Source organism: Brachyhypopomus gauderio, chromosome 20 (genome assembly GCF_052324685.1).
Source record: "Brachyhypopomus gauderio isolate BG-103 chromosome 20, BGAUD_0.2, whole genome shotgun sequence".
NCBI classification, from domain to species: Eukaryota; Metazoa; Chordata; class Actinopteri; order Gymnotiformes; family Hypopomidae; genus Brachyhypopomus; species Brachyhypopomus gauderio.
The window spans coordinates 4,197,707-4,269,795 of NC_135230.1; the positions used below are offsets into that span (position 1 = coordinate 4,197,707).

Sequence of the window (72,089 nt, forward strand, 5' to 3'; positions counted from 1 at the left end):
GACTCACATGACTGTTTGCAGTCCATCCCTGATTCCTCAAGCACGGTTACCATGTCTATGTAGATGGTTCCTGCTCTACTCTTGCTCTTTGCCAAACTCAGTTTAGGTAGCAGACTCACTTCCATTTCGTTCTGCACAGGCTGCTGAATTGGTTTTGCTCTTACTCGTGCCTCTTTAAAACTCAAGTTGTGACTGTTTACACAGATTCACTCTACGCCTTTGGTGTCGCTCCTGATTTTGGAGCCATTTGGCACGCTAGGGGCTTTAAAACATCAGATTGAAAACCTATTTTTCATGCAAAACTTGTGTCATCTCTTATAGAGGCTGCTTCCCTTCTCTCATGACATGATCATCAAGGTTAAGGGGTATGACTCTTCCTCAACTGACATGGCCAGAGGAAATGCACTTGCTGATGTAGCAAAGTGGGCTGCTCTTTCAGGAACGCCCTCATCCTCCGTCTCGGACTTCTTTTTCCTTATTCTCACACACTCTTCTTCCAAATGATGTTGATTTGTTGTTTCTTCAGTTTCAGGCCACACCTGATGATTACACATACTGGGAATCTGAATCATGCACTCCAGATGACTCCAGTCTCATCCACTCCCTGGATGGTAAAATAGCACTTCCCAAGTTGGTCAGCGAATACACCTCTCTCCTCATAGAAAAGCTGACTAGCATTCATGGTGACATGTCTTGTTCTTTACGTCTGCCTGCAGATAAGCCGTCTCACCCATTTATTCCAGGAGAAGTACTGGTGGTGAAATCTCTTAACCCACGGAAGCTGTAATCACTCTAACCAGAACCATTTGTTTGATACTAGTACTACCACAATATTTCTACATCCATATCAAGATTTTGTAAATATTACTCGTCATTCAAGCGGATCCTCTAGGGACACAAACTTTGTTTTAGCTAATGGTACTGCTGGCATCGTAGCTTTTAGCACACCACTGGGCACCGAGTATGCTGTCTACCTCTGCAAATTATCCTGTGGGTGGGGCGATGTGATGTCTGTATCCCCCCCTAGTCTACCCACACAGACATATTTAGTAGCCCATGGAGGACCCAGGTAAACAGCTGCTAGAGCCAGCCAGACCACAGGTAAATTATATGGTCCCACCAATGTCATAATCAACCCAGTAATCCCCAAGGATACAGGAATGTGTTATTGTGTTATAGAGCTGCCAGGTACTGACCGATACTCCCAAGCATTGGCTATATAATATACCCTGATCATTACGTTACAACCCACCCCCCCGGGTAGGTGTAACATACTGATCAGGCATACACGGATCTGGAGAATAGCCGCTTTTATTGAAACCACGATCACAGAGCAATCACACAGGTGAGTTACTCCGTTCAGGGTGTGTTGTGCAGGAGTATTGTAATCGTAGTCAGGACAGTCCAGGGTCACGCCGGTGAGACAGAAGCCAGGAGGTACAGAGGGACTAGGCGGGGGACGAGGTCTAGGAGGAGAGCAGAGGTCGGTACACAAGAAGGCAGTAACACGGAAAGAACACTTGGTACGTGGCATGGCAACAATACTTCACAACCCGGAAGAGAGAGGAGGAAGCTTAAATAGTTGCGAAGGGGAGGGGCAATGAGCAGCAGGTGAACCGCATCTGCATGGTGACCATGTGCTGTTCCTGACAGCGGGTTAGAAATCCCATTCCAACTGGCTAAGGTTTGTAAATGTTCCACCCCTGGACTCCCAGTAGGAAACTCACACTGTGACATTGTTATCATCACGAACTTCACCTCAGATAAATGCTACTCTTAGAGCATTACTTTTGATTGTCACCACCAACTTTTTGATTGACACCACTCCAAGCTTATTGTGGACCTGTTGTCGCCATTCGTACCACTCCCTCCCTAAGTATCGGCATGACTGCTGTTATCCTGATACAGTCACACCATCTGTCACCATCTTACACCCTCAGTACCTCCCCTCTGGGATTTCACCATCTGGTTGTTCCAGACGATTCTTTGAATATCAAATGCCCATTTACTACCAGGGATACCATCTCTGGAATCCATGGTCCAGCCCAAGAGCTACCTTTGGTTGGCCTCTTCTCCTTGGTGGGGGTTCAGCTGCTATGCTGCAAAAGCTCAAGGGTTTGGCATGGCAGGTATTGTTTTTGGCTAATGAAACTGAGCTTGCTATTTAAGCTGTTGATATGGAGTTGTCTACGCTGTGGACCGCTGTCATTCAGCACAGAATAGTACTAGACAATTACTGGCCAAAGAAGGTGGTGTCTGTCGTGTCCTTGGCACATCTTGCTGCTCTTTCATCCCTGATGCTCATGACAATCTAACTGATGTGCTTGCACACGTGTGGTGGAAAATCGAACATTTTCCTTGATGCTATGCTTTCTTTAGAATTTCAACCACACATGAAAAGCACTGTGTACACTCCAGAGCTATCATGTCAGTGTGTGATTCTCTCTATAATTTCCTGGGATCCTGAGCATTGGCTAACCACTATCTTTCTACTGGTGATTATTATAATTGTTGTTGCATTTATCCTTGCACCATGTTTTCTGCCTCTCTTCAGAGCACTGATAAAACTATTCCTGTCCTCCATTATCAACCCATCCTGTGTGGCCTTGCAGCAACTTTCTCCTGAGGACAGCAATGATGATGTGTAAGAGAATTTGTGATTTATTGTCTGTGACCCTCAGTCAGAACACTCTGACATTCAGTTCACTCCCTTATCTATGTGTCTGCTCCTCAGTTAGAACTTATCCCTCTCTCTCTCTCTCTCTCTACCTCTCTCTCTCTGTACTTTTCCACTACACCTAGATACAGTCTACTGTGCCTCCTCTCCTCTGATAAGGAGAACACCAATCATACATGTTTTATTATTTTTACCCAATTGTGTTAAGACACGTCTTCTTAATAATAATACTACATGTATTATCATTAATCTTTGGAACTCTTTCCTGACACCCATGTGTTGGGAATCTGTTCTCCTGGTACCAGCTACGAAACACTGACCACTGTACAAATTTATACTCCTGATTATGAACCCTAATGGGTTCGATCTATGTCTGAAAGATGACTCCAAAAGAAATAACCTTAACATGTTGTATTTTAGATAAACTTTGTCGGTCTTTCTTTCTTTCTTTTTGTCCTCCCAGTTTGCAGAGAGTAGGGATGACACAGAAGCTGCTCTCCACATCGTGGGGACCTCTGTGGACTCCTTTGCTAGGTTAGTGATTACTGTTTTTATATTTTTGTGTTATCAAAATGATAAAAGGGTGCACTGTAAATGGAATTTGTGATTTACTCTCTGTGACCCTCAGTCAGAACACTCTGACTTCAGTACACTCCCTTATCTATGTGTCTGCTCCTGTAAATAAATATGAAAGAGGGATTTGCAACAATCAAAACCAATGCCAAACAATGTTAATGGAGGAATTCATACAAACTTAAATAATTAAATTTATTTATTGCAAAGATAATGAAAAGACAAACATGAGTCGGGTCACTTTTGACCCAGGTTCTGCATCAAAGGGACAATGAAGGGTTAATAATTCAGAAGAGAATCTACGGATGCTTAAAAATGGACAGTATTAGATACATACTAAAAACCTACACTAAAATTATTACACTAAAATCACTACACTAAAAGTATTACATTAAAATCATGACAAGGATGAATTTCAGGTGATTGCCCTTATTTATTCAGCGGCACAGGTGGCATGGCACTGTCCAAAATCAACAAACACTGAATTCCCAAATGTAATATGGGTGAAGTTCCAATGCAGTGGAATTTCAGATGAGTGTAGATGCCGTTTTATGACAAGAAAATAATGGAAATTAATATTTATTTCAAAATGTAAGTGTTGAAATAACAAAAAGTTAATCCAGTTACAAAAATCCAGGTACAACAAAAAGCAAAGCTAGTAGCTTAAATAGTGTATTTAGTGTTAAATTAACTGGTTGTATATATGAGGGTTTAGTCACAACCCACTATGAAGGTATTTTAATTCAAATCATGAATATATATAGTTTCCTTTTTTTTCCAGCGTTTAAGTGATTTTATACACAAAAAACAAAACATGATAGAAGTACATGATGTTATTTGTTGATTCACAGATTTGTCACAGTACAGCCCTGGGCCCCTCCCTTCTGGAAAGTGTATGTGTAGTCAGCGCCTGTTCATGTCCTTATATGTATTTTCTGTGGGTGTGGTACACACATGTGTGTGTATGTGTTCACGCCTCTCATTATCTTAATGTGTCACACTTAAAAAGGGGCAGTGCCAGCGTGCACCCCCCCCCCCCCCCCCCCCCCCGTGTAAAACAGAAAAGTGCCATGGAAAGCGTCGTGATATACGAGTTAGAGGTGTGCCAAAAAATCAATTCATATATCAAAAATCGATTCTCATTTACTACGATTCAGAATCGATTTTAAATGTCCCAAAATCAATTTTAAGTCGTGGTGAAGTCTCGCGTTATGTAATTACAAAATTACACGAGACTTTACGCAGCAGATTCTGGGACACACTCATGCGCGGAAAAGGTTCAAAACAGACGGAGGAAAGAGATATTCAACCTGCCCCGTCTTCATTTAAGGCAAAAATACGGGTTCATTTTGGTTTTTATCGAATGCTGGGGAAGACCGAACTGGACACAATGTAGCTCGTGTGCAAGGCTTGTGTAATGCGGTGAGCACGGGAGCGTTAATATAGAGAAGGGTGAGAAATAATATAGAGAATGGTGGACCCAAGTGCCGGTTCGCAAGATCAAGACATTTGACACTTGTCACATGTATTAGCGAGAGGGAAATGCGCACAGCGACCCAGAACGAACAAACAAAACAGCGCGGAAGACTCGACGCGCAAAAGAATGGAAACTAAAACCGTGAGGGCACGGAGTAAATAGAAAACAAAAAAACAACGCGGAAAATACAACGCGTGAAAAATAACACTCAACCGTAGTGAGACGGTAGGAAGAAACAAAATAACAACAGTAACTAAAAAACAGCGCGGATAAATGCAACGTGAAAATGAAACCAAGGATGCCAGCAGAAGTAACTGGCAAACAACGCCGCAGCAAAATAAAACCCTTCCCAAAAATAAAGGCAAAACGGATAGGAAGAAATACAGTATCGGGAAAACTTGAGATGAGTCAGGAAGCGAGGCAGGAGATAAGCAATCACAGAGAAAGCAGGGACCTGGCTGTGTACGGTTACGCAGGTTTAATCTGGGACTGACTCTGGTCATTTTACCAAAGCACTTTATTTTTGTTAATTAAATGTGAAAGACACTTAATTTTCTGTATTTGTCATTCTGTCTTGCTAAGCAGACTGTAGTAGATCATGCAGATTTTATAGACTGAAGCAGACATTTTTATAAATCAAATTGTTTTTTGAATTGAAAATCATTTTGAATCGAAAATCGATTTTAAAATTGAATCGTGGCCCCCAAAATTGGAATCGAATCGAATCGTGAGATAGTAAACGATTCCCACCCCTAATATGAGTACCTATTAAGACACGCTCTTGAGGCTGAGGAGGAGTGGCTAGCTTTTTAGGGGCCTGGCAGACTGAGCATTGGGCGATCGTGCCAGCCAGCGAGGGACTCCTCCCCCATGCCCGGCGAGACTCTCACGGGCATGAAGGAACCGGTGGTGCTCTACAATGGAATTATAGGGCAAGCTCTGTCGGAGTATGAGGATGAGAACACGGAGGAATAGGATGGTCCACCCCCTCCATGTACTCTGGACTATCTGGGCAAAGGACACAGTCCACCCCCCATTGTTCTTATGAGCGAGACCCAGTATTTTGCTTCTTGTGCTTTTCTTGTGCTCTTGCGTCACAAGATTTAGATTAAATAATTAAAAATGGATAAAATGCATTTTCTAGTATAGCAGTCATGTTAAAACAGATGTATTATCTACAAAGAAATGACAACAGTTAGCCTAATAAGCTTGACATGACTTAACCAAAAGGGACTGGTTTAATAATTTACATATGCAAGTAACTTAAAGCCAGACTTAAGTAACACCAATGATGGATCTGTAGACTCCTGCTTTGCCCATGATCAAGCTGCACCATCACTTTTCTAGCTCAAATATTATGTGTTAATATTTGTGTGTGTAGGAAAATTGCTCTGCATCCCAGGTGACTGCTATACCATTGCTAAGTCCCGGGTTGTTGCTAAGTAGTTGCTAACTGTCAGCATCCCTGTTCTGACTAGCAGAGGGCCACCTTTCCAGAATAATAGAATATCTCCATGGTTACTGTCTCACCTGTTTTCAATTTCCGATTCCGTAATCTGTTCTGGCCCCATCCCAATGCGGCGCGGCGATGAACAATACAGCAGGCTCACGTCGTTAAACCGCTGGATGTCCAAGTGGTACTCTGAAAATCAAGTGGGCTTTATTAATGAAATACAGGGTAGCCAATTGGACATCTGAACTTTTGACACCCTACGCATGCGCGTTAAACTGCACTAACTTGTTAGCTAGCCTCCAATTTATTTAAACTAAAGACAACAAAGTGTATAAAAATGTGTGCCATAGCTGGTCTGAATAAGAAGCCTAAAACCTACCACTTCATACAGAATGGGAGGAGGATTTGTTTAACTATGTCATATTCACTACATTTCACTATGTCATAAGTGCGTTTGCCTCATCTGTCAGTGTGCTGTTGCTATTCCAAAGGGAAACGTGTAGCGGTATTTTCGGACTGTTCAAGCATCAATTCGAGTGTCACTTCATTGTTAAACACAAGACGTCCTTCTAAGACGGAGATGATAAAAGAGGCATTTGTTGAAGCCGCTGATTCCTTGTTCCGAGACTTTAAAAACAAATCTGAAATATTATCTTCAATCAAAACTCTCCAGGTATCAAGGAATACAGTCACAAGGCGCTCTGAAGCCATGGCCGAGGATTTGATACAGCAACTTTGGAAGGATATTGCGGACTGTGAGTGTTTCTCGCTACAATTAGCGATACTTTAAAATACTTTATAAATATAAATAAATAAATAGCTTATTTATCCTAAAATGAAAAGGAAAAGGAAAGAAAGAGTACACAATATTAAATGGTAATAATAATAATAACTTAAATAATGATAACATAGAAGAAATACATTGGTTTAGCATTTTTATTGTAGGTAGATCATTTTGACTTGGTCATCTTATAAGTAGCTTGCAAGCTGAAAAGGTGTGGGCACCCCTGATCTAAACTATAAAAAGTATTGCCCTGCTGTAAGTGATGATGGCTGATTAGGGTGATGGGTTTAAAAGCTCACCTCAATTTTTTTATGGTGCCCCATAGTGTTTTGACTAGACTCCACATTGTCATGAGTAATGCTGGTTGTATTTTGACCTTTGGCCTTATGAATTAGACATTTGTGACTCTTAAAGGTACTTATGAGATAGAACTGATACGGTCATTTGTTTCCCTATCTTGGACTTTGTAGTTAATCACGCTTACATGGAGTGTGATGAGAAGTACTACTTATAGGCTTTAACTAAATCTGATTATTTGTGTAGATTTTATATAGTTGTATATAACTGGTTTGTTTCTCCTGTTTATGTTTGTAGGGAGATAAGAGGATTTTGTATTTTGTTTTAAGTTTCTTTCATAAGAAGCCTTAGTTTAAGAGGGCGGTATGTTAGTGATTTTCTTTGTTGTGTTGGCTTAAACACACCCTGAAGTGGTGACTCCAAATTTAAAATCATCAGTTAAATATTATAGATATCTGTATATATATCCAAATATTTGTAACACAAATAAATGAATGGTCATGGGCAAGAACATCAATTTCAGTGTCTCCCTCTATAATTTTTTATGTTGCGTCATTGGCCAACGAGCCATTTTAGCTCCCTGATCAGCTCCCGGTTCAACACCAACTGCTGTCATGAGCCACCCATTTAAAAATCAAAACATATCTGACACAATTATGGATGTGAAGTAGCCAGAGATTATGTGGAATTCTCTATTAGGCTGAATTTCAACATGTGGATTGCACATCTGCGTTGTCAAAATGGACATAATGTTTATGTGTGTGTAGGAAAATTCCTCTGCATCCCAGATGATTTCTATACCATTGCTAAGTCCCAGGTAGTTAGTTGCTAGGTTGTTGTTAACCATCAGCAAACCCCTTCTGGCCACCAGAGGGCCACCTCTTCAGAATACAATTGTATTTTCCTACGTTCAGTAAGCCTTACAAAGTCATTTGTGCTTGTCTTGCCCCTCATGTTTATGATATCTGCTCGTGTGTTTTGGTCTCTGACCTCTGCTCATTTTTGATCTGTCCCATGACTGGTTTTGTTTTAGATCCTGTGCCTTGCCCTCCGATATATCTGCAAATGGATCCTTCTTCCATCTCAACCTTTGTCACATTAACGGATTTATGATACCTCGGGTAGTTGCTAGGGTCATGCTATATGGTATACATAGTATTCTATATGGTTGCTATGGAATTCCAATTTTATTATTATTACTGCATTATTGCAACATAAAACATTAAACAGAGTTATGCAAATTTAAACTTTATTTTGCTTCTTCATATATACTGTTTTTTTTAACTTTTATAGACACCGTAATAGACTGCAAAATATTAATCTTATTCTCTAAGAGTCTAAGACTCTGACATAGTGGCAGCGTTTCTTTTAAATGCTGCAGTCTAAAATGCTGTCATCTGTGCCAATGAGCCACAGGTGTCCGAGATCGTAGGAAAGGTGTTTGAATTTTTGTGAATGTGGGATGTGTTGCCATCCAGTGCCAGTTGGTTTGCATGGAGAGGTGCCCTCTCTGGAAGATAAGAATTAAATAGTCCATTATGTAACTTAATCAAAGGTAGAATACTCTTAGATCTACTTATATCATCTGTGACTGTCTTTTCCAATGTGGAGTTTTCCTGCAATGTATATAATAAGGCAAAAAAAATCTAAGTACCTGTAATAGATATCTCCAAGGGAATTGACCCCATACACCTTTCCATCAGTAGAAACTTCAATCATGGAAAGAGCTCCGGGTACTGACTCCCAATTCATAGATCCAGCACAAGCTGTAGCATTTACTCCCTGACAGAAATCAGAGTCAGACTGACAATTTAGAAAATTCTAACTTTGGGAATAAATATTATTAGAATGAGAATATAGTGTAATAATTCTTTAACACTATGCCAACATAAATCAGTAAAAGGTGACAATGGCGTGTCAAGAAACCAAAACATTAACTACATTGTGCCCAGCAAACGCAAAGACAGTCTGAAAGAATTGCAGCACCAGAGTTCAATATGATAATGAGTGTATGATATCCTTCAGTAATCACAACATTGTTCCAAATCCACCTTCATAATGTAAATGAGTTGACTCCTCCCCCTTACCTTCATAATGTAAATGAGTTGACTCCTCCCCCTTACCGTCATAATTTAAATGAGTTGACTCCTCCCCCTTACCTTCATAATGAAGATGTTGTCTTGGTTGTTGACCCCCCAGCAGCTGTAGGGTCCACAGCTGTAGTATTTTAGCTTTCCTGGGATGTGAACCCAGTGGGCATCAGCACCTGTCTTGTAGCTCATGGTTTCATCCCCGTTAAGGCAGAAAATGTCATCATACATGTTGACACCAACTGTGAATAATGATCCCCCTGCATCTGTCTGTTTCAGCAGACCTTGAAGTTAGAAAAAACATATTGTACAATGCAGTTTTACAGGAATTCAAATACAAAAAACAATCACAATGTAATAATTTAGACCCTAGTCCTTCATGTTACTGTAACATATTTCTTCATGAAGGCGGATACATGCGCAATAGACAGCAGGTTCTATTAGACCCAACACAGGGTTCATATCCTCTGTTTCTTCAACCAGGCCAACACGGATGGCAGCAGGAGAGTGAGGCACAACGAGGAGCTAAAGCAACCCAACAATGAGCACAAGAGTAACATAAAAACACACAGGCTGACAAATTAAAGAAACACTATTAAACACACAGGGCAGAGACTCTGCGACCCACAAGACGAGACTAAATAGATTCAAACTCAAAAGAAGACTTAAACCATATACATGTATAAAGTATGACAGAACTCAGGGCACAAAACAATTAACCACAAAGAAAACACTACAAAGTATTTAACAAGATGTACGGAAAGCATAACTGCAAACCAACACCAGGTAAGGAGATAATCAAACATAAATACACACAGTAAAACAAATCATCAGGGTAACCTGAAGATACATGAAACATATTAACATGCTATAACCAAACACCAGGAAAACTTAACTGAGATAAGGCAGCAAACAGTAGGGTGATTAGACAATAATTAGCGTTAGCAAGGACAGACTCGCAACCACAATAACCTGCAAGGAAATCCTGGAACACACAGGGAATAAATACCAAACCAATCAATAACAGAACTAGAAACTGCTGAAACACATAGGGAGGTGGAGTTATATACACGGGGACGTGATCAACAGAACAAGACTCATGGAAAGCAAAAACAAAAACAAGACTGAAAGACAGGAGGGGCTAAATGAGATGTAGGCAAAACCTGACAGAGGGGCAGAGACAGACGTGACAGTTATATGTTAAATTCTTGTCCAGTATGTATGGACCTGCCTACCTGGAACAGTTACCCAGTCCCCTCTCACAAGTTTGAAGATGTAATTATCTGAGTTGACTCCCCAGACTCCAGCAGGACCCACACTGACATGCTTCAGGGATCCTGGTAAATTTGTCCACCCGGTTCTATACAGAGTGAAGATCGCACCAGCTGAGTTCACTCCAAACACCTGACCGTTCCCAGCATCAATCTGCTTCAGTCTGCCTTCTACCACTTTACAGTCAAGAGCTGTAAATCAATACACACCATGAGATGAGAACGGAAAGAAGTGATAAGTATTGGTCTTATTTAAATAAGTGTACACACTCACCATGACTGGTAATCCAGAGGCTCAGGAGCACAATGAGGATGGCTGTTCCCTTCATGGTCTTCAGTGTTCTTCCCCTAGTGAAGTTCTGCTACAGGGAGATGGTGTTTATTTATAGTCTATAGGGACGTGGTGGGGGGAGGATCTGTCTCCTCCTCTTAATGTAGTAGAGTGAGTATACAGTTAGTAGGCTTGTTTACGAGACACTGTTAATAATCATTGCATGAGCACTGGAACTCCTCATTCTGCATGAGCCTAATTCTCCTCATTCTGCCCTATCTTACACTCATTCTCTTGATTCTACCCCATATCACCCTCATTCTCCTGATTCTGCCCCACACTGCCTCATCCACTAGTCTGCTGACTGGAAACATTTCATCATCTGCTTAGAATATTTACATTTAACTGTGTGTTTGCAGATTTTAATAGATTTTATTCAGGTTTGTGTTTGATAGATTGAATGAAGGACCAGTGTTGCCAGGTGGGAAATGTAGGATTGTTGTACCAGAGACATAAAATTATCGTATTTTGAAGGAAATTATTGTACACCTATCATAACCAAAATTCAGCCAATCAATGCGATTGTTCTGAGGCAAAAGCATACATGTCACTCGTAGCTCAGGGGTGAGTTTCCCAAAACGTTCTTAGCGCTAAGTACTTCTTAACCTTGTACGTAAGAACGAGGTTATGAAGTACTTAGCGCTAAGAACGTTTTGGGAAACTCACCCCACATCTGTTTCTGGAAACGGATGACTTCAGTGAACACAAAAAATCTCCAACAGACTGATTACAACTGATTACAACCATACATTCACGGAATGGTCAAATTATCATACATTTGGCCTTTTTTGGGATTGTTGATTGTACATCATACAGAGCGCAAAAGTATCATACAAATACGATACAAAAACTTAGTTTCATTTTGGACATCACGTGTTCCAGAAGTTCCAATATCATGGGGGTTATGCTGACCCCTGTATCACAATTATAGTCCTTTTGGGTAGCTGTTCCCAGCAGTCCCTGTGGCAGGGTAACTGGAACAGGCTGTGCAGGTCCTGGCTCAAGCTGAGCAAACGGGAACACATTAGAGGCCAGGTGACCAGGAAATGACTAAGTAGCACGGCAAACTGCAAACCGGCAGAAGGCAGAAGCTTTTGAACATGGTGGCAGGCCACTGCTAACAAACTTATCAGTTAATATCTTTATATCCCGCTAGCTTAATTTAAGACAACCTAAAAAAAATAATCTCTAGGTGTATCAACGAACTCAACCACTCTGGAGCACCGCAAAGATTTGGACAGTATATTCACATATATAGACAACTGCTTTGATAGAATCATCATGAACAAAGCAGATAAGATGCCATCCACCAAGAGGAGCCGTGCCAAAGCTTCCCCAGGAGTGGCCTCCCCACACACCTGTAGCACGGTGGACATTCTGGAGGCTATCAACAACAAACTGTCCAGGTTTGATGCATGCCTGGCTCAAACTGGCTACTCTCTGCGGTGGGGGTGGTGGGGGTCTGGGCTTGGATGCAGTGGTGGAGTGTGGTGTCTCCCCGGAGCGACCTCTCCCTGCCTCGAGCTGGGGGGGAAAACACAGTGCCTAATTAGCCAGCTCTCCTCTTCCAGAGGACCATTCCCTCTGGACCTACGCAATCCCACCCCACCCCCCTTCACCCCCCACACATACAACACACACACAGTACTCATACATTTAGGATCCTGGGGGGCAGACATGTTATCCAGAGGTTGACGAGGTGGGCCTGCTGCTATGGTCTCAACCGTCTCCTCACCACCTCCTCACCTCAGTTTTTACTGCACTTTAGACATTGAGGGCTTTTGAGGGGACGGTGTGGACAAACACTGACCAGTGGCCCGGGGCTTTGCCCACGTTTGTCCCAGCACCTGTCCCCTCAATTTTAACTACACCATAGTCACACACACTACCATACATGCATATACACCAACACCTACACACAACACAGCACTGGGGGTGGAGGGGTGGGAATGCCTTCCTTCACCCGTTTCCTGCTCCCTGCCAAGGCGGGGATGGATAGCTAGCACTGGACTGGGCTGGTGGCATCCTGGGGCTGCTGCCGATCCTGGGAAGTCCAGCCATGTGGCCCCGTCGCGGAAGGTGTGTTAATTTGGATGAATGTGTGTCTTTTTCCTTGTCTCTATTTGTATAGGTGGGTGAATGTGTATGTGTTGGGGGCGGGGTGTATAAATGAGTGTATGTGTATATATTGGGGTGAATGTGTAACTACATTTATGGGACCTGGGATGAGACTTCAAATGTGAGGGATGTGGCTAGGAAGGTACTTGGTGTGACCTCGGGACAGAGGAAGATAGACAAGGAGTCATGGTGGTGGAATGAGGAAGTTCAGGAAAGTTTGAGAGGAAAGCGGCTGGCTAAAAAGAATTGGGATTTTCAGTGAGATGAAAATTATCCCATTATCCCTACTGTCATCATCCCTCCAAAGCTGAGACCCAGAGTGTTGTCCGAGCTACATACAGGACATCCGGGCGATGTGAAAATGAAGGCCGTTGCTCGTAGTTATATGTGGTGACCAGGAATTTATGCTCAAATTGAACAAGTCTCAAAGACCTGTCAACCTTGTCAGCTCATGCAAAAAGCACCAGGACCATCACCTCTCCATCCAGGGGCTTGGCCTGGATCTCCATGGCAAAGGATCCATGTTGATTTTGCTGGTCACTTCCAAGTCCATATGTTTATGGTAGTGGTAGACACACACTCTGGCCGGATGTATCGCTCATGAGCTCCACCACGACCTCAAAGACAATACAGGTTCTAAGAGGGCTTTTTAGTCACTATGGGCTCCCGGAAGTCTTAGTTAGTAATAAAGGCCCACAGTACACCTCGAGCGAGTTTGGGACATTCATGAAAAGGCACATCCACTCTGCGCCATTTCATCCATCTACAAATGGTCTTGCAGAACGATTTGTGCAGACATTTAAACATTTGCTGAAACGTTCCACAGAAACAGCTTCGATCCAAGATAGGCTAGATGCATTCCTATAATGTATAGCAACACTTCGCACTCCACAACCAAGGAGATGCCATCCATGCTCTTAATGCATCGCAAGTTTTTTTGACATATTAAAGCCAACCGTCGCATCCAAGGTTGAGAAAGCTCAAAAGGTGCAGTGTGCTTGTCGAGACATTCATGCGAAAACCAGACTGTTCAAGGTTGTTAACAAAGTGTTCGTTTGAGATTACGGGAGAGGAGTGAAGTGGACTCCGGGACTAGTGGCAGCTGAGACTGGTCCTGTGTCATACACGGTCAACACTGGATCACCAGAACACTGGAGACATCACGTTGACCAGATGTTAGGCAGACATGCAGGGTTGAATGTTTCAACCAATGAGGACCTGCACACTTCAGAAGCTCTACCTGAGATGGAGAACATCGTTTCCACACCTGCTATACATCTCTCTCCTGAGCCTGGGAGTGTGTCTTCGATGCAAGCAACTCCAAAGGTAACCAACACACCACAACAAGAGATTGGTAAATGATACCCATCAAGAGTTATCAAACTGCCAGCGCATTATAGTCCTTAAGATGTTGAGTAGGGTGTTCTGTTGGACAATTTGAATGAGAGACTGTTGAACCTATTTGTTGTTAATCTAAGAGGTCATGTCTCAAGAAAAAGAGCAGAATAAACCCTTGACTGACCTAAGGGGTTTGGAACAGTCTACTCCTGACCTCAAGGTTAGTGTGTGAAGAAGAAAAAGGTTATTAGAAGGTTATGTTAATGTTCGCTGGGGAACAAGATTTTGTAGGGAGGAGATGTGATGTATGTAGTCTGCATGGACTATTCTGGTGTGCGTCATTCGTGCCACTGTTGGGCGCTGCCCTGCCCAGTTGTGTGTTTTCTGTCTGTATACGAATGCAGGTGCCTTAGTAAAGCGATATTGTTCCACAAGTGAAACAGTGTCCATGTGTGTGTCCGCAAAGGGTTGTCTTAAGGAACCCACAACATAACAAGTAGCACTGCTTCTATGTAATGTGTTTGCATTTTCACTTCAGCTTGATTAATAACTTTTATAACATGTGTATGTCCTGCACCCTCAGGGTTAGAGAATCTCTATCAGCTCACAATCAAGAGGAAGTATGAGCTGAGAGTGGACCTGCAGGACTTTGAGGAAGGAACCGTGTATGCCCGGTACTCCTCTTTCTCTGTGGGATCTGAGACTGAAGGATACAAACTCCATGTTAGTGGCTTCATCAATGGAGGAGCAGGAAAGAGAGAGAGAGAGAGAGAGAGAGAGGTGAGAGAGAGCGAGAGAGAGAGGTGAGAGAGAGGTGAGAGAGAGGTGAGAGAGAGAGAGAGAGAGAATGTTGAAAGTAGTTGATGAAGAGTAGGACGACATTTCAGATTTGTCCTGTGCTTCACCATCTTTTGCACATACACAATGTCTCTTTGCAATGACACAAGGTGAAAATGGTTGAGCAAAAAATACATTTTACATTTTCCCCAGCTATACTTTATTAGCACAGACATGTTTGTTGGCTGAAGTTTCCTTTGGTTTTGCTCTAGGTCTATGTGTCTTCTTCCTTGTAAGTCCTGAAAGCTAACATACCCATCAACCTCACCTATAGCCCTAACCCTCAGGAGGCAGGCTTTGTGTGTCTGCATGTGTGTGAGTGGGGCAGGGTTTGTGTGTGTATGTGGTGACACACAGGATGTTTGGATAACTAAAATGTGTATTCCTTAAATAACATGCAAAGTTATTATCTTCATTTATGTGGTAGTGTTCTGAATATGGACAGTATGTCTATACTGACACCTCCTCTTGACCACAGAAGATGCTCTGAATGAAGGCAATGGAATGGAGTTCACCACCTTGGACAAAGATCAGGACACTCATAAGGAGTTGAACTGCGCTAGATTTTCCTTGGAGGGTTTTGGTACAGTGCTTGCCACAACACTAACCCCAATGGGATTTATCTGTGGGGACGTGATGGCACCCATTATGCCATTGGAAATGTGTGGTCGCTGTGGAAAGGTTATGATAATGGTCTTAAGTCTATTTTTATGAAGATCAGACCTTTGGCTTAAAGTGGAAGTTCACCCATGATTACATCAGTTATCTTGGTACTTGGGACATTTTATAGATGTTTTAAGCTGTTTTGGTATTAGTACAGTCACATTCAGTATATGTTACTGACTTTTTCCATCTGTGCACACTAACTTGTCAAATCTACTTTGTAAAACTAAAATTTAGATAAACAAATAAAATCTGAGTTTGTGTGAGAGACCACTGTGTTAGCAAAAAACAAGTTTTATTTTTTTCCTTTATTCAAATGACAACATCTTCATTCTTTCTTTTTATTCTCTTGTAATGCCTTGCCGGACACATTTTTTTCTCTTGTTGATGTTGAAATTATATGAGTCCTTATGATTAACCTAAGAGGTCATTACAGGAAATGATTGCATAGCTGCGTTATGTAGGAGGGGTTTGAGGGCCTCTTGAGGTTTTAAAGAATGTGACTTGAGACAAGAGAAACACTGCAGGCAAGCTGCATTTAAGTCTTTAATGTTGTCTTTTAAATCTTTGAATCTCTCACAATCACACTGAAATGACAGTATGACTTTGATATTTTAGCGTTCATACTATACATGTATATTCCTGTCAGCTCTTTTTACTGTTATTGATCTTAAATGAATTCTTCAACAAATAATGATATTTTCACACAGACATTTTCTACACAATTTTGACTTGCCCCAAATGTAGATTAGACAAACATGTTAGATGTCAGATGTTTCCTTTATTAGCTTTGCAGTGGAAGTTCAGTTCTTATCTAGGGAGGCAGTATTGGCTGCTGTTTTATCTAGGATCTTTTCTGCATCTCTTCACATGTTGGCCTCACACAGTATTCAGTTTTTACATATGGTCACAGAGACGTGACGAGAGGAAACATAGTCATGTTTTTCTTCTTCTGGCCTCCACCTCTAAACCAAACAGCAAAGTTGGTCTACAGCCATTTCCATCCTTTTTGCAGAATCTGTCACCACCCGTCCTTCCTCATCATCTCCCTGACACGATTCCTCTCAGCACCTCTTCATCACCTGTCTCACTCCTCTCCCTGACACCATACCTCCCCAGCACCTCTTCATCACCTGTCTCACTCCTCTCCCTGACACCATACCTCCCCAGCACCTCTTCATCACCTGTCTAACTCCTCTCCCTGACACCATACCTCCCCAGCACCTCTTCTTCACCTGTCTCACTCCTCTCCCTGACACCATACCTCCCCAGCACCTCTTCATCACCTGTCTCACTCTCCAACATTCGCCCACTTCCTTCAGTTATTCATTGTCTTCTCCTGCCCCAGCATGCGTGATTTGAATGGGCAGAGGTTATGTAGAATAATGCCCTTCCTCACACAGCACTAGTCATCCAGGCATGGCCCAGTGCTGCAATGCTGGGGATTATAATCTGTAAAACACAGACGTGCAGGCCCGTCGACAGGGGGGGACAACCGGGTCTGTTGTCCCGGGCCCTAGGGCCAGGGGGGCCCATCAAAGAGCCCAGCAATTTATTTTTTATTTAAAGTCTATAATTTTTAAATAATCTTGAAATCTTTCATTAATATAAAATTATGTACTCATAATAAGCTCAATGGCTCAAATATATATGTTTTTTACCTATCTGCATATTTTCCATTAAGTGCATACACCCCCGCCTCCCACTGGAAAATGGTTTGATCCAGCACCGACTGTAGCCGGCCGGTATCCGCCCAACAGCGGGAAATACAGTGGTGGATAGTTAAAGTAAATACAGAAATCTGGAGCGCAGAAAAGAAAGGAAAAACATTTACCTGACGAATTTTAAAGTTGCATTGTGTTCCAGGTTTGAAAAGTGCTGGAATTTAGGGTAAAGTACTTGAAAATGCTTGAAATTGTAACTACTTCGTTTCACAACAAATAGCTGTCTGACTGAACAGTTCTCGTGAAGACGTTAAGATTGGGCGTTTTGAAAATAAACAACCATTAAATAATGTGATAAAAAGCGAATTATTTCGAATCATTTCGAGTATATGTATAAATATTTAACTTAATGAAGTTTAACGTGCTGGAAAATATTGAAATGGACCTTTAAAGTGACGTACACGTGCTTTAATTCCACCTTATAAAGGTGTATGAACCCTACAAACATGACTTTGTTCATTGCGCTGAAGCGCGGCACGCGCGAAGTTACAAAATTCGAGAGGTGCACGACCTTGCGAACCGGCAGCGCGCGAGGCCCTCGCGCATGGGCGGAGCCACTGCGATTACGTCATTTTCGCGCGAACCCTCGTGCCACTGGCGCTGGGGGGGGGGGGGGGTCACATGAATCTTTCTTGTCCCGGGCCCCAGCAAGACTGTCAACGGGCCTGCAGACGTGCACCACATAACTGTAGGCTATAACGTTACAGAGGTTGACATCTGGGATTATTTACATTTATTTGAAGAAGTATCAGAGACCTCCTCCGCATTTCCTGGTCCGTGACCTCAAAAGGTTTTGGGTGCAATAGTTTCCCATTCTTACTAGTCACGCTAGTTCTGCAGCTCAGATGAAAATATGTCTGTGGGAAAATGTCTGTGGAACTGAAAAAAGTGAGATATAAGTGGAAAAACAAACTACCAATAACAAATGCGAGCATTTCTGACACTCTGAACTCCTTAGCACCTGTGATAAATCGGTATGTACCCTCCACCCACGTATCATCCTGGTTTACACCTGACCTACGTGTTCTGAAGACTATGGACAGGTGTCTTGAGTGGTTATATTAGGAAATTGGTTTGCCTGTTCATCATCAGGCTTATATGTAGAGCTGAAACGATTCTTCGAGTAACTCGAGTAATTCGATTACAAAAATTACTCGAGGCAAATTCTTTGCCTCGAGACTTCGTTTAATTTATGTCACCATCTATTTTAAATGTTTCTACTGTCGTATCAATCCCGCTTTGTACTACTGCGCAGCTCCGGTATCATTGTTTTACACGGACTGTTATAACTGACGCACAGGTTTAAGGCGGCGTGATTTGTTTTGATGGAAATGGCAGAAAATGAAGATAGCGGTGTCCGTAAAAAGGCAAAAATGTCAAAAGTGTGGGACCATTTTTTCGTTATGGCCTACCATAACCATCCTCAATACTTCAGCACCTAAACCGAAAGCATCCGCACGTGAACTGCGCTTCTCCAAGCGGTTTAGGAGCCTCTCCAAGTTATGTTTATGATTATAACTGATATAAAGACTAGTGCTTGTTATAATGTACAGTAGTTATAATTATATATAGCACGTGTTATGAGTCGATAGTGACTAGACATAATAAGTAGCAAGACAGCAAATGATCTCACTCATGTAATTTATCATCTCTCCCTCCAAACACACACACACACACACACACACGGACATAATTTGGGGGGGGGGACATTTTTCAAAAGCCGGTTTTGGTCCCCCCCAGTTTTTACAGTTAAAACCAAATATTTAAATAGCGATGAAGCCATGTCCCCCCACTTTTTAACGGTTAAAAAACAAATATTTAAATAGCGACGAATCTAGCGCTAGGACCATGCAGAAAACGACCTCTCCGAGCTCCGCTCCGGTATGCCCCCCCCCCAAAAAAAAATTTTCGTTAAAAACACAAAAGTGGTGATTTTATCCGATTACTCGATTAATCGATGGAAAAATCGACAGAATACTCGATTTCAAAAATATTCGATAGTTGCAGCCCTACTTATATGCACCACTTGACCAAATATAAGGATGCCTTAAACTCAGCCTGTGCTCTATATTACATGACTGCTACAATTAACTCTTGTTCCGACCCCAAGTGACTATTTAAAATTGTAAAAAATCTGCGTCCCCCTTCGTCTCCTCTCGCTCCTACATCTGATCAATGTAACGGATTTCTTAATTTTTTCACTAACAAGGTTTCAGTTATCTATCAGGATCTGCTGAAGGACCAATCACTTAATTCTTCTTTCTCCACTTCCTCCCAGATGACTGTCTCGCCCACTCTGTCATTCTCCAATTTTTCTTTAGTTAACTCTGATCATATAATTAAACTTCTCACCAGTTTTAATTCCACTACTTGCATTCTTGATCCTATACCCATATTTCTGCTTAAACAGGGCATTTCTTCTCTATCCTCCTCTATCTGTCATCTTGTAAATTTTTCTCTTGTTTCTGGCCACATTCCATTAGATTTAAAGACATCTACCATCACTCCTGTTATCAAAAAACAGAATCTTGACAATACTGTTCAAAATATTTATCGCCCAATATCTAATCTTCCATTTCTCTCTAAGATCCTCGAACATGTGATGGCCTCCCAGCTACTTCTGTACATGTCTTCAAATGATCTCTTTGATAGCACTGAGACCACTCTCATCTATGCTTCACTTATCTAACTCCTTGAACTCACTGCTGCCATTGATACAGTTAATCATGCAATACTGTTCTCACAGCCCTGAGATCTTGGTTTTTCTGGTATCATTATTTATTGGTTCACTTCTTACCTTTCAGATAGACATCATTTCATATGCTTGGGTAACTGTAAATCAGACTTGGCTCCAGTTGCCCAGGGTGTTCCTCAGGGCTCTGTGTTAGGACCACTCCTCTTTACCAATTATATCCTACCTTTTGGTGAGTTGATACAGCATCATGGATTAATCTTCCATCTCTATGCTGACGACACTCAGCTTTATCTCAACTTTAAGCCTCATACCCCTTTCTCACCTCCATCCATCACCAAATGCATCTATGAACTCAGCCTGTGGCTGTGTGTACATTTTCCTTTATTAAATGCCCATAAGACCAAGTATCTTATCATTGGTAATAAGTCTGTGGCCCTTTGCCTTGTCAATACATCTCTTACTGTTGGTGGTATGCCTGTCAATTCATCCCCTGTTGCACGTAATCTTGGAGTTCTGTTTGATCAGATTCTTTCATTTGAACCTCATATACTTTCACTCACTAAGTCTGCCTTCCTCCAACTCCACAATATCTCCCACCTCCGTACATGTCTGTCTCCTAAATCTGCTGAAATCTTGGTACACACCCTTATCACTTCTAAACTAGATTACTGCATCTCTGTCCTCTATTGTCTCCCCTCTAAGTCTCTTCGGCCCCTTCATACTGTTCAGAATGCTGCTGCTCGTGTTCTGACCCAGTCAAGGAAATTCGATCATATAATGCTTGTCTTATAGCATGTTCATTGACTTATGATAAATCTTTGAATTCAAGTACAAAATTCTAGTACTTACTTATAAAGTGAGGTGTATTTCTTCTTTAGCAATGTTGTGATGAATGAAGAAGTCTCCTGTCTTAGTTGTCAATAATACGTTTTAGAAAAAGAACAGCATCTTATCAAGCACCATGGTCTTGCTTGAGAGAGGTCTCGGGCCAGTTGTGAATCTCCTCTCTCGATCGCTGCATCTTCACACATATTTATATGTAAGTTGTTCAAAGAGGTCTAGGGCCCCTGACATCTGCACAGCATGTCATACGTACTGAAAAACAAAAACGAGTAGGAGAGAAAGGGCCTCAAAATTTTAGTTACGGTAGAAACAGGATCAAGGGCCCACCAAACCTTTGACCCTTGGACTAGGGCCCCTTTTCACCTAAACCGAAAAACCACATTCTCCAACCTCTTTGTCCAGCTCAATTCACCATAAGAAGAAGATTAATGAATTTTAGACACTTACAGTTTAAACTTAATCACTACATAAAGTATTATAAAGACTCAGACACTACAAAAGCACTCTCTGTCTTGGCTCCCATATATCTGACTAACCTTTTGCACCACTATGTCTCTACTTGCCGGCTTCAGTCATCTGGCTCTGGTCTCCTAGTTGATCCCAGATTTAAGCTGTGAACTATGGGTGGTAGAGCTTTAAGTGTGACGGGCCGACACTCTGGAACTGTCTTCCCCTCTCTGTCCGTCTCTTACCATCTCTCAACACATTCAAGGCTCGATTAAAAACCCATTTATTCAATCAACATTTTCTCACATTTTCCTAAACTTAGGTCTGTTCTGTGGGATTACTGTTTTCTTTCTGTTTTTGTTGTTATTTTTATCTGTTTTGTTCTTGTCTTTGTTTTTTTGTAAGCCGCTATATACAGTAAGTGGAAATTATTACTATTATTATTATTATTATTATTAATTTAAACTCAAAGGGAGATCTTTAATAAAAGAACAGCGATAAAAAAAATATGGTTAAACAAACAAGGAACTGGACTACTAAGAAACAACCAGAAGACAAACAATGAGTATTTAAACAATACATTTTTGGGATTTACCAAAAAACATCAGACAGGGAAGGAGACGAACAGTAATCTAAACCATACACTAAGTAAAAAAACCCAACCATCCATCTATCTATCCATCCATCCATCCATCCATCCATCCATCCATCCAAAAGAAACCCAAAGTAACAAATACATAGGTAGGTAGGTAGGTAGGTAGGTAGGTAGGTAGGTAGGTAGGTAGATACTTAATTGATCCCAAAGGAAATTTAGCAGCCAGTAGCAGTTACACAATACAACAGAGTAGTACAGATCACAGTAATAAAACAAAGTATAAACAGTATAAACAAAACAGTAGTACTGGAAGTACATACCATCACAGTAATAAAATATAAAACTATAGAGATGCAAAAATGTAACCATAACTTAATCATCACATGTGCAATGTATGATTGCAATGTCCAGTAGTGCAAATGTACGGGATGTACTGTAAAGTGTCCAAGTGTCTGAGAGTGTGAATGTTCAGGACATACAGTAAAATGACCAGTGTCCAGAAGGGCAGATGTACCGTAAGGTTATAGTGCAGGTAGTGAATAAATAAATAAGCTGTTGTAAAACAGAAAAGACTCGTTCCTCATCTGTTCCCCTCCCTCTTCTGACTCCACTGGGAGGAGTTGAAGAGTCTAATGGCTCTCAGGACAAAGGATTTCCTGAGTCTGTCTGTAGAGCTGCTCTGTGACAGGAACCTGCCACTGAACTTGCTCCTTTGGTCCATAATGAAGGTGTGCAGTGGGTGACCATCATCTTCCATGATGGAGAGCAGTTTGTGCAGTGTTCTCCTCTCCGCCACCGTAACCACAGAGTCCAGCTCCACGCCAACTACAGACCCTGCACGCCCGACCAGCTTGTTCAGTCGCATCTCGTCCCTCTTTTTCATACTTCCTCCCCAGCACACCACAGCATAAAAGAGACAGCTGGACACCACAATCTGATAGAACATCTGCAGGACTTTCCTACAGATGTTGAAAGATCCCAGCCTCCTCAGAAAGTAGAGCCGGCTCTGCCCCTTTCTGTACAGGAAGTCCGTGTTGGTTGACCAGCCCAACCTATCATCCAGGTGTAGTCCGAGATACCTGTAGGTTTTAACCATCTCTATATCAACCCCCTCAATAGAGACAGGCTGTGTGGGTGGTTTGGTCCTGCGGAAGTCCACCACCATCTCCTTGGTCTCGGAGGTGTTTAGCAGCAGGTTGTTCCTATTGCACCTATTGTCTCCTAGTAGGAGGGGCTGAATGGTGTTGAAGGTGCTGGAAAAGTAAAAAAAAACATGACTCTCACTGCACTGCCCCCTGTCCAGGTGAGAGTGGGTCCGGTGGAGAAAGTACAGTATGGCATCCTCCACCCATACTTTTATCTGTAGGCAAACTGCAGGGGGTCCATTGCATGTTGAACCTTGGGTCTGAGCTGGTGTAGAAGCAGAATTTCCAGGGTCTTCATGACGTTTGATGTAAGAGCGACTGGCCTGAAGTCATTGAGCTCACTGGGGTGCGGTTTCTTTGGTACTGGAATTAGGCAAGTTGACTTCCACAGTGTGGGGACCCTCCCTAAGCGCAGACTCAGGTTGAAGATGTGCTGTAGGGTGGCCCCAAGCTCAGCAGCACAGGACTTCAGTAGTCTGGGACACACCTTAACTGGTCCAGCTGCCTTTCTATAGTGGAGTCTCCGCAGCTCACCTCTGACCTGTTCTGAAGTGAAGGTGAGTGGAGGGGGAGACAGGGGGGCTGCAGTGGTCTGCTGGGTGTGAAGAGGGGGAAGCGGGGGCTGTCCTGTCTGTGCTGTCTGCCAATGGGAGGCTTTGATAACCAAGCGTACACGTACAAAGAAAACACAAACACTAACCAAACTGACACTAAACACTATACAGTTGTGATCAAATTTATTCAACCCCCACTGAAATAAAGTGTTTTGGCCAGTTTGACATTGATTTTGATCATTTCAGTCATCTTATTTACAATTATATCAAAGAGGCACTTATAAATTAGACAAACATAACATAATATTTATGATGGAATAACCACAAATGTCTTTACTGTGCTCACATCATTATCAGTTTTATTCAACCCCCTAGTGACATTATTTTTTAGTACTTAGTACAACATCCTTTTCCAGTTATGACAGCTTTCAAGCGTGAAGCATAGCTTGACACAAGTGTCTTGCAGCGACCTATGGGTATCTTAGCCCATTCTTCATGGGCAAAAGCCTCCAGTTCAGTCACATTCTTAGGCTTGCGCACTGCAACTGCCTTCTTTAGGTCCCACCAGAGGTTCTCAATTGGATTTAAGTCTGGTGATTGCGATGGCCACTCTAGAATGTTCCAGCCTTTCATGTTCAACCATGCTCTAGTGGACTTGGATGTGTGCTTCGGATCATTGTCCTGTTGGAAGGTCCAACGTCTCCCAAGCCGCAGGTTTGTGACTGACTCCATCACATTTTCCTCCAAGATCTCCTGGTACTGAAGGGAATTCATGGTACCCTGCACACGTTGAAGCTTTCCTGTACCATTAGAAGCAAAACAGCCCCAAAGCATAATTGACCCCCCGCCATGCTTCACAGTAGGCAAGGTGTTCTTTTGTTCATAAGCCTGGTTCTTCCTTCTCCAAACATAGCGCTGGTCCATTGTCCCAAACAGTTCTAATTTAGTTTCATCTGACCACAGTACACTGTCCCAAAACCTTTGTGGCTTGTCCACATGACTTTTGGCATACTGCAGTCGACTTTTCTTGTTCTTTGGAGTCAGCAAGGGGGTGTGTCTGGGCGTTCTGGCATGGAGGTCTTCATTATGCAGTGCGCGCCTTATTGTCTGAGCTGAAACTTCAGTGCCCACATCTGACAGGTCTTTTTTCAGTTCCTTAGCAGTCACGCGGGGATTTTTCTCCACATTACGCTTCAGGTAGCGCACAGCAGTCGCGGTCAGGATCTTCTTTCTGCCACGACCAGGTAACGTTTCCACTGTGCCCTTTAACTTGAACTTGCGAATGATACTTCCGATAGTGTCTCTTGGAATATTTAACAACTTCGCAATCTTTTTATATCCATTGCCATTCTTGTGAAGAGCAATAACCTCTTCTCTTGTCTTCTGGGACCATTCTCTTGCCTTCACCATGCTTGGAAACACACCAGTAGATGTCTAGAAGGAGCTGAGTATCACAGTCCTTTTAAATCTGCCTAATTGGTGCTTATCATGCTTGATTGCTGCTCGTTGACATCCACAGATGTTTTCAATACCTGATGGAAAACACTGGAATGAACCTCTGTTCTTAGGAGTGGTAGTCGTAAAGGGGTTGAATAATTGTGTCAATGAAGAAATCACAAAAAGGCCATTTAATACTTTATGACAAAAAAAATTGATGCTATCTTAGTTGCATTTAGTTCTTTAACAAGTCCTTGTAAGATTTCATTATGAACACAATTACAAATGTGCACTGAATTCCATAAAACCCTTCGCAGCATTGGGGGTTGAATAAATTTGATCACAACTGTAAACTTGAGTAATACAACACGAGAGAATAATCCTGAAACATACAAATTAGGCCACGCATAACATCTCGAAGCGAAATCAGATTTCATACAGCGACCGCATATTTACAAAGGATGTAACATAACCATAAGAACACTTACTCCAAACCAGAAACAATGGAGATTAAGTACACAACATAATAAAAGACAAACACCAAACAACTGAACCAAAAAATGTGTGGCTAGATGCAAACAGAAAGATACCAAAATGAAAACAAGACCAGACATAGAGGCAGGACATAAAAAAACACTTGACATGGGGGGGGGGGGGGGGGGGGGTTGGGCTAGTCATGACAATATTTCTTAATGTAGTAATTTGAGGTCAGTACAACCCATTGATCTGGAGGTAAACTTCCTCCAACTTAATGAGGACAAAACAGAAGTTCTCCTTCTGGGCCCTAAGGCCTCAATACAGAAAATTCCAGATCTAATGCTTAATCTCGCAGACTACCCCATTACACCTGGCACAGTAGCCAAAAACCTAGGCGTCATACTCGACTCTGACCTATCATTTGATAAATACATAGATAATACTACTAGAATAGCTTTTTTACATCTCTGCAACATTGCTAAGTTAAGAAATGCATTATCACAGGATGATGCGGAAAAATTGGTGCACGCCTTTGTTAGCTCCAGATTAGACTACTGCAATGCACTACTGTCAGGATGTTCAAATAGGAATCTAAATAAACTTCAAATAGTTCAAAATGCCGCAGCCAGGGTTCTGACCAGAACTAGAAAATTTCAGCATATCAGTCCAGTCCTATCAGCCCTGCATTGGCTCCCAGTTAAATTCCGTATTGACTTTAAAATTATTTTATTAACTTATAAAGCATTGCACGGGCTTGCTCCTGAATACCTTCAGGAACTTATTTCCTATTACGAACCCCCACGTCCACTAAGATCACAGGTACGGTGACCAGCACGGTCTTTTATTAGTTCCAAAAATTAACAAGGTAACAGCAGGGGGAATAGCCTTTTCTTGTAAAGCCCCCCAGCTTTGGAATAATCTTCCTAAATGCGTCCGGGACTCTGACACAGTCACAATCTTTAAGTCTAGGTTGAAAACCCACTTATTTAGTTTAGCGTTTGATAATTAATATCCCCCCTTAGATAAAGGTACAGATCCAGGGGTTCACAGGCGAAGGGTTTTATGGTAGACTGGGACGCTGGTGCTGTCATCAGTGTTGTATAAAGTATTCGAGACCCATACTTGAGTAAAAGTACAAGTACTCTATCAAAAATTGACTTGAGTAGAAGTTGAAGTGTTCTTTAAAAACTTTACTTAAGTAGAAGTACAGAAGTATTCAGCATTTTTTGTACTTAAGTATTGCAAGTAGTTTAGTCTAAAATTTATTACTCAAGTACTGAAAGTAAAAAGTACAAGTATTGTGTTTTGAATTAATTAAAGAAAGCCGTCAAAGTTTGATTATCAATTGTTTTTATATATTACTTACAAAGATCACAAATACAAGTGTTCTGAATGTACTTTAAAAACTGGGGTTAACACTTAACCCGTACACAAAAAACAGATAGCTTATGTCCCGCTACGTCGTAGGTTTGACACAGAAGTACAAATTCGCCTTAATTTAGCTGAGAAAACAAGGTGTATTTTGGACGTAAAATCCGTCCGTCGGATTCTAAGGGTGAGCCTACTGCCCTGCGTTTACCCTCAATAAATGCCATACCATATAAAAACACTACACTATAAAAATGGACACATGATTAGTCAGCATGTCGCCTTTATTGCCAGCTAATGTTAAGTGAATTCTGCAGCACGCCATGAACATAATTAGGTTAGTTAGCTAAGATATTTAACCTAACTAGTGCTTGATGCGCTCTTCTGTTGTTACCAAACAAGTGCATGAATTCCACCTTGTAACTTTGCATGCACAAAAATCGAGAGTCGCACGACCTCGCGACGCAACCGCCCGCGTGGCCAACGCGCATTGGCGGATCCACCGCGATTGCGTCATTTTTGCCGCGCGGACCCTTGCGGCAGTCACGACGTGTCAAGTGATCCTAGATTACGAAGCTCAAGTGTTGAGTGAAGGCAGCAGCAGAGTAAATGAGACGCAACCGGAGCATGCGCAGTTTTCTCATAAGACAGCCTCATCGCTTGACCCGGTGACAGCGCCAGCTAACATGTTTATAATTGTAACTGTACAGCACGTAAAAAATGTATCGGAGTATAAGTATTAAACTGACGGAAAATATGTAGTGAAGTAAAAGTGGAAGTAGGAGAAAAAAATAATACTCCAGTAAAGTACAGATACAGCATTTTAGTACTTAAGTACAGTAGCGAAGTAGTTCTACTTCGTTACTATACAACTCTGGCTGTCATCCTGTCACTGCTCGTGGTCACTCAAGTTTGTTGACAGTGCAGTGGACGGATGCCATTGTCTCAGAATGCCCCCAAGCCTATGTTACCTTCTGGTTCTGCCTTATTTACCTAGGCTGTAATAATTTAACTTAATGCCGGAGTTGCTGCCACACTCCAGAAATGTTTATAATTTCACCTGTCCTGTATATGTCCTCATACAGAGCTAATTTTCCCTGTTTCATTTCTCCACATGGCTGCCCGCCTGCTTGAGGAATAATGAGATGAGGAGACCAGCGATCCATCCTGGGCCGGCCACCTCCTGCCGAACCGGATGCCTACATCATGATGGACATTATTACATCTTTCTCCTTTTCTTTCTCTTCTTTCTGTCTAAATTGTTCTGTCTAACACACCAAAACGCTAACACTGCCCTTGAATGAATGTAACTGCAGTGGCTAACTGTGGTTGACACAGTGGTGATCCATTTTGCCTTTCTAAAATGGCAAACTTACTGGGAGGAAACAATGGAATTAGAATTTTTATGTTCAGGTGGTCTACAATTTGAGTTTTAGTCGAAGCAATAGCTGGTGATGCATGAGTTGCATCTTTACCCTCGTTAGCTTATACCAAGATGAGTTGTACATGTGAGGGGCTCTGGGTTCATATACCAGCTACGAGTTGTACATGTGAGTAACCAAGACAACAATTGGTGACAAATGCCAACAAATGGTAACCAACTCCAAGTTATTTTATAAAAGATGGTTTTGGATGAAGATGGCCAACAGTACACATTAACAACTCTGAATAAATTACGATATTAAAGGCCACATTTCACTGCCATCTGCAGAGTAAAGTTGAGAACTGCCCAGAACAAGCCCTTGACTGCAGAGTTTGGGTTCAAAGGTCATATTCCTAAAGCTGACTGTTACGATGTTGCAATCATGGATGACAAATATCCTGCTATTAGTTGGTTTCTGTGCATGTTTTGAGCAAATATTCTGATCTGATCAAAATATTTGTGTGTGCATACAGTAAGAGGGTCTAAAGGTGTCCACATTTCATCCATGATGTTATCTTAAAGGAACTTCCCAAAGCAAACACAGTAGTTAGGAGGGGTCTGATTGTTGGTCAGGTTTAAAAGCGTAGGAGTGTGAACACTTGGGTGAGAGAAACACTAACAGATGAGTTACTTTTACCTTTAAAGTTCCTGAATTTGTTCTATGTAAGCTAGTATGACTCACAGGCAGCACCATTTATGACTTTAGCACATTCTTACTGAAACTCACAAGTTTGACTGTCACGGTACGGCGGGCCCCCTACCGGTCGCCTCCGTCTACAGCAGTACTGCCCGTGATCCGTCTCACCTGAGGGTCGTTTGTGTATATATGTCTTGTCTTTGTACCAGTTGACCGCTGGTCATTATATCTTTAATTAGGAGCATGTCACGGGTTTTTGGTTTGCGCATTTTCTCCATTAAACCATCCATTTTCCCTGACTTGGTGTGATCGCTTCCATTTTATTTTCACACCTGCCCGTCACAGAATGACCAGCCACTTTCGGAAGCCACCAGTCTCGTTTACTTTCTCTAGGTATCACCCTCAGTCTAATGGAGAGGTAGAATGGGTGAATCAGGAAATAGGGAGATTTTTAAGGCAATACTGTGTCTCTCAAACCGGCTGGAGCAAATACTTACCCTGGGCTGAATATGCCCTTAGTTCGCTCATGTATTCTTCCACCAAAATCACCCCCTTTCAATGTGTAAATGGCTATCAACCAGCTTTCTTTCCCTGGGATAATACGCAGTCGGACGTCCTGGCATTAGACGACTGGTTCAAAAACAGCGAGTAAACATGGGAGCGGGCCCACGTACACCTACGCCGTGCCCTGCATACTCGTAGGCTCCATGCTGACCGTCGCGGCCTGCCCACTCTGGTCTACCACCCAGGTCAGAGAGTGTGGTTGTCCACCCGTAACCTAAACCTGCGACAGAACAGCAAGAAGCTTAGCCTAAATACATTGGGCCCTTCAAGGTTTTGTGTCGAGTCAATGACGTGACCTATAAATTGCAGCTACCTCCTCAGTATCGCATTCATCCCACTTTTCATGTCTCACTGCTTAAGCCTGTGTTTTACAGTCCCATGTCTGCTGCCGCGCCGCTTATCAAGCCACCTGAGCCCCTGGAACTCGATGATCGCCCTGCCTACCTCATTCAGGACATCCTGGAGTCCTGTTGGCGTTGAGGTGGGCTTCAGTATCTCATTGAGTGGGAGGGCTATGGTCCCGAGGGGCAGGCGTGGGTCGCCGCACGGGATGTGTTGGACCCTACTCTCGTCGCTGAATTCCACACTGCGCATCCTAACTTCCCTGCTCCCAGGCGTCGTGGCTGCCCCCCGTGTAGCTGATCTGTTGCAGCTGGAGCCGCTCATCGGAGGGGGGGGGGGGGGGGTACTGTCAGGAATAGCACATGATCTCCATGCAAATGCGATTCACCTGTTACTCATCGCCCCTCCCCCTTCGCAACTATTTAAGCTTCCTCCTCTCTCTGCTGGGTTGCAAAGTATTGTTGCCATGCCACGCACCAAGCGTTCTTTCCGTGTTACTGTCTTTCTGTGTACCAATCTCTGCTCTCCTCCTAGACCTCGTTCCCTGCCTAGTCCCTCTGTACTTCCTGGCTTCTGTCTCACTGGCTTGACCCTGGGCTGTCCTGACTACATTTACAATACTCCTGCACAACACCCCCTGAATGGAGTAACTCGCTATTGTCCGCACTTGGATCCTTGTCTGCCTGATCAATACGTTACAATCTGTTCAAATTCGGTCACTTCTGAGATATGGTCTCTCCTGCTGATAGTGAGAAACTTGTCCATGCATTTATCACATCAAGGCTAGATTATTGTAATGCTGTTTTATCTGCTCTCTCAAAGAGCTCTATTTCTCTTAGCGAGTTCAGAACGCTGCTGCAATGGTATTGACTCACAGTGTCACATCACACAACCAACCTGACTCCAATACCCAGATTCCTCACTCTCCCCAGCCTGACCAGCCATAATAAGATAATCTTCACCGGATTATTGATTTCACCTGCGTATGTCCCTGTTATTTAAGCCCATTTCTAAATGTGCCGTATTTTGTCAAATGTGATTTTTACACCGCAATCGAAATTTGTCCTCCGCTTTTAACCCATCTGTGCAGTTAGAACACACACAAACACACACACTAGTGATTACTAGGGAGCGGTGGGCAGCCCTAGCCCGGCGCCCGGGGAGCAGTTGGGGTTAGGTGCCTTGCTCAAGGGCACCTCAGTCATGGCCTCAGGTCTGGGAATCGAACCCACGACCCTCCGGTCACAAGACCAGTTCCCTACCCCCAGGCCATGACTGCCCCTATATATATATATATATTATATATATTTGTAACACAAATAAATGAATGGTCATGGGCAAGAACAGCAATTTCAGTGTCTCCCTCTATTTTTTTATTATGTCCTTGGTCAACGAGACATTTTAGCTGAGTTATAAATGATTCAGCAGCAAAAAAAATCTCTTGAACAGAAGGAGCCTCAGTGAATCATGAACGTATGAAGACAGCTGGAGACTCTTGTTGCAAACGTCCCACTACAGATATACCAATAACCAGCAAGTTTAGGATGCATTTAGCACACACTAAGCCTTCACAGAGAGGCCTTTGCAAAACTGATATGCAGGGTACAGCCATCTGAGGGGGATCAGGCTAACAAACCCTGATGTAACAAACAGAGCTTGGCAGGTGGGACGCATATGCAGCTTTTAAGAGGTTTTAATACAATTGTCCAACACAAAAACAACACAACTCATACAAAGACCAAAGATAACAATAAAACTAACACTAAAGAAGCAAGAACCACAAAAGTCATAGAGACAAACCAAATACTCACAGATTACACTATACAGCTTAACAACATTCAATAACCCACAACCACCAGGACCAAACACAGGACTTAAATACATCAACTAAACAAGGGACACAACAAGACACACCTGAAGGTGATAACGAGGGGCAGGGAACATGGCAGGGGTGTGAAACCAGAGACAACTAGGAAATGTCAAAATAAAAGACACGCAAACACAGAGAACAAAACAAAAGTCAAGACTGACAAGGGGGGAGACAGGAACACATGACACCTGATCAGCTCCCGGTTCAACACCAACTGCTGTCGTGAGCCAACCATTTAAAATCCAAACATATCTGCATGGACGAAATTTTGATTTCATAGGTGGAGGGGCACAAATGGCTTGAGGCTTGAGAACTGGGCTGGTTGGTGTGTGTGTCAAACATTGACGGGGGCTGTTCAGCGTGAGAACTCGGAGCGGTCGTTTTCTGTGTGGTCCTAGCGCAAAACTGGCTTTTGAAAAAAGCCTGTGCCCCCGCCAAATTACATGCATATCTGACACAATTATGGATGTGAAGTAGCCAGAGATTATGTGGAATTCTGTATTAGACTGAATTTCAACATGTGGATTGCACAACTGCGTTGTCAAAATGGACATAATGTTTGTGTGTGTAGGAAAATTCCTCTGCATCCCAGATGATTTCTATACCATTGCTAAGTCCCAGGTAGTTGCTAGGATCTTGCTGGGTTGTTGTTAACCATCAGCAAACCCCTTCTGGCCACCGGAGGGCCACCTCTCCAGAATACAATTGTATTTTCCTACGTTCAGTAAGCCTTACAAAGCCATTTGTACTTGTCTTGCCTCTCGTGTTCATGATATCTGCTCGTATGTTTTGGTCTCTGACCTTTGCTCATTTTTTATCTGTCCCATGACTGGTTTTGTTTTAGATAGCCCCTGTGCCTTGACCTTCTGTATTTAACTTTTTATCTGCAAATTAATCCCTCTTCCATCTCAAGCTTTGTCACATTAACCGATTGATATGGTACCTCAGGTAGTTGCTACGGTCATGCTATATGGTATACATAGTATTCTATGTGGTTGCTATGGAATTCCAATTTTATTATTATTACTGCATTATTGCAACATAAAACATTAAACAGTCATGCAAATTTTAACTTTCTTTTGCTTCTTCATATATACTGTTTTTAACTTTTAAAGACACTGTAATAGACTGCAAAATATTAATCTTATTCTCCAAGAGTCTAAGTCTCTGACATAGTGGCAGCGTTTTTTTAAATGCTGCAGTCTGAAATGCTGTCATCTGTGCCAATGAGCCACAGGTGTCCGAGATCGTAGGAAAGGTGTTTGACTTTTTGTGAATGTGGGATGTGTTGCCATCCAGTGCCAGTTGGTTTGCATGGAGAGGTGCCCTCTCTGGAAGACAAGAATTAAATAGTCCATTATGTAACTTAATCAAAGGTAGAATACTCTTAGATCTACTTAGATATCTTCTGTGACTGTCTGTCCCAATGTGGAGTTTTATTGCAATGTATATAATAAGGCAAAAAAATCTAAGTACCTGTAATAGATATCGCCAACGGAATTGACCCCATACACCTGTCCATCAGTAGAAACTTCAATCATGGAAAGAGCTCCGGGTACTGACTCCCAATTTAGAGATCCAGCACAAGCTGTAGCACTTACTCCCTGACACAAATCAGAGTCAGACTGACAATTTAGAAAATAATAACTATGGGAATAAATATTATTAGAATGAGAATATAGTGTAATAATTCTTTAACACTATGCCAACATAAATCAGTAAAAGGTGACAATAGCGTGTCAAGAAACCAAAACATTAACTACATTGTGCCCAGCAAACACAAAGACAGTCTGAAAGAATTGCAGCACCAGAGTTCAATATGTCAGTAATCACAACATTGTTCCAAATCCACCTTCATAATGTAAATGAGTTGACTCCTCCCCCTTACCTTCATAATTTAAATGAGTTGACTCCTCCCCCTTACCTTCATAATGAAGATGTTGTCTTGGTTGTTGACCCCCAGCAGCTGTAGGGTCCACAGCTGTAGTATTTTAGCTTTCCTGGGATGTTAACCCAGTGGGCCTCATCACCTGACTTATGGCTCATGGTTTCATCCCCGTTAAGGCAGAAAATGTCATCATACATGTTGACACCAGCTGTGAGTAATGATCCCCCTGCATCTATCTGTTTCAGCAGACCTTGAAGTTAGAAAAAACATATTGTAGAAATATACAATGCAGTTTTACAGGAATTCAAATACAAAAAACAATCACAATGTGATAATTTAGACCCTAGTCCTTCATGTTACTGTAACATATTTCTTCATGAAGGCGGATACATGCGCAATAGACAGCAGGTTCTATTAGACTCAACACAGGGTTCATATCCTCTGTTTGTTCAACCAGACCAACACGGATGGCAGCAGGACAGTGAGGCACAATGAGGAGCTAAAGTAGGGTGACCATATTTTCATTTGGAAAAACCAGGACACCTTGCGGGGGGAAGGGGGCGTGGCAAACTCTGTCTACATTCTGATTAAGAACAGGGCTGCCCTCACTGATGCAGCTCGGGGATTACGCCTGTAAATTTAAATTTAAATGGTACAGTGAAGGTAATTTAAAAACCAGGACATTTCCTGGAAACCCGGGACGCCCGGGACAGGACGTGAAAATACGGACATGTCCCGGGAAATACGGACGTTTGGTCACCCTAAGCTAAAGCAAACCAAAAATGAGCACAACAGGAGTAACATAAAAACACACAGGCTGACAAATTAAAGAAATGCTATTAAACACACAGGGCCGACACTCTGCGACCCACAAGACGAGACTAAATAGATTCAAACTCAAAAGAAGACTTAAACCATGTATAAAGTATGACAGAACTCAGGGCACAAAACAATTAACCATAAAGAAAACACTACAAAGTATTTAACAAGATGTACTGAAAGCATAACCGCAAACTAACACCAGGTAAGGAGATAATCAAACATACAAACACACAGTAAAACAAATCACCAGGGTAACCTGAAGATATATGAAACATATTAACTTGCTATAACCAAACACCAGGAAAACTTAACTGAGATAAGACAGCAAACGGTAGGGTGATTAGACAATAATTAGCATTAGCCAAGACAGATTCACAACCACAATAACCTGCAAGGAAAGTTTGGAACACACAGGGAATAAATACCAAACTAATCAATAACAGAACTAGAAACTGCTGAAACACATAGGAAGGTGGAGTTATATACACGGGGACGTGATCAACAGAAAGTGACACATGGAAAGCAAAAACAAAGACAAGACTGAAAGACATCAGGGGCTAAATGAGATGTAGGCAAAACCTGACAGAGGGGCAGAGACAGACATGACAGTTACATGTTGAATTCTTGTCCAGTATGTATGGACCAGCCTACCTGGGGTCTTTACCCAGTCCCCTCTCACAAGTTTGTAGATGTAATTCACTGAGTTGACTCCCCAGACTCCAGCAGGACCCACACTGACATGCGTCAGGGCTCCTAGTAAATGTGTCCACCCGGTTACATACAGAGTGAAGATCGAACCATCTGAGTTCACTCCAAACACCTGGCCGTTCCCAGCATCAATCTGCTTCAGTCTGCCTTCTACCACTTTACAGTCAAGAGCTGTAAATCAATACACACCATGAGATGAGAACTGAAAGAAGTGATAAGTATTGGTCTTATTTAAATATGTGTACACACTCACCATGACTGGTAATCCAGAGATTCAGGAGTACAATGAGGATGGCTGTTCCCTTCATGGTCTTCAGTGTTCTTCCCCTAGTGAAGTTCTGCTACAGGGAGATGGTGTTTATTTATAGTCTATAGGGACGTGGTGGGGAAGGAGTGGTTCCGCCTACTGCTTTGTGCAGTCTACCAAGACCACCACTCTTTCTTTCTTTTGTTCTTTCTGTCGATTCTCCTCGTGTTAAGGAGACGTGTAGTAGCAATTATTGAGGAAAATAATAGTAGAAATCCTGCTATTATAATTCATGAGGACAGTACTACAAACGAAGAGAATTGGGGACTTCAAATCTCCTACAGAGAATTAGTTGTGAATAAATAACGGTGAGCAAACTGCTAGTTCTCCATGTAGGCTAGTTAACTAGCCTACAATTTTACTGTGCGTTCATAAGCATTTAGAGAGCTTAAAAAATGAGAATTTAGCAAATGCCTTAAATGACTGAACTTATGTTTTGAGACAGTTTGAGTTTATCGGTTACTAAGCGCAAATGTGGAATTGTGGAGTGAAATGTGTTCGATTTATTCTTAGCCATTGCTGGCTAGACCTGATCGAGACAGTCTAGCAGCGAGTCAAATTAATCCGAGAGGAGATTTTTCTTTGTTCTTTTCATGAAGGATGTCACGAAATGGCGGGCCCCCTACTGGTCGACCCTGTCTACAGCGGCAGCTGTTCTGTCAATCGTTGCATTGTGTTCGTCCCTCGGGTGGGCGGAGTCCATGATCCGTCTCACCTGAGGGTCATTTGTTTGTCTATATATGTCTTGTCTTTGTACCAGTTGACCGCTGGTTATTATATCCTTAATTTGGATCAGTTCACGGGTTTTGGTTTGCGCACTTTTTCAATTAAACCATCCTTTTTCCCTGAGACTTGGCCTGATCGCTTCCATTTTATTTCACTCACCCTGCCCGTCACAAAGGAGTGTTTGTAAATGGACAGAATAATTAGTGAGATTAAGAACAGAATTTTATTTCCGTTCACATACATAGTATAGCCTACATATAAATACTGTGGCATGGTGTGGAGAGAAGAGGTCGTAAGCAGGTCCATCTTGTCTTAATAGTTGTCTTTATTAATGCCACGACAGGAAAACTTGCTGCACGCATGCGCAATCACATGGAGCTAACAGCTAAATTCACATATGCAACACGGGGGATAGTATTATGACAATCACATTACACATAGGTGGAAGGGAGACTCAGGTAAGGCACAAGTACATGAAATGGACTGGGGTGACTAACACTAACAGCACATATGAAGGGCAACAGTAACTTGTAACACAAAAGCATAAACTTACACAACACACAACACCCCTGAGCCACTGGGGCCCATGGGTATTACAGTCACTCCCCGGTACCCCCCATTGGCCCAACGCTACAAAGACCCCCCCCCTCCCCAAAAAAAAAGGTCAGCCATCCTGGCAAGCACACCTAGTACAAAAAAGTAGTGTGTAAGGGACAAAAAAAAAAACAATTCCACATCATGGCATTAATACATGAACAGTATAACTTGCACAACAAGAGAGGCTTTCAAGAGAGGCGGTCGCACTTTATCTCTGCTCTGCTATCTCTGCTCCTGCACTCCCTCCCTCCTGTCCTGCTCAGCTTAGATTCTGTGTCTTGTCTTAGTAACCTGACGCTGCTCTTCGAATTTTAACAAGAAAATGGATTTGATCAGGTGGTCTCTCAACGCAATTGACACTATTTTTTCCACGAGGAGTCATGGTGCGGGAGAACCCACATGCCCGGACGGAACATCCTCAGCTGGATATGTGCATGACTCGTGGGGGACGTGGCGTTGTTTGTGTCTTGCGCCTCTCTCCCTGGAAGATGTTGAGGACGTGTACTTATTTGGAACTTTGATCGCGGTGGCTCTGCTGATTGGATTAGGCGTTGCCCTGGTGTATCGGAAAGTTGATAAAGTGGAGTCAGCTATTGAGCGTCCACGTCAAGTGCCCCACATGATTGATGCGGTGGGTAGAGCTGTTGGAACACACTGTGACTGTTGGAAAAAGCTTGGAGACGATCGTGGATGGAATCAATGCTCTATGTGTGAAGTTGGATCAGTTGGGAGACAGCCGACTTTAAGAGGAGTTCGTGCTCAAATTCTCAAGGACGAGCTCCTTGCTAAATTCTGGGGATTTTTTGCATGCACACAGACTGTTGTCCTGTTGTGAGAATTATCTGTGGTCATATTTTTTTGTCTCCTCCCAATGTTATCTCTATGTTTTCTCTGCCACTCTGCGTAAAGGTGGCGCCTGTGGCAGCCACCGCTCTGGGTTTTCGGTGCTTTAACACTGGGCCCTGGGCAAAGACGCATTCCTAGTCTGTGAACCTGTTCATTGACAATGGCAATAAAACCCTTTTCTGATTCTGAAGACAATAAACAGTCAGACTCACAGCATCAAAAACACGGCGTTGCGCAACAGGAACATGGCATTCAATCAGTCGGGAACTCAGCAGTGAAACAGTCCATGTAGTAAGGGCACACAGTTCAAGGCACACAGTCCTGTAGGCGCTGTGGTAGCCTACGCGCACGCTGCGGCCTGGCCGATCCAGCCACAGGGGAAACAGTGTGGGGGACAACGGGGGAAACAGGGGCAGGAGAGTCTGGGCAGCGTCCAGTGCCTTGAGCTCTTGGGCGGTACGGGGCAAGGCGGACGCGATGTACCACGAGGCGCCGCCGGCCCCAACATATCCGGTAGACCACGCTACAATACATGTTTAATGCATAACTTGTAAAGGGAAATAAGAGGGAGGAAAAATTGGGTTCATATTTTATAATATATGTTATATGGTTAAGAGAATGTGTTAGTACTTGCCATTTGATGTTCTGGAATGTGGGGGGAAAGAAAAGTATTGTGTAATACTACTAATGTTTGTGTATTTATTCATGTTGTTGCATGTAATAGTGTGATGGAAGGTATTATAGCCACCTAGGCTTAAGTATAGAAGAATTTTGACCATATCTGTTTTGTTTAAATACGTCAGGTTTTTATCAGAGATCATCAGGATCTGAGGAGACGGTGGTGGATCTACTGGAGAATTAGATGGCGAGCCACCCACGAGTTGGACTACTTTCTTTTGAGAGTCACCTTCACTACATACTGGTGAAGTAGGAACATGCTAGTCTGAAAGACTGTTGCTCCCTTCCACTCACTATCTTGAGCACTACATGTAATAATTTTTTTTTTGTTTCATATTTGATATTTGTGTGTTGGCTTGTTGCTTAATCAAAGGGGACACAAGTGAAATAATTTTGTATTTTGCTTCAGCCATTATTTTCTTTACCCCTGTAACTCTGTACACCAGGGGTGCTCATTACGTCGATCGCGAAGGAATGTGCGTAGATCGCGTCACATAAAATAGTAGTAGATGAATCGCACATCTGCGCTGACGGTTGTATTTTGATTGACATTCACGGTAGCCAATCTGCAATCCACTCAACAAATTACGTTCAGTGATGTTATTTATGAGCATATGCCATCTGTGTTTACTAGGCCACTACTAAATCTTATAAATAAGTTAAACCTCTCTGAGATACATACATAGCAGTCTGAATCTCACTTAAATCCACCAACCAACCGATCAATGTTATTTTATTTATTTGTTTTATTTTATGTATTTAGCTGACGCTTTTATCCAAAGCGACTTACAATACTACAAAATAGTAGTTACAATAAACTGTTACCACGGCAACAGATGACACGGCCACACAGACTGAAACAAAGGCGATCAATTCCCTGTCGTTAAACCGTGAACGAGACTCACATTCCTGGACTTCATAACCAGAAGGACGATTCCCAGCACACCTGGACGACGTCACTTTTTATCAACTAGGAGCCTGTGGTGGAAATTCCCTCTTAATTCCAGGAGAATTCAGGGAGGACGACGAAACCACCCAAAACCCTCAACACGTCCCACTGAGCAAAGACACGTCCAAAAGACGTCAATTAAACGTCTTCGTCAGACGTTTAAAAGACGTCCACTGAAAAGCCAGAATGAAAGTTTTTGCGCCGTCTTTTTTTAAACGTCTTTGAACGTCTATTACTGACATTCAGTTGACGTCAATAATGGACGTTCAAAAGACGTTTAAAAAAGACGTTGCAAAAACGTTCATTCTGACTTTTCAGTGGACGTCTTTTGAACGTCCATTATTATAACTAGTGCAGCGCGTCCGTTTGATGCAAAAAAAGAATGTCACCAGTCTTGTGTCTTTTAATCAGTGTGTAGCTCTAAAATCAGTCTACTTCTGTCTCTATTTTATAATGAATATGGGTGAGCCCCCCCGTCTCTGTTGGAATTTGCCGAACTCTGTTTTTGCATGTTCTCCAAAAGTTGTTTGTCTAAGACTTTCACAATTAGATGAGCCCATCTTAGTTCCCTAAATCCTACAACAAACTTTGACAACTCAGCGATCACAAATGTGAAAAAGGCTCCACGACTTGGGATTGTAATCCACTTAACTTTCACTACTTGGGGTTGCACCTAAGTTACAGACGTCAAGCACACAGATGTTTCCTCTCTCCATGCAGAAGCGAGGTTTTTCACTTCGTGGTTTGCAAATGTCAAGTGGACCTACAAAGGCTATTTTGAAGCTTCCTGTTTTTAGCAAACTTTCTCCTGCATGCACTTAGAATATGTAAAATGGCCAGAATATATAATAAAAGAGTGGACATCCTTTTTAGAAATAAATGACTCTCCAGACATATCATCATCACTTTTATGGGAAACAGGCAAAGCAGTTCTAAGAGGAAAAATAATCTCATACACTACATTTAAAAAGAAGAAAGAAACAGAACATGAAGTAAAGTGTCACGTTGAGGACCCCGGCCCCTCCCTTTTGGACGTGTGTATTCGTAGTCCACGTGCCTTGTCTGCGTCAGTGGTACTCTGTGGTGATGGCTATGTCGTGTGAATAATGTGTCTCACCTGTGAATCGTCTCGTAATCACGTGGGGCTAATGTGGTTTGTCTATTTAAGGTGCGCTCGCGCAGTGTCCTGTGCTCGTCGTTGTCTAAAGTCTACACGTTGCTGTGTCTGTGTATTGTTCTCCGTGCGCTATTGCGCAATCTTTGTTAAAATTAAAAGTGACGTTTGCTGCTATAGAGGGATTCTGTGTCTCATCCTTCACGCCGCACCCATCGTCACAGAACGACGAGCCGTCTGAGACACCAAGTGGAAAATGCCAGGCTATAAACCAAAGCCAAAAAAGGGGAAGAAACCCAGCAAGCGGCATCACCGCTCTTCTCCCTCTCCTCCGTGCCGCAAAGCCCTGCCGACTCTGGCGCAGCTGACGCTGGACCCCGAGTGTGCGTACCTGCTGTGCGCGGCTCGGGAAACTTCCATACCCGAGCTGGCCGAAGAATATCGCCGGACAGCTGCTCGGGTGTGGGTAGAGAGGCACCCCTCTCCTTCTCGGGTCATCCTTATCTCAACTGTTTCACAGAACAATAACAGAAATCAAACAAAATGCAAAACTTCCAACAAACATGAATACTGCAATCATCTCCCTTCACCTTAAACCAAACAAAGACCTTACCCAACCATCTAGCTACAGACCATTATCATTAATGAATACAGACACAAAAATAATCAGCAAGGCACTAGCCAACAGAGTAGAAACAGTAATTCATAATTTAATAAATCCTGATCAAACAGGTTTTCTCAAAGGTCGACACTCATCCACAAATATGCGCAGATTAGTGAACATAATAGACTACACCTCACACCAAAACATACCAACAGCAATTGTAACCCTAGATGCAGAAAAAGCCTTTGACAGAGTAAACTGGAAATTCTTATTTATCACACTGTATAAACTCTGATTTGGAGAATCATTCATTAACTGGATACAGATCTTATACACTGCACCTAAGGCTACAGTCAACACCAACGGGGTAATATCACAACCTTTCACATTACACCGGGGGACCAGACAAGGATGCTCACTCTCTCCTTATCTATTCTCTATTCGATCCAATTCGATCCAATTCGGGGTTTAGTGTTATTAAAAATGTATTTATTTGAGCTGTTTCCTGACTATGTACAGAAGCAACATGTTAAAACTAGTATTATATCAATATTAATCAGCAAATAGTTACTGGTAGTTGGTAGTTATTGATGGCTGGAAGACTGGTGAAAAGGGTAATCATAAATCTACCTTCAAGAAAGGTAATCCAGGACAATAAACAGAGGACATCTTTGAGGTGTCTATATCTGCAACAGTGGACTCAAAAGCTGTTGCTACCAAATGCATTTTTATTTTAAAAGTGCTCACACTTAATAAACTGAAAGTATAAAATGTAAACGTGTATTTTTCTTTAAAGTGAGATTATAAGAACAGAACTCTCACGTTACGGTCCCCGACCCCTCCCTGTTGGGCGTGTGTTAACGTTGTCTGCGTGTACTCGTCTGCGTCTGTGTATCTCCGTGGGTGCGGGTGCGTCTTGTGATAATCCTCACCTGTGGCTCGTCTCGTCATCACGTGGGGTTTGTGTGGTTTGTCTACTTAATGTGCGTTCGCGCAGCGTCCTGTGCTCATTGTTTGAGTCACACATGTTCTATGTAAACGTGTTTTATGTGCGCTGTCTGCGCTTCGGTAAACGTAATAAACGTAACGATTTGGAAAGTGCAAAGGATTCTGTCTCGTCCATCGCATTGCGCCCAACGTTACAAGAACATTTTTAACTTTTTAAAACTGTAAAAACACTGGGTAAACTGTCAGTGACATGGACTAACTGTAAATAGTCACTGACACTGGATAAACTGTCCTGTTTTTAGATTGCCGATTTGACTATCGTCGTTACTGTCACTGTCCGACGCCATGTTGTTTTACAGTTAGTTAGACCGAGCACGCCTGCGTGAATTCAGTGACAGTGGCGGGTGTAGAAGTTCACAAAAAATCGATCTTTGGACGTACGAATCGATTATCAGATCATCATACGCGAATCGATTCTGAATCGGAAAATCGATTTTTTCAACACAGGCCTACCTAATATGGAACATAAAATCAGTCTACATGCAGACGATATCCTACTATTTCTACAAAAACCACATATCTCAATAACAAAAACAATTGAAACCGATTCAATAATATCAGAGTACTCAATTAACTGGTCAAAATCTGCAATTCTCCCAATAAATATAAATAAATGTGATATTGAACTGAAAACATTACCTATCCCAATATGTAGTAATTACATCACATATCTGGGTATAAAGATATCTCCCCAGCTGTCAGAGTTGTTCAAGCTCAATTACAACCCGTTAACTAAAACAATAAGTGACGATCTTCGCCGCTGGACTACACTTCCTCTTTCACTTTCACTGGCAGAATTGCTACGATTAAAATGACAATATTACCAAAAATCTATTATTTATTTTCAATGATTCCCATTCAGCCCCCACTCACTTGGTTTCAGACTTTAAATATCACAATAACTGATTATTATTGGAAAAATAAACCATCTAGAATCAAACTTACAACGTTACAGAACTCGAAATCATATGGCGGTCTGGAGGCACCAAATTTCCACCATTATTATCTTGCAAATCATTTAAAATATATATTAAAATGGATAAAACCTAATAGTACAATATAGATCGTGGACTGATTTAGAACAAGCATTATGTAAAGATATACAGATAGCCAATTTACCATTTATCAGCCAAACAATTAAACATCACCCATGTTTTTATAATACAACTGTGGCTACAACTCTGACAGCCTGATGGAATTTTCACAAACTAACAAACTCAGCATTAACACCAACCATCCATTCACCCATCTGGAATAACCCGGACTTTACAATTAATAAAAAAACATTAAACTATCTATCATGGACTAATAAGGGAATCACGCACCTCAAACATCTGTATAACAATACCACATTAATGTCACTACCACAAATAACTCAGAAATACGGCAATGTAAAGAACTCAGGTCTTAAAATATCACCAGTTAAGATCACTCATCAGTTCAAAAATCAATCCAACTACTTTAGCCCTCCCTACACCAATCTCAGAACTTCTTAAAATTACTACAGCAAATAAAACATTATCCAATTAAATCTTAACATTAGCTTACCATACAAGCAATGGGAAGAAGATTTATCAATAACTCTTAATGCCAACTTCTGGATACAGATATGTAATAATAACTATAGCATTATCACAAATACTAATTTACAATTAATCCAGTATAAAGTAATTCCCCGAGTACACTATACCGCATACAAAATGTATAAAATGGGATTCACATTTCAAGGGGGGTACTCACCAAACTGTACACACTGCAATCAGAACACTGTTGATAATTATATCCATGCTATGTGGCACTGCACTCCAGTTAACCAGTTTTGGAAGGAAGTCACTACTCATCTATCTCAAGCACTAAATACCCAAATTCATCCAACACCATCATTATGCCTGCTAGGAGACATATCAACCATTAGCACAACACCACAAAACAATAGAATAATCATAATGTCCCTAGTCATTGCCAAAAAAGTCATCCTCATGAATTGGAAAACAAAAAATAACATGAACATCAATCACTGGAAAAATCTTCTAATATATTATATCCCCCCAGATACACACTTAGAGCCTACCATAAATACAGATACAGACTTACTCTAGACACAACTAACTCAAATATTACATCACAATAATTCAACATAAGCAAATTCAACTGTAGCAAATAAATCACAAGTTCATGATTCTAGTACATTCCTATTTTTTGATAAGCAAAAGGGTATATTATATAATATAGTATTGTATTATATTATGTTATAATATATTATAATATATTGCATTATATTATACCATATTATATTATATATTTGTATGTAAGTATAACCCCCTCTTCCAGTCATCAGTCATCAACCAGGAAGTCCTCACTCTCCATTCACCAGTCCAGGAAGACCCCCCCCCCCCCTCCCCATTGGCCTACAACCCTTCTGCTTATTAAGGGGGGTTCTCATGCAATCAACACATCACACCAATAGAGATAATTGCCATAGCATACACCACATGTAGTCCCCAATACAGCTAACCCCACATAAAAGTTCACATAAATGAAATAAAGAAAATACAGTAGAACCCCGGAACACGACTGCCTCAGTACTCAACATATTCGGACTTCGACTCAAAATTTCGAGAAAACTTTGTTTCAGAGTTCGAACAATGCTTCGGAATCCGACCGACTCGCGTGACATTTGTAAACAAAATACAGTTTGTGCTTGTGTTTGTGCCACTTTGCTGGTGTGCTGGTCTATGCAAGCTTCTTTCCTCCACCCTGTGTTGACGGTGCATTAGCGCAGAGCTCTCTAAAACTGCTTATACATTGTAGCCGTTTGTTGTGGCTTCACTGCGGCTTATCACTTCTGTAACCTGCTGGAGCAGCACCTATCCATAGGTAGCTACGCGGTATTCCGCATAGTTTGTTGGTTATTGGTGGTTCATGCAGCTAATGCCTGTTCATTGTAGGAGTAACGTGGATTGGCGCAACAGCTAAAAGGGTGTGAGCTGTTTATAGCAGCGGCTGATGGTCCTGTGTAAGCATCATCTATTTGGTTCTCTACTTTACTTATTTTTATCTATTGTTTTGTGTAATTCGTTTCTTGGTCGTTTTGTTCTAGTTGACGTGATTATATTTTTCATTTGATTATTAACTGATGGTTTGATGTTGGTTTTTTTTTGTTTAACTGACTTATTGTTTTATTTACTTTGGCAGCAGTTTTTGGTTTAGTGTGGGATTGTTTTTTAAGCATTATTTTTATTTGTTGTTTTCTGGAAAATATTATTGGCTGTGGGGTGTCCCGTGGGTCTAGTGGTCAGAGCAATTGTAGATCCTAATTGTGTCTCTTGTTTTTTTAGGACATCAGGATGTCCGTTCACTCGTGGTTTGGCACCTTACTCGCTGTGGTGTGAGTTCACATGCATTGCACTTTTGCATGTGTGTGTGTGTTGGAGACTTTAGAATATAGACAGGGCTAGACTGCTTGTACTTGGACACCCACGGCCAGTAGGCCAGTTCGTTGGAGCTCCTGTATGTTTCTTTTCTATTTTTCTGCATTGTGTTTTGTTAATTTTGCGTTTAAGTAATATTAATAAATGAAGTGATTTTATGGATGGGTTGTGAATAAACCTTTGATTACCTCAATCCACATCTCCATATTTATTCAGGTTTACCGTAAACAGAATTATAGAACCAGAGGCAAGGTAATTAGAGAGCGCTAGAGGGACAAACTGGGATGGCAAACAGGTGGGAAAAATAAAACATGTGATTGGCAGGATTTGTCTCAGAGGAAGCATGTAACATCTCTCACCCTCCTTGGTTGGCCACTATTGTGTGACGGGGACAATTACCTAACGGGAGGAAACTATGGCATTAAGTAGGAATTAGACAGGGTGGAAATTCCCACCTCAAAGAAGAGAAACATATGGCTCAACAAGGGGGGCCTTCAGATGCTCAAATCTATTTTGATCTATTCTACAGAACCTGTTGCTAACCCAAGATTTTATACTTGCAGCTCACTGGAGTGTTATGAACATACAGCTGTTCTCTTTTATACATGTACCGCTATTCTCTATTATACGTGTACAGCTGTTCTCTAATATACGTGTACCGCTGTTCTCTATTATACGTGTACCGCTGTTCTCTATTATACGTGTACCGCTGTTTTCTTTTATACGTGTACCGCTGTTTTCTTTTATACGTGTACCTCTGTTTTCTTTTATACGTGTACCGCTGTTCTCTATTATACGTGTACCGCTGTTCTCTATTATACGTGTACCGCTGTTCTCTTTTATTCGTGTACAGCTGTTCTCTATTATACGTGTACCGCTGTTCTCTTTTATTCGTGTACCGCTGTTCTCTTTTATTCGTGTACCGCTGTTCTCTATTATACGTGTACCGCTGTTCTCTTTTATTCGTGTACCGCTGTTCTCTTTTATTCGTGTACCGCTGTTCTCTTTTATTCGTGTACCGCTGTTCTCTGTTATACGTGTACCGCTGTTCTCTGTTATACGTGTACCGCTGTTCTCTTTTATACGTGTACCGCTGTTCTCTTTTATACGTGTACCGCTGTTCTCTATTATACGTGTACCGCTGTTTTCTTTTATACGTGTACCGCTGTTTTCTTTTATACGTGTACCGCTGTTCTCTATTATACGTGTACCGCTGTTCTCTTTTATACGTGTACAGCTGTTCTCTATTATACGTGTACAGCTGTTCTCTATTATACGTGTACCGCTGTTCTCTTTTATACGTGTACCGCTGTTCTCTTTTATACGTGTACCGCTGTTCTCTTTTATACGTGTACCGCTGTTTTCTTTTATACGTGTACCGCTGTTCTCTATTATACGTGTACCGCTGTTTTCTTTTATACGTGTACCGCTGTTCTCTATTATACGTGTACCGCTGTTCTCTATTATACGTGTACAGCTGTTCTCTATTATACGTGTACAGCTGTTCTCTTTTATACGTGTACCGCTGTTCTCTATTATACATGTACCGCTGTTCTCTATTATACATGTACCGCTGTTCTCTATTATACATGTACCGCTGTTCTCTATGTTGCGGCCATTGCTGTTTTTAGGAGGTCTGTGGATTAGCTGCTCTGATTTTATTCACAGGTTGTCCAGAAGATGGCGCAATGACGGATGAACAACTGGATTAGGGGTCACGTGACGTCTCCCTTCAGGCTGTAAGTGATAAAGGCTGACTAAGGCTGAACTCATAATCATGATGGGTTTAAAAGCTCACCTCGAGTTTTTAATGGTGCCCCATAGTGTTTTGACTAGGCTCCACGTTGCCCTAATGAATTAGACATTTGTGGTTCTTAAAGGGACTTTTGAGTTAGAACTGATATGGTCATTTGTTTCCCTATCTTGGACTTTGTAGTGTTACGACCCTCAGGTCGGTGTAGGATTATTTATATAAAGTTCACTAGGGTTGTCATAAGGCGCACTATGTGTGAGCGCCGCACATTGTGCATGTAAGTTGTTTCCCCAGGCAACGCGTCTAATCTCGCTCCGCAACGACGATGTCGAGGTGCCGTTGGCTGTCTCTCATCACACCACTCCCTTCCGACGATCCTGTTGGCTGTCCCTGCTGTCATCACCCCCATTTAAACCGGCCCGGGAATGAAGACAGGGGGCAGGCAGGAAGGAAGGTATTGAGGGTTGTTCGTGTGTTGAGATTTTGATAAAGTAGTTAAGATTCAAGATTCAAAGATTCAAAGCTTTATTCTTCACACATTGTACAAGCACAGGGTGAAATGCGTCTTCGCCCAGGGCCCAGTGTTAAAGCACCGAAAACCCAGAGCAGCGTCGCCTCAATGGGCGCCACCTTTACGCAGAATGAGAAAACATAGAGATAACATTGGGAGGAGACAAAAAAAATATGACCACAGATTATTCTCGCGAACAGGACAACAGTCTGTGTGCATGCAAAAAATCCCCATAGCACATACAGCATTGATAACACAGACAGTAAGCAGTGAGAGGCGTGATTCATTCAGAGAGGGAGGGGGGGCCAGAGGCCTGGCACAGAGTTTTTGTGTCAAAGTTCGCGTTGGAAGGCGAGAGCCATCTCTGACAGTCTCTGTGTGGGGGTAGGAGCAGGTAACCAAGACGACGACCTTCTGGGAGAATTTGTTTGGGCGCCAATGCAGATAAGAAGAATGAGGAATTTAGCAAGGAGCTCATCCTTGGGAATTTGAGCACGAACTCCTCTTAAAGTCGGCTGTCTCCCAACTGATCCAACTTCGCACGTAGAGCATTGATTCCATCCACGATTGTCTCCAAGCTTTTTCCAACAGTCACAGTCTGTGTTCCAACAGCTCTACCCACCGCATCAATCATATGGGGCACTTGACGTGGACGCTCAATAGCTGACTCCACTCTATCAACTTTCCGATACACCAGGGCAACGCCTAATCCAATCAGCAGAGCCATCGCGATCAAAGTTCCAAATAAGTACACATCCTCAACATCTTCCAGGGAGAGAGGCGCAAGACACAAACAACGCCAGGTCCCCCACGAGTCATGCACATATCCAGATGAGAACGTACCGTCCAGGCATGTGGGTTCTCCCGCACCCTGACTCCTCGTGGAAAAAATAGTGTCAATTGCGTTGAGAGACCACCTGATCAAATCCATTTTCTTGTTAAAATTCGAAGAGCAGCGTCAGGTTACTAAGACAAGACAGAGAATCTAAGCTGAGCAGGGCAGGAGGGAGGGAGTGCAGGAGCAGAGATAAAGTGCGACCGCCTCTCTTGAAAGCCGGAAGAGAACTAGGTTACTGTATAACTATAGGTTACTGTATAGTTAAGACTGTAACGCCGGTGGGTAAGGAACAACACACCGCGTTAGAGAGAGCAAGGGAGAGGTGGAACCAAGTGCCACAAAACAACAGAACTAAAAGGAGTGCCTGAATAAATGCGGACTTCTCAACGCATAGAAAGAAATAAAGCAAACCAAGGACGCCAGGGGAAGTAGCTGGCTGCTAGCAATAAAAACTGCTCAAACAAAAAAAACCCTTCCCATACACACAGCAACGGGATAGGAAGGTAAACAGGTTGAGGAAAACTTGAGGGAGGTCAGTAAGCGACGCAGGAGATAGGAACTCGAAAAATGACAGAGAAAACAGACAGGAGAGATAGGTGACGGGACACCTACAGAGGCAAACGCAGCAACAGAGAAAACAGGGAGAGGCTGAGAACGCAACGGCATAACCACAACGAATCAGCAATGATCCGTCTCCATGGGCTTCCTTATGAAGCCATGGCAACAGGTGAGACGGATCATTGCTGATTGCGTTGCTGAAGTCTAGGGCTGGTTCGGGTGCCCCTTGTGGAGGTAGATGGCACGGCGTCCGAGCCAGCCCTGGCTCGGGCGCCCCTAGTGGCAGTAAATGGAACGGCATCCAAGCCAGCCCTGACAAAGACTAGTTTGTTCGTGGTGTTTCTGAGTGTTTGTTTAGAAGTGTTTGTTGTATGTATTTTGGATTCTGTGTCGGTTTTGACCTTATGCTTCTCCTTTGACTAAGATTACGGTTTCCCCCTTAATATCAGTCTGGTCGCCTATTGTATATAGCCTTTTGTATATAGCACACTTTGTACATAGCCTGTATATTCAACTCATTGTTTTTGCAGACCAGTGGTTGGGACGTAGGGAGTTGAGGCTATTTCTGTTCCATTTTGTCCTCTGTTTACGGCTAGGGAGTTAGGGTAGGTTTTTGTATATTTTCTTTCTGATAAATACGAAGTTAGCCATTCTGTTTGTGTTTCGAAGTTGTTATTTTTTTGGCCATATCAACTCCTGAAGCCTGTATTGTCCCGCCACAAATAAACATTTTTCTTTATTATAATTATTTCTCCGTTTGTTTCCTGTTACGATCTGGTAGCCTAGGCCAGGTCGTAACAGTAGTTAATCACGCTTAGATGGAGTGTGATGAGAAGTACTACTTATAGGCTTTGACTAAATCTGATTATTTGTGTAGGTTTTATATAGTTGTATATAACTGGTTTGTTTTGTATTGTCTCTTGTTTTGGAGTTGTAGGAGTGGCTGCCATTTTTGCCTTTTCTGCTGTTTATGTTTGTAGGGAGGTAGGAGGATATATCATAAGAAGCCTCAGTTTAAGAGGCGGTGTGTTAGTGATTTTCTTTGTTGTGTTGGTTTAAACCCACCCTGAAGTCATGACTCCAAATTTAAAATCATCAGTTAAATATTATACATATTTGTATATATATCCAAATATTTGTAACACAAATAAATGAATGGTCATGGGCAAGAACAGCAATTTCAGTGTCTGCCTCTATTTTTTTATTATGTCCTTGGCCAACGAGACATTTTAGCTGAGTTATAAATGATTCAGCAGCAAAAAAATCTCTTGAACAGAAGGAGCCTCAGTGAATCATGAACGTATGAAGACAGCTGGAGACTCTTGTTGCAAATGTCCCACTACAGATATAATAATAACCAGCAAGTTTAGGATGCATTTAGCACACACTAAGCCTTCACAAAGAGTGGCCTTTGCAAAACTGATATGTAGGGTACAGCCATCTGAGGGGGATCAGGCTAACAAACCCTGATCAGCTCCCGGTTCAACACCAACTGCTGTCGTGAGCCACCCATTTAAAAATCAAAACATATCTGACACAATTATGGATGTGAAGTAGCCAGAGATTATGTGTAAATCTGTATTAAACTGAATTTAAAAACTGCGTTGTCAAAATGGACATAATGTTTGTGTGTGTAGGAAAATTCCTCTGCATCCCAGATGATTTCTATACCATTGCTAAGTCCCAGGTAGTTGCTAGGATCTTGCTAGGTTGTTGTTAACCATCAGCAAACCCCTTCTGGCCACCAGAGGGCCACCTCTCCAGAATACAATTGTATTTTCCTATGTTCAGTAAGCCTTACAAAGCCATTTGTACTTGTCTTGCCTCTCATGTTTATGATATCTGTTCGTGTGTTTTGGTCTCTGACCTCTGCTCATTTTTGATCTGTCCCATGACTGGTTTTGTTTTAGATCGTCCCTGTGCCTTGCCCGCTGATTTATCTGCAAATGGATCCTTCTTCCATCTCAACCTTTGTCACATTAACCGATTGATGTGGTACCTCAGGTAGTTGCTAGGGTCATGCTATATGGTATACATAGTATTCTATATGGTTGCTATGGAATTCCAATTTAATTATTATTACTACATTATTGCAACATAAAACATTAACAAATAACAGAATTATGCAAATGTAATTTTTTTCCTTCTTCATATGTACTGTTTTTTTTTACTTTTAAAGACTCTGTAATAGATTGCAAAATATTAATCTTATTCTCTAAGAGTTTAAGAGACTCTAAGACTCTGATATAGTAGCAGGGTTTATTTTAAATGCTGCAGTCTGAAATGCTGTCATCTGTGCCAATGAGCCACAGGTGCCCGAGATCATAGGAAACGTGTTTGACTTTATATGAATGTTGAATATGTTGCCATCCAGTGCCAGTTGGGTTGCATGGAGAGGTGCCCTCTCTGGAAGACAATAATTAAATAGCCCATTATGTCACTTAATCAAAGGTAGAATACTCTTAGATCTACTTATATCTTCTGTGACTGTCTGTCCCAATGTGGAGTTTTATTGCAATGTATATAATAAGGCAAAAAAATCTAAGAACCTGTAAAAGATTTCTCCAAGGGCGCTGACCCCATACACCTTTCCATCAGTAGAAACTTCAATCATGGAAAGACCTCCAGGCACAAGCTCCCAATTTAGAGATCCAGCACAAGCTGTAGCACTTACTCCCTGACAGAAATCAGTCAGACTGACAATTTAGAAAATTATAGCTTTGGGAATAAATATAATTAGTATGAGAATATAGTGTAATAATTCTTTAACACTATGCCAACATAAATTAGTAAAAGGTGACAATGAAGTGTCGAGAAACCAAAAAATTAACATCATTGTGCCTAGCAAACACAAAGACTGAAAGAATTGCAGCACCAGAGTTCAATATGATAATGAGTGTATGATATCCTTCAGTAATCACAACATTGTTCCAAATCCACCTTCATAATGTAAATGAGTTGACTCCTCCCCCTTACCTTCATAATGAAGATGTTGTCTTGGTCGTTGACCCCCCAGCAGCTGTAGGGTCCACAGCTGTAGTATTTTAGCTTTCCTGGAATGTTAACCCAGTGGGCAGAATCACCTGACTTATGGCTCATGGTTTCATCCCCGTTAAGGCAGAAAATCTCATCAACCATGCTGACACCAGCTGCGAATAATGATCCCCCTGCATCTATTTGTTTCAGCAGACCTTGAAGTTAGAAAAAACATATTGTAGAAATATACAATCCAGTTTTACAGGAATTCAAATACAAAAAACAATCACAATGTAATAATTTAGACCCTAGTCCTTCATGTTACTGTAACATATTTCTTCATGAAGGCGGATACATGCACAATAGACAGCAGGTTCTATTAGACTCAACACAGGGTTCATATCCTCTGTTTCTTCAACCAGGCCAATACAGATGGCAGCAGGACAGTGAGGCACAATGAGGAGCTAAAGCAAACCAACAATGAGCACAAGAGTAACATAAAAACACACAGGCTGACAAATTAAACACACCGGGCCAACACTCTGCGACCCACAAGACGAGACTAAATAGATTCAAACACAAAAGAAGACTTAAACCATACATGTATAAAGTATGACAGAACCAGAGGTGGAATGAGTACTGAAAAATTGTAATTGAGTAAAAGTATCTTTACTTTGCCTAAATTCTACTCAGAGTAAAAGTAAAATTACCCATCTGAAAATTTACTCAAGTAAAAGTACAAAATTACTTTATTTAAAATGTAATTTGAGTACAAGTTACTTACTTTCAGTTATTTAATGCAAAAAAGGATGTCATGAATCAAATTCAGCACAAGTTGTTTTAATCAATTTCAAAGTGTATTTAAGTGCACATCCACACTTGCAAAAGTTCAGCTGGGCTCAGGAACATACTGATCGTACACACCGTGTCAGAACCAAGAGAGTAGTAGACCCAAGTGCCGACAAAATGCAAAGAGCAAAATGTGTGTGTGCGTCCACACACACACACAAGCAGCAAAACCAATCACACGAGACGCTGAATAAACTCAACACGTAGAAAATAAACTCGACCGCAAAACACACTGGAGAAAATTCAACAGAAAAGACGTGAACTTAGGACACCGGGGAAGTAACTTGCAACACGCCAGAACGCCGCAACGAAACAAAAACCCTTCCCCAAATAAATGAAGAACGGATAGGAAGAGATAAAGCAGGGGGAAAACTTGAGGTAGGCTAGTAAGCAGTGCAGGAGATAGTTACTCAAATAAGTAGTAGAAAAGCAAGAGAGATAAGAGAGAGCATAAGGTGGCGAGACACCTAAACACAAGAAACGCAACCAGAGATCACAGAGAAAGGGCTGAGGACGTGAAGATGAGCCAAAACGATCCGTTTCACTAAGCTTCCTTAAGGAGCCAGAGAGACAGCTAAAACGGATCACTGCTGATTGTGCCTGGAGAGACTAGGACTGACTCGGGTGCCTCTAGTGTTGTTAGGAGGAGCGGAGGCCGAGCCAGCCCTGACAACACAATTGACTTTCAGTTCCGGGACACAGAAGTTTAAATTTCTGCCCACATTTAATTTTTCACCATCAATATTTTTTTACTCAGTAACATGAGGGGGTTCAAATGTAACAAAGTAAAACTACTTGGGTCAAAATTTACTCGAGTAAAAATAAAAATTACATATTTCAAAAACTACTCAGAAAATTACAAATTACTCATAAGAAGTACTTATGAGAACTCAGAGCACAAAACAATTAACCACAAAGAAAACACTACAAAGTGTTTAACAAGATGTACTGAAAGCATAACCACAAACTAACACCAGGTAAGGAGATAATCAAACATACAAACACACAGTAAAGCAAATCATCAGGGTAACCTGAAGATACATGAAACATATTAACATGCTATAACCAAACACCAGGAAAACTTAACTGAGATAAGGCAGCAAACGGTAGGGTGATTAGACAAGGATTAGTGTTAGCAAAGACAGACTCGCAACCACAATAACCTGTAAGGAAAGTTTGGAACACACAGGGAATAAATACCAAACCAATCAATAACAGAACTAGAAACTGCTGAAACGCATAGGGAGGTGGAGTTATATACACGGGGACGTGATCAACAGAACAAGACTCATGGAAAGCAAAAACAAAGAAAAGACTGAAAGAACATCAGGGGCTAAATGAGATGTAGGCAAAACCTGACAGAGGGGCAGAGACAGACGTGACAGTTATATGTTAAATTCTTGTCCAGTATGTATGGACCAGCCTACCTGGGGTCTTTACCCAGTCCCCTCTCACAAGTTTGAAGATGTTATTATCTGAGTTGACTCCCCAGACTCCAGCAGGACCCACACTGACATGCTTCAGGGCTCCTGGTAACTTTGTCCACCCGCTTAAATACAGAGTGAAGATCTCACCAGCCGAGTTCACTCCAAACACCTGGCCGTTCCCAGCATCAATCTGCTTCAGTCTGCCTTCTACCACTTTACAGTCAAGAGCTGTAAATCAATACACACCATGAGATGAGAACTGAAAGAAGTGATAAGTATTGGTCTTATTTAAATATGTGTACACACTCACCATGACTGGTAATCCAGAGATTCAGGAGTACAATGAGGATGGCTGTTCCCTTCATGGTCTTCAGTGTTCTTCCCCTAGTGAAGTTCTGATACAGGGAGATGTTGTTTATTTATAGTCTATAGGGACGTGGTGGGGGGAGGATCTGTATTCCCTCCTCTTAATGTAGTAGAGTATACAGTTAATAGGCTGGTTTAGGAGACACTGTTAATCATTGCATGAGCACTGGAATACCTACAGAACAAAATGACCCATGCCACCCTCATCCTGCTGATTCTGCCCAATCTTACCCTCATTCTCCTGATTCTGCCCCATATTATCCTCATTCTACTCATTCTGCCCTATCTTAATCTCATTCTCTTGATTCTGCCCCATATTATCCTCATTCTGCCCCATATCACCCTCATTCTCCTGATTCTGCCCCATATCACCCTCATTCTTCTCTGTTTTTTAAAAAGAACTGTACTTATAATCATTTTATTAACCCAGCTAATCTCATCCACATTAAGCTATCACAAACTCCCCTCTGCTCTCAGCCTGTTTCTCAGATTTCCCCACTAACATTAAATACAGTACCACTAACAGACCCCAAGAATTTCAGTCAAAAAAAATTAGCATTCTATTGATGAGTTAGCTGGGCTTTTATCTCTACACACTGAGACAGAAATGATTATCTTGGGTGATTTTAACCTGAACTGGCTAACAAATGCATCCGACCATCTAAAAGAAGTGTGTGGCAACCTGTCGCTAAATCAATTAATTACTGAACCAACACGACCAAACTTGCATGACCCCACCAGGTCAACATTAATAGATTAAATTTTATCAAATAGACCTGACAGAATTACCACTCTAGCGGCCCGTCCGAAACCGAGTACTACACTACTATATAGTACGCGAGAAGCAGTACGCGAACAACCTAGTACGTCCGAAACCACAGTATGCATTAAACCAGTACGCGAAACGTACCCGGATGACGTACTGCATCGGCAGCCATTTTTAAGTACGTGATTGCAGCACACTGTCCTATCCCATGATTCAACTGGAGCAACTGTCCTATCCCATGATTCAACTGGAGCAGCGGAGGAGTTCGAAGTCAGAAAAATAAAATGGCGGAAAGCGGCGAGCCAGCAATTTACAAGTGTAAGTAGATACAAACACAAAATAAAACATTTTTAAAATATGATGATGTGCAAACCAAGTGCAACTCAAGTGCCGTTACAAGTAGTGTCACTGAGAATGAAAAATACAATTTGTTAGATTACATATATATAGTTTTTACATTTTTTATTAACGTAGTTAGCGAGTCCAAGCTGAGGTAATCTTGTTAGCTCGCTAGTTAACCCGTCAAGCTAATACCGATTAACTCATATATCCGATAACGCGAAAAATGTGCGGTATTAATGTCGGTTTTGTTAGATTTATATGCATATGCGCATATCCGAATGGAGCTGTGGATTTCTGCATTTTTTAGTGTTTATGACCATCAGCGAGTCCAAGCTGAGTTAATCTTAGCTCGCTAGTTGACCCGTCAAGCTAATACTTATTGTCGTACCGATTAACTCGCAACAAAATCTGAAGCGCATCCGTCAATTTTAGACCATTTTGCTCGCAATGATTTTAAGACATGACATTTAAGACATTTAAGCGATTTTTGGCCCATTTTCAGCCGATTTTTCACTCGTGTGACTATTTTTGCGATCGGGCCGAGTTTCGGCTCAATCGTGTCGTGCATCGTATAGTTTACACAGGTAAACGAGGAGCGATTCACACATCACGACCAACTCCCGATCAGAAATCGCAGCGTCGCAAGAATATCAAACATGTTTGAAATTCAATTCGCTCCTCGTGAGAGTATCGCACTGTTGAAGCAGCTCCACGACCCGACTCAGTCGTGCAGTTTGAGCTGGAGCTGAGTACACGATTTAAAATATCGTACAGTGTACGCCCAGCTTTAATCTGGTTTACAAGTGGTTTGCAGGTCGAATTCCTTTGTTTATTTTCTTTTATTTTAAACCTTGGTTGTTTGTCATACTGATATAACGACGTTCGTGCATTCACCTCACCTTTTTAGTAATACTATTGAAAGGCTAACCTATTCTTACCATATTCTATACTATAAAAATATATCTAGCTTTGTGATTATTGATTTTTGTAACTTTGCTACACTGATACAGTAACCATCAATTTTAAAGCTAAAGTTTATTCTTGCAGGGACTGATGAAGACACCAGGGACCTTATCCGGTGGAGGGTGGCCAATGCGTCCCTCTTCACCGGTAAAAGAAATGCAGCAGTACGAGGTTTTGAGTAAGTAACTTTGGTTAAATGAATACATCTGCATTACAGGTCATGTACACTATTAATTACAAAAGGCTGTATGTAATAGAGATGTAGTATTACCAGTTTTAAGACAGTGTATGCATTTTACTGTAGTTAACGGTTATGTCCATTATCTTGCAGAGCCTTCGTCTTGGAGAAAAAACTGCCAAAGGCAATCTCTCCACTTTATGTTAAAAAAAAGTGGGAGAACTTGAAGCAAAAATATAAAGTAAGTCTCTTCCTGATAGTTTATCAGATTAAAATAATTCAGTGAAGGTTTAGTTATAATACAAGGTGTTGTCCCCCGTTCCCTCTTCCGTGTTTTTATTAATTTTGTAGGAACTGAAGTGCCCCCCCACTGGGGTGAGTACAGAGGGTGGTGTAGCAACAGCAGCATCCTGGAAATGGTATGCTGCCATGGATGAGGCAATAGGAGGGAGGCCATCAATTAGTCCACCCACCCTTATTGCCTTACTGCCCTCTGTAAAGGAACCCCTTGCCAAGAAGAGGCGGGGGAATTTAATGGACTATTTGAGGGAGTTGGAAGAGAGGGAAAATGAGAGGGAGAGAGAGGCTGAGGAAAGAGACGAGAGAAGACAGAGAGAGGCTGAGGAGAGGGAGGAAAGAAGATGGAGAGAGGCTGAGGAGAGGGAGGAAAGAAGATTGAGAGAGGCTGAAGAGAGAGAGGAAAGAAGAGAAAGGGAAACAATAGCACGAGAGGAGAAGAGAGATGCAGAAGCTAGAATAAGAGAGGAAAGGAGGGATAGGGAGGCAAGAGAGAGAGAGGAAAGATTTTTAAATGTATTGGAGATTTTAGCTAAAAAATAAATAGTTGTATATCAGCTTTCAAGTCTTTTGGTGTTATTATATATTGTGAGAATGATGACAGTAATACATTTGCAACTAGAAATAGTTAGGTTGTAGATTTAATTTAAATATGTTTAGATTTTGTGTGTGCACGCGCACACTTACCCAAGTCTTATACTATAGGTATACTATAGGTAGGGCATAGCAGAGGTGGGACCAAGTCAGTGTTTTGCAAGTCTCAAGTAAGTCCAAGTCTTTATACCTCAAGTCCCGAGTCAAGTCTCAAGCAAAGACACTCAAGTCAAGTCAAGTCTCGAGTCAAGACAGGCAATAGTCAAGTCAAGTCCCAAGTCTGAAACTTGGAATTTCAAGTCCTTTCGAGTCTTTTTTTTTTTTTTTTACCAATGTTGCAGGTATATTTTAAATGTAAATAACAGACATGCGTTCTTTTTAAAATCTGTATTCTTCTCAAATCTTGATAAAACATGTGCAACTGAAAACACGAAGTATAAAAAAAATTAAAATTACACCTCTTTATTGCACAGTTCAATTTGTTAAACTTAGCTGCAAAAATATTCATACTTTAAACTACAATTTTCCAGAAATAAATATTCTGTGAAAAAGTCATAAGTAGAACTCCATGTTTAAATAAAAAGTGCTGATATTTTCACAGTACAATACAAGGAACCATAACAGCATTTTCCCTCTCTTCTCTTATCTGGTTTCTTGGAGAACATGTGTGAGTGACACAAGACAAACAAATATAAGAACTGAACAATTAACAGGAATCTGCAACTTTAGACATTTCAGTAAACTATTCTGCATTGCATTTGCTGGTCAAAAGTCTGTATGTCATTTGTGCACGATGAATGATGTCCCCATAGCTGAAAACTCGCTCCACTTTTGTCAATATATTTTTTTCTCGACGTAGATGTCTTCAAATACACAATCCATGCTGAGATAGAACTGGATATTATGATGGTGACAGAGAGAGGCTCTCTTCCCCGAGTTCAGATACAGAACCCAGGGTTGCCAACTCTCACGCATTGAGCGTGAGACACACGCATTTGACCGTCTTCACACGCTCTCACGCCACACATCCGATTTCTCACGCCGGAAAAATTCTAGTTTATTTACCTCTGATCCACATCTATGATTCAATGAGTTACTAGTTCGCTCTGGCACCAACCACTGGCGATCGATCGATCGCGATATAATACTTAATTTGTGTCCATTTTACAACCCGCCCGGTAAAAATTTACGTTTGCCAACCCCCCATTTGATTGGTTGTGCTGCAGCTCATGCACACACACACGTACAGAGTGTGGAAAAGCAGAGGACTGGTCTGTAGTGATGCGCGGATCGATACTGAAATATCGATTCTATCGATACCAGGTCTTTAAGTTCTAAAATCGATTTTCAAATCAAAATATCGATACTTTTGATACTTCAGTCATTTGAGGTAATGCAAAGCACTAACAGGAACACTGTGGAAGTAACTAAAATATTGAGATCTTGTCTAAATTATATGCGGTTGGTGGGAACTACTTTTTCTTCCGCCTGGGTCAGTGCATAATGCGTAAGTACTGCGGCACGCTCACACAGACGCTCACTCAGTCTACTACTGCGCTGTACGTACGCTATGGCGGAATGCAAGAGAAGTCATGTGTGGAGCTATTTCAGCCCCACAAACAGCCAAGATGCTGTTTGTGATTTGTGTACAAAAACTATAAGGAGTTGTGGCAACACAACAAACCTTGTTAAACACCTTAGAGTAAACCACAAGGCACAATATGAGGCTTTCAAGCTTAGGCGGACAGAAGAGGAGAGCAGATGCTGCTAATGCTAGGGCAAGAGAGACATCTCTATTGGAGTCCTTCGGCTTCGGTGCCGCAGGCAGACAGTATCCAGGTAAAGAGGGAGAAAATGTGAAGCCTTAAGCAGCACTAAGTGCTGTTACTGTTAAGAGTTGTTCAAATCAATACCATAAATATGGTTATGAAGTAAATAACGAAATAAATACATGATTCAACAAAAAGCTGCATAAGTTTAGCTTAAAGTAAAAAATATGTGCATCACTGGGTGATTTATTCAGGCAAGGTTTGCTAACGAATTGATAAGTATTTATAATTGATAACTATAAATTACTTAAAGTAGATTACATATACAAGGTCTTTTCAAAGGCAGGAGAGGTTCTGAGCAAAAAATGGAACAGACTAAAGGGGAAAACAGTAAATGTGATATTGTTCCTCAACAAAAACCTGTAAATTAAGTGTTATTTAGATATTCAGTATGTTCATGTTAATGCAATATTTCAGGAGTTCTATATAATTAAACACTAATTTATTTTAATTGTTTTATTATTTTAATTATTTAATTTTTTTTGCATGTTTGAAAACAATTTGTGTGAGCGTTCTCTGTTTTTTCTGTTGAATTAGTTCTTTTATAGTGTAAATGAGGCTGCTACCTCAATATACTTTATTTAAAATAAATAAATAACATATCTTGTATTTTTTTAATGATGCTATGACTTGAAATACACTACGTTTTTTAGATTTACGAGACACATTAAGTGTAGTTGCACAAGGTATCGGTATCGGATCGGTATCACCGATACCAGCCTAAGTTTTACTCAGTATCGGATCGGAAAGGAAATCGCTGGTATCGAACATCACTACTGGTCTGCGTCAGAAGGACGGAAATGAAATGAATGGGGCGCACTTTATAAATATTAATATGCGTTTTAAAATTTAGATTTGGGGTAAAAAAAATCAAGTATTTGCAAGTAAACAGGTTCAAGTCCAATTCAAGTCCCAAGTTATTGGTGTAAAAGTCCAAGTCAAGTCTAAGTCTCTGAATATTTTTTCAAGTCAAGTCAAAAGTCTTAATATTAATGACTCGAGTCTGACTCGAGTCCAAGTCATGTGACTCGAGTCCCCACCTCTGGGGCATAGTTTTCAAGCTTATGCATAAAGGATGTGTGTGACTAGATCTTTTTGTCCCAAACAACTTAATTAATTAAACAAGTTTTAGTCTTCTGATCAGTAGCCACACTGAGTAGAAATTCTCATGTCATAGATCTTTTGAATGTATTGATGGAGCAAGCTTTCTGTTTAAACTTTAATGCTAAATGATATTCATAACCTAAAGGTAATACATCATTTACACCCAACAAGTCTGAGTACAATTTGGAATGATTTTAATTTGGCATCAGTAAGAAAAATGGAGAGATACACAACTTTTTACATTTCTACAAACATTTCTAAATATAATCATGCTCGTGCAGAGCTAAAACACGATGTTGTGGTGCTGAGACAGCTGCAGCCAGAATCTCTCGTGCATCTTCCCCTGATGTTTGTTCTGTGCCAACAGGCTCTGGTGGGTCAGCGTCATCAGCCTCTGGAATATCTGGGTCTATGATGTCGCCGTGAGCAATGCAGAGGTTGTGGAGCACAGCGCAGCATGCCACAACCTCTGGTGCAAAGACAGGGCTCACCTCAAGGGCTTTAAAGAAAATGGAGCGCCAGCGGGTCTTCAGCATTCCAAATGTTCTTTCAATGATGTTCCTGGCCCGAGAGAGTCTGCTGTTAAAACGAGCCTGTACAGGGTTCTGCACAGGCTATCGATAAGGGGTCAGGAGCTGGATTGGTGTGCTGATGCACGGATAACCCCCATCCCCAAGGATGCACCTTCCTCTAGGTGGGTATAGGCCCTCTTTGTATATAGGGCTGTTCTTCAGCACCCGTGCGTCGTGTACAGACCCAGGGTAACCAACAAAAATGTCAATAAACCTTCCCTGATGGTCACAGCTCGCTTGCAGCTGCACAGAATAAAAAAGCTTCCTGTTCAGGTAGCACTGTGCACTGGCAGATGGGGGTTTTATTCGGATGTGGCACCCGTCGATGGCACCAACTGCCACTTTGAAAGACGCCGATCCAGCCAACTGGGCAAATCCTGCTCCTACCACATCCAGTTCATCACCAGCAGGTAACATAATGACCCTCTTCAAAATGCCACTGACTGCCTTGCTCATTCTGTGCACGATGTCACACACAGAAGATCTTGGGATGGCGAACGCTCGGGAGACCACACGATAGGATGCTGCGTGTGCCAGCCAGTAAAGGAACACCAACAGCTCGATGTCCCTGCTCCACCCATGATCAGTCTCCTGCCTCAGTGCATTACTGAGTGAGGTGATGGTCTCACGGGAGAGTCTGAAATCTGCCCTGAGGTCTCCACCACCGAAATACAGCTGCAAGACGGGCACAGCTGTATTGAGGTGACAATACGTCAGGCTCCCATCCTGTAAATCAATGCACATAGTTTAATTAATTATTGATATAATAATACTTTATTTATTTATTTGATCCAATTAGAATTTGGTTTTTTATTTACTGTAAAATAAATTAATTGAATAAATATTTTTGTGAAAGTGGTTTGACTATACATTATTTCATAATCATGAGCACAAAGAATGTTTTTTGCTCCGCAGTATTCAAACCAGATATTTACCACTACGCTCGAAGCTCCACTAACTCTAGCTCCACAACAGGGCTAATCGTGGCGGCGGCGAACGTAAGTTGTTTGGGGGGGGGGGGGGGGGGGGGGGGGGGGGAACGTAACACTTGTAACGGAGTGGTTTTTCAATAGCCAGTCCCACCAGGATTTCGCGGGCCTTTTTTGTGATTGTTGCGGGCTAAAATGTTTGATGTTGCGGGTGTTTTTCAAAAAAATTGCGATGGAAGTTGCGGTGTGTTTTTGCTTTTTTGTGAGTACATTACAATAGGGAGTAAATGTTGTATGGTTTCCTCTATTTAGTAGTCCATTTTAATTATCTATTTACCTATTTATTCAGGGTTGGCAACTTTTCAAGATCGCTTGAAGTGAGATTTGAACCTGGAGGGGGTGGCGAACATTAATTGTTGACGGGGGGGCGGGGTTAGCGAACGTAAGTTGTTAGCGGGCGGCCTGTAAAATGGACACAAATTAAGTATTATATCGAGATCGATCGCCAGTGGTTGGCGCCAGAGCGAACGATATGGATCAGAGATGAATAAACTTTATCTCTGACTTTAAACTTTATCTCAGTTTAAAGTTTAAACTTATAAACTTTATCTCAGACCCTCGCCGCTTGCGTGCGTTGCAGTGACTTCGTGGGCTACCGTTGCATTGTGGGGAATGTAGTGTTTATGCGTGCAAAACACCATCGGGCGGCTGTGGCCTGCGGGCCGGTTCTAATAGTAATTAAATATCATCCAGGGGGCCATAGATAATCAATTCGCGGGTCGGATCTGGACAGTTTATCCCCGCTTTCATGTAGTGTACCGGGATACTGCTTTTCCCAATCTTTTTGCCGTTATTTTCGTCGCTCATGCTGCTTTCAGTCTGCTCCTCTTGAACGTATATACGGAAGTAAGGCGGGAGTTTGTCGACGTCACATCAAGACAACATCAGTGATTGGTCAAATTTGCGAGAAAGTTGCGGTGATTGGCTGAAGTTGCAACACCGCCCTGAATTCGCGGTGTTTGCTTGAAGTTGCGTTGAAGTTGCAAATCGCAACATCGCAACTTTCTGGAGGGTCTGAATAGCACTGAAATAAATGCTCCGGTTTAAAATTAATTCTCCCGTCACAATAAAAAAATATTTGTAACAATTTATTCTGGGTCCGGATGGGATGGCATTTGTGTCCGTTGGTTGTGGACCATGGAAATAGAAATTTGCAGAGTTAATCAGGAATGAGATTGGGTCCGGACAGGACTGCGTTCGGGTCCGGATCCGGACCGCCTGTTAGTGACCTCTGGTCTAGAAATATAACTCGAAGCTGTATTTTAATCATCTTATTATTAAGATGTCATTGATTTGTGCTGTCCAATCAGTAATATAGCACAAATATGTATGTAGTAAGTGCCGGCTACGATTGCTAAAGACGATAGCGGTACTTACATTTCTCCTGAGGTAAATGATCAAATTCCTGAGGAATCTTCTCCGAGCTACTACTCGACGCCGTCTTGCAGAGAATACCATCGCTCTTGACGAGGTAAATGTAAAATGAAATGTAAATGAATAAAATGTAAATGTAAATGAAGCAAATCGAATGTAAATCGCGAACAGACCATAAACTAGAAAATGGTGGTTAGAAGATGTTTTAAACATTTTAATGATCAAGCTTTTTTAAATGATCTGGTACTAAGTAATATTCACGGTACCTCAGAAATCCAGGATGTCAATTTGGCACTAGATCATTTTACCGAAACATTTCTAGCAGTGGTAAACAAGCATGCCCCTTACAAAAACATGAGAATACGTGATAGATCCAACCCCTGGATGAATAATGAAATATCATCCTGTCACGGTACGGCGGCACTCTACTGGTCGCCCCCGTCTACAGCAGCAGCTTGTCATGTGGGTGTGGCGTTGTGTTCGTCCCTCAGGTGGGCGGAGCCCGCGATCCGTCTCACCTGAGGGTTGTTTGTTCGTCTATATATGTCTTGTCTTTGTACCAGTTGACTGCTGGTTATTATATCCTTAATTCGGATCAGTTCACGGGTTTTGGTTTGCGCACTTTACATATTAAACCATCCTATTTCCCTGAGACTTGGCGTGATCGCTTCCATTTATTTTCGCTCACCCTGCCCGTCACAGAATAACCAGCCACCTTCGGAAGCCGCCAGTCTCCTTTGCTTTTTCCTTCGTTCGTGGTCATGTCTCGTGGTAAGTGTTTGTCTGCATGGTGTTTTGTTTGTTGTTGAAGAGCCCCGCCGTGCTGAAACGTTGTGTGTGTGTGCAGCACGGCGGTGACCAGGGCAATCGACCCCGGTCGGGCTCTTCGTGTTGTGTGGTCACTTGTGTGTGCATGTGTGTGTGTGTGAGTGAACGGATGTATGGAACGTTGTGCGTCGCTCGCTTGTGTTAATTGTTGAATGTGTTGTGTGTGACGCTGTCGCCGCTCGTCACGGTCGCCTCGCTCCCCCGTGTGTCTAGTGTTTTATGTGGGGAGCGACTGCGAACTTGAGCGGCGCGTCACCACTGTTTGTGTAGAGCGCGCATGTGTGTGTCCTGTCCGTTTGCCGTTTTCCACCGTGCTTTTGTCTAGTCTTTGTGTGTTTTTGTCCTAGCGTGCTTGTGAACTGTTGTGTGTAATTCCACACATGCTCCTCCCCCTTGAGTGTGTGTGTGGGGGTGGACCAGTGATGGTCCCGTGCCACGGGGAGTGGCACGGAGGGCGTCGCTCCTAAGGGAGGCCCTGACCAGGAACGTGGGGGGTTCTCCTGAGCAGGTGGAACTCCCTTGCTAAGATGGAGACCCCTCCCCCATTGTAAGGGGGATCAGGGCAGTGCGCGTCTGTGTTTTGTGTTGGTGTGTGTGGGTGTGTGTGTGCATTTGTGTTTTATGTGCAGGTGCTTCTCCCTGGCGGTGGATCGTGGCAGTCCTGGACCTTGTGGGGGTCTCCAGCTGGCAGGAGCCCCCTTATGTTGTGGGGTGACCGGAGCCCGGTCGGAAAGAGCCCCTCCCTAGAGGGCTGGGGCCCCCGGATGTTTGGGGACGATAGGGCTCTGGTCCGAAGAGCTCCTGCTGAAGATGGAGATCCTCCCTCCTGCTCGGGGTGACCAGGAGGCCCTTGGGGGCTGTTCCCCAGCCCGCGATAAGGGTGCTCTGGGCCTCGGTCTCTGGCGCTCCTGGGTTTGGTGGAGGAGTCCACCTCGTAAAGTCAGGCCCCGGCTGGGGCTGACTCCCCAGGAGGCTGGGGTGGCCCCTAGCAGAAGGCAGGGGCCAGCTCCGGGAGGAGGTAGGTCCAGGAGGTGATTTAGCCACGCCCCAGGGAGGTAACTTGCACACATACACCCCGGACGGACACGGAGCCGTGGCCCGCCGTCCTCGCACCTGTGGGGCTATGCGGCTTAAGGCCGGTTAGGGCGTTAGGGCCCTGTGACCGACCGGGGCGTGGTTTTGTCTTGTTGACGGCCCAGTCGGTCCAGGGTCCCACCCAGGTAGGTGAGCTAACCTGTGTTTGTTTTGTGTTTCAGCTCCGGGACTACAGGGGTTGTGTCCCTTGTCCCTGCCTGCCTGCCCCTTTGTTTTGTGTGCTGCTGCTGTAGGCCGCACAGCCGGTGGAGGGGAGTGCGGCTTGGAGGGGGGATCTGTCACGGTACGGCGGCCCCCTACTGGTCGCCCCCGTCTACAGCAGCAGCTTGTCATGTGGGTGTGGTGTTGTGTTCGTCCCTCAGGTGGGCGGAGCCCGCGATCCGTCTCACCTGAGGGTCGTTTGTTCGCCTATATATGTCTTGTCTTTGTACCAGTTGACTGCTGGTTATTATATCCTTAATTCGGATCAGTTCACGGGTTTTGGTTTGCGCACTTTACATATTAAACCATCCTATTTCCCTGAGACTTGGCGTGATCGCTTCCATTTATTTTCGCTCACCCTGCCCGTCACACATCCTTGCTAAATGCAAGGAACAAAGCTTGGGCCTCTGCTAGAAAAAGTGGAGATCGAGACCTATGGCTTACTTTTAGGCAGTTAAGAAATAAATGTACCTCCTGCATTAGAAAGGCTAAAGCAGAATATTACTTGGATCAGTTCTCAAAATCTGCGTCAAACCCTGTTAAATTCTGGAAAGCTGTTAATTCACTTAAAAACAAATCAGAGTTTACTCCCACCCAGATCTTAGTAAAAAACCACCAAATTTCTGACCAGAGAGAACTCTGCCAAGTGTTTAATAATCATTTTGTAGCAGCTGGACATTTATTTGAAAATATTAATACAGTAAAACCAAACAACGAAATATATACACCACCTGCTGTAAGCCATGATCTCTTTACCATCCACCCTTTCACTCCTCAAATAGTAGCTAAAGCCCTCCGAAATATCAGCACTAAAAAAGGCACAGGGGAGGACAGACTGGACCCCTTCTTTCTGAAGCTTGCATCTCCAGTCATTTTAGAACACATTACGTATATTTTTAATCTCTCCATTTTATCAAGCAGAATTCCCAGTGTCTGGAAAACAGCACAAGTAATTCCACTTCACAAAGGAGGTGACGTTTTAGATCTTAACAATTTTAGACCAATTTCAAAACTGTCATGCCTAGCTAAAATTTTAGAATCTTTAGTAAATGATCAGCTTCAGACATTTCTCAATGTAAACTTTGTCTTGTCAGAATATCAATCTGGGTTTAGAAAGAAGCACAGCACAATTACTGCTACTGCACTGATCCTCGATGATCTTTTAACTTCCTTGGATCGCAAGAAACACTGTGCAGCTATTTTCATCGATCTTTCTAAAGCTTTTGACACAGTTTATCATTTTCTACTTTTAAAAAGTCTACAAAACATCGGTTTTGACCAAAATTCTGTAGAATGGATAAGAAATTACTTATCACATAGACAGCAGTGTGTGGTCCTGGGACAAAACAGATCTAAACCGTTACCCATCTCTAAGGGTGTCCCACAAGGATCAATCCTCTGGCCGATATTATTTAATATATATATAAATGATATTGTCAACTCCACCGTTGACTGTAAAATACATCTATATGCTAATGCTCAGTTTTATATTGCTCAGATGATTACATCAGTACTGCAGTAGATAAATTGCAGCACACTTTTAATGCTGTACAGTCGGTCTTTTACAACCATAAACTTGTTTTAAATGTTAAAAAAACCAAATTTATGCTGTTTTCCAGATCTTTTAACGTTGATCTTAATACTTTTACAATCACAACTTTGAATGGTTCTAACGTGGAAAGAGTTAATGAATTGGCATATGGCTAGATGACAAATGTACTTTTAAGCACCATATTACCAAGCTCTCAGGTAAGCTGAGGCAAAAACTCTGCTTCCTGTACAGAAATAAATCATGCTTCCCAACGCACACAAGAAAAAAGATTGTTGAAGCAACACTTTTATCTATGCTTGATTACGGCGATGTGATTTACAGACATGCATCAGCAATTTCACTCAAACCACTAGATTCTGTTTATCATGCGGCATTAAGATTCATTACTGGGGACCCGTATAATACACATCACTGTTCACTCTATGAGAAAGTTGGCTGGTCTTCTCTTGCTGTGCGTCGTGAAACACACTGGTTTATTTTTATTTTTAAAGCACTTTCTGGCCACATGCCATCGTACATTACACAAATGCTTATTAAAAATAATACAAGAACTTACCAGACCCGCTCCAGTGATTGGATTACCTTTCAGGTCCCAAAAGTTTTTACTGAACTGGGAAAATCTGCTTTTAGCTACAGTGCTCCAGTGAGCTGGAATTCATTACAGGAAACTCTAAAACTCAGCTCGCTGGTGTCACTCAATCATTTTAAACACCTAGTCTCTAACCACCTTCAGACAGCCTGTCATTGTTTTAGTTGATATAAAAAATTTTCTTTTTTTTGTGTTATCTTATGGTATCTTGTACATCTTGTTATAATGCTGGGTCTTTTAATCATGTTACATTTTTATCTATGATAATCCCTTCCCCATGTATTCCCTCGGCTACATTGTAAATGAGGGCCACCCTCAATGTACTCCGAGTTTAAATAAAGGTTGATTGATTGATTGATTGATTGATTGATTGATTCTCCTGATTCTGCCCCATATTACCCTCATCCTGCTGACTCAGCCCAGTATGCCCCACACTGCCTCATCCACTAGTCTGCTGACTGGAAACATTTCATCATCTGCTTAGAATATTTACTTTTAACTGTGTGTTTGCTGATTTTATCAGATTTGATTCAGGTTTGTGCTTGATAGATTGAATGAAGGACCATTGTTGCCAGGTGGGAAATGTAGGATTATTGTACCAGAGACATAAAATTATCGTATTTTGAGGGAAATGATTGTACACCCATCATAACCAAAATTCAGCCAATCAAGGCAATTGTTCTGAGGCAAAAGCATACACGTAAGCAAAAGCATAAACAGATTACTTCAGTGAACACAAAAAATCTCCAACAGACTGATTACAACCGATTACAACTATACATTCACGGAATAGTCAAATTATCATACATTTGGCCTTTTTTTGAGATTATTGATCGTACATCTTACAGAGTGCAAAATTATCGTACAAATACGATAATTATACACCCGGCAACACTGTGATGGACTTTTTCAGTTGTACAGTCTATGTCTGTCACATGTTGCAAAAACAAATGCAGTAGACATTCTGCTGTGCCTTCAGAAACATTTTATATTTCTAGTTGAAACTCCGATTAAGAACACTGTAGGTCTCATGGAAACTTGATTGTTCTTTTAATCAGTAAGACAGGACAGAGGAGGAGATGTGTCAGGAATGACACCTGATTGCCACTCTAGCTCAGCTGTTCCCCATCACCACGCCCACTTTCCTAACATACTTATACCCTTTGACCACTTCTACGTAGTGATGAGCTAACCTTCATATCAGCCTAGCTTTCTCGTACGCTACTGTTGTACAGATCTGTCATAATAAAAGTCTTGTGCTTTTGTGCATGGATCCCTCTCTGTGTCCTTCCTACGTAACAAGATGAAACACCTGTAATGTTCTCTTATCTAATCACTCAAGCTCAATCCTCAATGTTTCTCCCAAAATGTTCTGAATTCATGTCCATTATTCTCAGTAGTTTGACAACTAATTATCATTGGAGATATGAATATTTGTATTAACATCACCGAATGTGGAATTTCATTGACTGATAGACTTTTCTGAAAGCATTTCTGAATCTCTCACATAACCCAGGTCAAGAATGGTACCGTCAACTGGGTAACTTGACCTTTTAATATCATATGGGATAAGTGTCAATAATCTTTGTGTCTGACATTATGGTTTCTGATAACGAATGTGTAAACTTTGATGCTTCATTAAATATATATAGGGGAGACCGGGTATGGTTGTAGCACTTTTTGCTTCAGCACATGTAACTCACTGAATTCTTGAGCTAGAGTTCTCAAACTTTTATACAAAGTACACACATTTGTACAAATGGCATCAATTCAAACACCAATTCAAATATCACAACTACACATTTATCAGCTACTGAATTTCATTCCAGACAAGCCAAGTGTGTCTCCATGACTATGTTTGTAGCCTAATACCTTAAGCCTAGCCTAATAACACATTAGATTATTTATTTCTTACATACAGTTTAATGTATTCAGGGTAATACAGCTGATAAATGTGTAGCCCTTATGCCTTTTTAACAAGAATAGTAATAATACTCTACATTTTGACACACAGCTGCCGCAGTGAAGAACCCAGCGCTACCAGCTCCCATGGAAGCAGAGGCCGAAAAATGCCTTAAGGACTACCTCCGCCTGGCACCAGCAAGACGCTAATCTTTAATTTGTTAATGACTTATTTGTTGCATTCTTTATTCTATTTGTGACGCATGGCGGAGCAGGGAAGGATGAGACACGAATCCTCCTTTTTACTGACGTCACCTTTAATCGTCACAAATATTGCGCACGAGTAACATATACTTTTAACACAGTACGTGATGGGTAATTTTACTTTTACTCTGAGTAGATTTTAGGCAAAGTAATGATACTTTTACTCAATTACAATTTTTCAGTACTCTTTCCACCTCTAGCAAAGAAAGACTCACAACCACAATAACCTGCAAGGAAAGTTTGGAACACACAGGGAGTAAATACCAAACCACCTTTAATCGTCACAAATATTGCGCAATCTAGCGCACGAGTAACATAAACTTTTAACACAGTACGTGTAAACGACGAGCACAGGACACTGCGCGAGCGCACATTAAATAGACAAACCACATTAGCCCCACGTGATTACGAGACAAGTCACAGGTGAGACTTATTAATCACACGACATAACCCAACCACGGATATCCACAGACGCAGACAAAGCACGTGGAAAATATTAACACAAGCCCAAAAGGGAGGGGCCGGGGTCCTCAACGTGACACTATTGTTGATTTTCTGTTAAACATGTTAAAGGAAAATCCCTTTCACTTAGTTTTGTTTTGGGGTAATAATAATAATAATAATAATTAATTACATAAAATAATATAGCATAATTTTATTTTTATTTATAAAAAATGTTTTTTTTGTAGATTTCTGTTAGAGTCTTTAGGCTTTTTATTTTATTTCATAGCTTGAACTTAGGGAGGAAGAAGAATATAAAATCTAGCTTTAAATGTAATTTAATGTAAGAAGGTTTGATTCTAAATGCCACATTCAGGTACATTCAGATGCTGCATTTTAGCTATACTGTACATATAAGTCTGGAATGCAGCGTGTGAATGTCATTTTGGCATCCAAGCCTGACGTTTAAAAGACGTACTGCAGATGAATAAACGCTGTATTAAATAGTCTAGGAGAGATCTCATAAGCATCTCTGAGACGCAGGCGCGATTATGACGCAGCCAGATAGGTCTGGAATGCAGCTGCTGAAGGTCTTTCACGATCCACCACAGACTATCAGAGACGTATTGCAGATGAGCACGCGCTCTATTAAATACGTATTCCAGACGAACTGTGTTACGTCTCTGAGATGTATATGTGCTATCAGAAGAAGCTGCTCGTTTATTGTGAAATAACGAGCATAACACACATTCAAGTTTCAAGTTTATTTGTCATTTGCACATCATGTCGGGACATAACATGCATTGAAATGCTTTGGGTGAGGCTCAGATAATAATAATTCTACAGCAGGGCAGCATTATATATAGTGGTAAAAACAGTACAAAATAATATAAATTGCATTCGTTAACAACGAATATATAAGAGAATATACACAAAACATACACATAAATACACACACACACACACACACATATATATATATATATATATATATATATATGGTGGGCATAGATAAATTTTTTAATCTAGATTAATCTCACTGAAATCTTGAAATTAATCTAGATTAATCTATATTAAAATGGCTCATATGCGTGCTACCCAAGTAATGACTAAAAGTCAGTTTTTGAGATAGGATTTCTTAATACAGAGGGTGACCAGGGGCTCATCTCCTGTTTCCAAAATGCATCAATGACTGCTTGGGGAAGCTGTTCTACTTTGATACT

The 72,089-nt window shown here is 41.9% G+C and overlaps 2 protein-coding genes, 2 long non-coding RNA genes and 2 pseudogenes across 7 annotated transcripts; 3 read left to right on the top strand and 3 right to left on the bottom strand.

The window, feature by feature from the left end:
- Positions 1-8,493: 8,493 nt before the first annotated feature.
- Positions 8,494-11,036, bottom strand: LOC143484215 (fish-egg lectin-like). Its single transcript, XM_076982851.1, has 5 exons — positions 10,897-11,036; positions 10,587-10,814; positions 9,421-9,635; positions 8,916-9,043; positions 8,494-8,771 (listed from the first exon to the last, which is right to left on the bottom strand). The coding sequence occupies exons 1-5, from the start codon at positions 10,949-10,951 to the stop codon at positions 8,630-8,632; spliced, it is 768 nt and encodes a 255-aa protein (XP_076838966.1). The 5' UTR covers positions 10,952-11,036; the 3' UTR covers positions 8,494-8,629.
- Positions 11,037-12,234: 1,198 nt separating this feature from the next.
- On the top strand, positions 12,235-15,980 carry LOC143484617 (microfibril-associated glycoprotein 4-like; annotated as a pseudogene).
- Positions 15,981-31,837: 15,857 nt separating this feature from the next.
- On the bottom strand, positions 31,838-35,855 carry LOC143484216 (fish-egg lectin-like; annotated as a pseudogene). Its single transcript, XR_013122573.1, has 5 exons — positions 35,702-35,855; positions 35,392-35,619; positions 33,955-34,168; positions 33,507-33,634; positions 31,838-33,361 (listed from the first exon to the last, which is right to left on the bottom strand). The product of XR_013122573.1 is annotated as a fish-egg lectin-like (transcript).
- Positions 35,567-50,548, top strand: LOC143484233 (uncharacterized). 3 transcript variants are annotated; one of them, XR_013122580.1, is made up of 4 exons: positions 35,567-36,063; positions 36,355-38,913; positions 47,377-47,915; positions 48,361-50,548. It is a non-coding gene; the product is annotated as an uncharacterized LOC143484233 (long non-coding RNA). The 3 variants fall into 3 exon arrangements; XR_013122578.1 differs by having other exon boundaries at positions 35,567-38,913; XR_013122579.1 differs by having other exon boundaries at positions 35,567-38,913; positions 48,585-50,548.
- Positions 50,549-51,523: 975 nt separating this feature from the next.
- LOC143484218 (fish-egg lectin-like) lies at positions 51,524-55,010 on the bottom strand. The gene is made up of 5 exons (XM_076982854.1): positions 54,931-55,010; positions 54,621-54,848; positions 52,345-52,559; positions 51,918-52,045; positions 51,524-51,774 (listed from the first exon to the last, which is right to left on the bottom strand). Exons 1-5 carry the CDS (start codon positions 54,983-54,985, stop codon positions 51,633-51,635), a joined length of 768 nt encoding a protein of 255 aa, XP_076838969.1. The 5' UTR covers positions 54,986-55,010; the 3' UTR covers positions 51,524-51,632.
- Positions 55,011-61,437: 6,427 nt separating this feature from the next.
- LOC143484236 (uncharacterized) lies at positions 61,438-62,473 on the top strand. The gene is made up of 2 exons (XR_013122585.1): positions 61,438-61,753; positions 61,864-62,473. It is a non-coding gene; the product is annotated as an uncharacterized LOC143484236 (long non-coding RNA).
- Positions 62,474-72,089: the final 9,616 nt, after the last annotated feature.

Bases quoted from the DNA above. Each gene is read 5' to 3' on its own strand.
- LOC143484215 (XM_076982851.1), bottom strand. From the start codon at position 10,951: ATGAAGGGAACAGCCATCCTCATTGTGCTCCTGAGCCTCTGGATTACC. The intron at 9,044-9,420 runs GTAAGGGGGAGG...GATTTCTGTCAG, and splicing joins ACAACATCTTCATTATGAAG to GGAGTAAATGCTACAGCTTG. The intron at 8,772-8,915 runs GTACTTAGATTT...CTTATCTTCCAG, and splicing joins CTTGGAGATATCTATTACAG to AGAGGGCACCTCTCCATGCA.
- LOC143484218 (XM_076982854.1), bottom strand. From the start codon at position 54,985: ATGAAGGGAACAGCCATCCTCATTGTACTCCTGAATCTCTGGATTACC. The intron at 52,560-54,620 runs GTAGGCTGGTCC...TCTAACTTCAAG, and splicing joins GGACTGGGTAAAGACCCCAG to GTCTGCTGAAACAAATAGAT. The intron at 51,775-51,917 runs GTTCTTAGATTT...ATTGTCTTCCAG, and splicing joins CTTGGAGAAATCTTTTACAG to AGAGGGCACCTCTCCATGCA.